General features: G+C 43.1%; 2 protein-coding genes across 4 annotated transcripts; both read right to left on the bottom strand.

The window, feature by feature from the left end:
• Positions 1–32,891: 32,891 nt before the first annotated feature.
• POU4F1 (POU class 4 homeobox 1) lies at positions 32,892–34,983 on the bottom strand. Of its 3 annotated transcripts, none has more exons than XM_074151938.1 (3): positions 34,861–34,983; positions 33,677–33,938; positions 32,892–33,586 (listed from the first exon to the last, which is right to left on the bottom strand). In XM_074151938.1, the coding sequence occupies exons 1-3, from the start codon at positions 34,981–34,983 to the stop codon at positions 32,892–32,894; spliced, it is 1,080 nt and encodes a 359-aa protein (XP_074008039.1). The 3 variants fall into 3 exon arrangements, with proteins under 3 accessions (XP_074008039.1, XP_074008048.1, XP_074008030.1); XM_074151947.1 differs by having other exon boundaries at positions 32,892–33,582; positions 33,679–33,938; XM_074151929.1 differs by having other exon boundaries at positions 32,892–33,938.
• Positions 34,984–44,441: 9,458 nt separating this feature from the next.
• Positions 44,442–68,041, bottom strand: OBI1 (ORC ubiquitin ligase 1). Its single transcript, XM_074156785.1, has 6 exons — positions 67,913–68,041; positions 62,638–62,773; positions 61,566–61,657; positions 59,661–59,909; positions 56,246–56,334; positions 44,442–46,793 (listed from the first exon to the last, which is right to left on the bottom strand). The coding sequence occupies exons 1-6, from the start codon at positions 67,982–67,984 to the stop codon at positions 45,290–45,292; spliced, it is 2,142 nt and encodes a 713-aa protein (XP_074012886.1). The 5' UTR covers positions 67,985–68,041; the 3' UTR covers positions 44,442–45,289.
• Between the last annotated feature and the right edge of the window lie 3,708 nt (positions 68,042–71,749).

Here is a 71,749-nt window from a genome sequence, read left to right as displayed (position 1 = left end):
TTTTGGCTTTATCAAAGTAATTATTTGTAATAGGATTATTTGAAGTTACTGAAAAAAAAATGTTTCAGGTTTTCTATGACAGGAAATAATTTGAGATTTCAGCATTTCACACATTTTAAAGAGAAGCACATTCTGAAATGCGAAAATTCCTGTGAAATGCAAACTTCATTTTCCAACCAGTTCTACTAATTGACTTTTTTTAGTACTAAAGAATGCAGTTGTGTTTTTCCAGTGAACTTCTGATGTCTGATTCCAAACACTCATTAACTGTGATTTTCTTATAAGCATTTGTTCCTATTTTCTTACCCTCTTCTTTCCATACTGTTTCTCCACCACTCTGACATATGTAGTTATTTGACAAACTATATGTTAAGGCAGATATTTTAACCCAAGAAAAAGGGTATCTTGGCAGGTCAAGTCAGCTCCACCAAGTGCTCCTAGATATTTAAAAGTGAAGAACCCTAAGCGAAGGTAGCAGAAAAGGACAGTGCTGCTTGCAGTCGTGGCTATTGCTAGTTATTTTGGAAGACTGAGGACAGCCGCTGGCAGATCCCAACACAGAAATCCCTAAATAGTCACAAACTGGTCTGAATTGTCAATAATGATGTAAATACTTGCAAATGGAGTATTGTGTCCTGATGTAGGGGTCTGAAAAGGTAAGTATTTATCAGCCAGCTGAGAAGCCTCTTTGGTCTTGATTATGTTCTAACGTGCAGTCTTCCAGAAAATTTATTCTGGATGAGGCAGTAGCTCATGTAGTGTCCTCAGGAGATAAGTCATCACAGAGATAAAGATATCCACTTCTACCCCTCCTGTAGCTGGCTCTGCAGTCTTGCCGTTCTCACAGCATATGACAGCATCTTGAAACCTTGCCTGGCAAGGGAACTAAGTGAATAAATTTTCCTTTTTCATCACCTATTTTTATATCCTTTCCCCCAGTCTTACATCAGATGAACTGATGCACTTTGGTATAATGAAAATATAATAGGAGTGTGTGATTAGATAAATGAGATTTTTCATTTCAGTTGATGAGACATTGTGTCTTACTGCTCTTTATTGTATATATCTATTTTATACTCAGAGTAGCAAAACAGAGTTCCTCCCAAATGAAATGAGAAAATATTTTCTCAGATTCCTCTCTAAATAATGGTTTTAAACATTTTTGCAGACTGTCAGAAATAATTATTTGGTTGGATTACATGTGACAAAACCGGTTATCTTATGACATTTGTGATACATAATATTAATGCTGTGCAGACTGAAAAAGAAATCAATCTTCCCTTCCAAATGTTAAAAAATAAACCGTTTCTCACCTCTAAGAAGTAATTAGGATTCTTATTAATTGTAGGGTTTTTTTGTTTTACTATAGCTCTGCATTGGAAAGGAGCAAAATCAATTTTGTGATGTAATTGCATTTAGAGGGAGAAAGAGAACAAAAGAGTCAGATTACTAATATACAGGAAATATATGTATATGTATTCCTTCTTACCATAAATACTGACATTTTATTTATTTGAATTAATCAATGCATAAGAAGCCTACCAAGAATCATTAAAGTACAATAAAAACAAACCAACAACAGAAGGAAAATTTTTTTAAAATCAAATATCAAATTAAATACTTAGCTAAACAACACAGAAATAACCATCCTACTCAGAAAGAAATCAATTTCCAGTTAGTCAGAGGAGAATGAAAAAAATAAGAGGGTGACAAACAAAATCAAGAGGACAACGCAATGAGCAAGCAAAGAGGCATCCCTTCAAATAAACTGTACTCCCCAAGCCATGGGGACAGACGTAACCAAAGATACACCATCACTTCAATATTTGTGAAGGTACTTCATATGTTAAACCAGGGGAAGTAACCTGAGTTGGCTGCATTAATTTTCCTTCTAATTTGAGTGTTTTCTTGAAAGATTTGTTTTCTATTGCTCAGTATAAGCAAAGTATGTACTAAATTAAATGTAATCTCAAAACATCCATTAAAATAATCCACAAAAATCCAAAGGAACATAAGAAAAATAAGTTTCTCCTAAAACTACTCCTTCCAGGAAATATTTATTTACTCTTCAAATACAACTGTGCTAATTTTAAAGACTTCCTATCGTTTAGTCTTCTTTTTTTGTCCACACAAAACAAACAAATAAATGTATGTTATGTAGTGTTGTATAACTAATACACCATTCATCCCTGTAGCAGCAGAATAGGTCAAACAGAGTGCCTGTGACCATCCATGCCACTTGACGACTAACTCACGCCCCTGCTTCATTTTGGACCACTCCAACCATCTCCTTTAAAAAGTAATTTGTTCTAGAAGGTCTCAGCAGGGGATGTGTAAAGTTAATGAAGCTGGGTACGTGAGCTTCATACAAGAAGTTCCAGCTGATGAGAGTGTTGAAGTGCCATTGTGCATTTTAGACGTGCATTTAAGTGATTTTCTAGAATGGATACTTTCCTGAATCTGTACCTGAAGGAATCCAATATGTGTAAACTTCCTCTCAGCCAGCCTGAGATGTTTTATATGTCGACGTTTAGATATAAATTGTGTAGATATTTAGGCAATGGAGAACACTAGACACTTGTAGACCTCAATTCATCTGACATATTTAGACATCCAGTTTCAGAAGAGGAGAATTGCTCCCCAGAAACATATTTTTGTTGTTGTTTGTTGCCTGTAAAAGGAATCTAGGCAATTAGCTCTGATGGAAGCATGCAATACTAATCCAACCCTAACTAGCTAAAGATGTATTTCCATTTCCCTTGACCATCATAATTCCCAAAATACTTTAACAGGAATAAGCTGCCTTAGATCTGACCTATATAACATGAATATGTTTTGTCCATTATGTTTCTACAATCTTGGTATAAACCGGTGCATGTTTTCTTTTGGGTTTAAACCCATTAGAGGAAATGAAAGCAAGGCAGCACTTTCTATTCAAAAACCTGCAGTTGAAACATAGCTTTACACACTGATTTGTTAAAATGTGTCACATTGATCCACCTATTAGGTGTCAGGATGACAGTCTTCCTGACATTGAATCCAGTGGATGTGGACTCGATACCAGCTGTGCCTGGAGGACGGTGGCAATGAGAGTTAAGGGAAGCTGTTGTTGGCAGTGAGGTGACCTGCACCAGAGCTAAACTTGCACATGGCTTTTACTGTGGTTGATAACAAAGGAGAAGCAGAGAAAGGGCTCTGGAGGCTCCTAGCAAAAAAAAAAAAAAAAAAAAAAGTAGCACGCAGATGTGCTGAATCTTGAAGTCCAGAGCAAATGCACTTGGGTCAGAAGTATGAAGAAAAAAAAAAAAAAAAGAAAAAAAAAAAAAGAGAGAAAAGACCTGAAGATCTACATCAGCAGGTTTATATTTTCTTGAGACTGTGGAAAACAACAGTAGTCCATAATTTTTCCCTCTAGTTCCATTTCTTCTTACAGTATAGCATGGTTGACGCAGCTAATCATATAAGTGTGCACACAGATAACAAGTATATATTGAAACCACATCTCTTTTTATTCTACCCTGAATTTGTTTTTCTTTCTTTTACTTACAAATAGAATAAATACCAGATATTATGCCAGATTGGACAGTACTGTGACAGCACACAACCTAATACTTCCCAAATTCTACTGCCTGGCTGCTTTTATACCATCTGTAGTTTCATTTTCTCTGTGATGATGAACTACAGGACTTGCTTTTGATTCTCAAAGCTAAGAGCTTCATTAATGTAGGCTGTGATTCTTCTCACATATTAGAAATTAAGTAATTTGCTGTTAATTTCATTGCTGATATTCATTAATTCTAAGTAGTACTTAGCAGGGTCAATTCTGAAAAGATTCTGAGTTGGTGGAGGGGATGGTGATGACTTCCCAGCAAATGTTCCTCTTTTCTCCAAACCAGTGACTTCAGAAGTGGTGAGTGGCTGGCAGAAGCATGACAAACCCTTTCTGTCCTGGAAACTTCTTTTTATTAAAAATGCCCTGTCAAACTACAGTTGTCTATACCTCCTCCCTTATATAAACCATTATTTTTCTTTTTTGGCACAAAATCTGTCCAGAATTTTTCAGTCTTTCAGGAGTGTCCCCAGAGTATCAGGAACTCTGACTAGGCTATAGTGACTAATGGCTGAAAGTGCTATTAAGCAAATTACCAGAAGAAAAATAAATTCCATGCAGTCTCCAAAATGGACTGTTCATAACTTCACTTACTATTTTTTAGATTTAACAAGCGGTAAATAGTGGGTTTTTTTAAATACGCTTAGATAGTATAACAGGCAACTTGCATATGTTGAATACGCACATAAATACATGGTATTTAAATGTTCCAGCATGATCCTGATTGAATTTGAACTTCAGTATATATATTCCATCTACCAAAAACTCTCCTGGAATCTCAGCTCCATGTTCTGATTAACCTATTAATGTTTCTGCTCACTGCTTGAAAATTGCTACATCCTGGTTTCTGCTACTTTCTGCCACGGGGTTGAGGACAGGGAGGTTTTTACTAAGAGTCTGTCTCTTCTGTAATTTAGCAATCATTCTTCCTTTTTGTGTCATTATAATATTTTGATGTCAGTGTTCTTTATGATGCCTTGACTACATCAGTTTTGAACAGTTTGCAGACAGGCAGTCATGGAAACAAAAGACTCAGAAAGTAACTTTTCTTAAGGTTCTGCTGCTAAGTGTTCTAGGTGTAAGTCACATTCTTTTTTTCTTTTCTTTTTTTTTTTTTTTAAACTGGGATGACTTTTTAGAATGCAGCTTTGTGTCCATCAGCACTTCAGAATGCTAATAAGAGAAGTTCCCAGAAGAACCTGATTTCCTAGACCTGTTCAGACTGTCCCTTATTCGTTTGGTCTCTGCTGAGTATGATACCAGTGTGACCCCCAACTATTACCTGCTAGTCTAGTGGTTAAAGCAGTTAACCAGGTTATACAATAATTCCAGTCTTTAACCAGGTTCTAGGTGCACCTCAGCCTGCAATATCACCTTGAGAAGATCCTCCAGTCTGTAGGTGTATATTCAGTGTGCATGTTCACACCTTTCCTTCTGAAGTTGGTCTGAAGGGCACAATTAGACATGCATACCTATAAATTCATACCCTCAGACTCAGGGGGATGTGGAATACCTGTTCTAAACACCCAGTTTTGTTGCTAATTGGAGTTCTGATACATAAGTACTTAAAAGAAAGCAGTTCATATATAATTTTTCCCCTTGTTGCCTCTTTCCTACTGGTTGCCATCAGTGTGCAGTCTCTCACGAATCCCTAAATCAGTGTCTAATTATCTTTCTTTGGCCAGAGTGGGACACCTTACCGAGCCTGCTGACACTCAAGCGTCTTTATTGACTTCCTGTCCTAGTGGCATTGCAGAGGATCAACAGCTCTTCTTTTAGTACTTCCACCTCTTATGGTGTCACAACTTTCAAATCTGGAAAGAATATCTCAGGTAGGCTGACTACCGGACACTGAAACAGAAATATAGGAACAGAAGTGGTATCTCTGGTGTTTTAAAGCTCTTGATGGATTTTTCTTCTATTCAGTTGCTTTGGCCACACACATACAGGAACAGTCTGGCATTCATAAATTACTTTAGAGTCACTACTTTGCATTGCCAGGTGGGAGACCTGTCTTTGATTAGAGGAGGAAGGCTTAGGGAGGAAAGCGGAATGAGGACAATAGCAAAATAGTTATGAGCAACATTCTTTGATGAGCTTCCCCATGTGTTCCAAGAATCTTCTGAATTTTAATTAAAATGTGACCTAGCAGCAACCCTGAGTACTCTCCAGTTCAGGGGTTAATTGGAACATGAATCTCAGATGCCAGGGCAGGAGCAGAACACCAGCCAAAAAAGTGCCAGCTGCCCCCTCAAAGTGAGCTGTCTGCTTCAGTGCATCTGACCCACGCCAAGGAACCCGCTTGCTTGCTGGTTTCTCATTTCTTCGCTTCTCTCTTTTTTTAACATGGCTAAATTTGGAATTATTTAAAATGTCTTCTATAGTTTGATTTTTCAGAAAGGCAGGTAGTGCAGAAAGCTGCTGGCATGTTGAAGCTAAAAAGGTCATTAGCAGCAGAGAAGTACAGAGGCTTTAGGGAGAATTTCTATATCTCTTGCCCTATCCGATCGACATCTCATCCTTAATCTTGCTCTCTTTCAGCCTGGAAGAGCACACACTACCTTACTGTAGCCTAATAATTTTCCTTTCTAGTCCCCTCTCTTTCTCCTTTGTGCTTTCAGTAGATTCAAGGATCAAGGCCTAGATATTTCTTTTAGGTTGTTGAACTTTAGTAAGTAAGAACAAAAATGAACAAAGCCAACATGTTTTTCATAAGTGATAGCCAACAGAAAACTTCCTCTGGCTGAAAAGTTCAAAGACCGTGTTTTCAGAGACAGAGAATTCTAGCTTTCCTACCATGGCTTTCTGGATAAATGTTTTGTACTATTGGGACAGAAAAAGTAGCTGTGAGAGTTTGCAGCCAAATCCCCCATTTAAGGATGATTTTGATGATCGTTTTGTGCAAGTGAGTCTGGAATGGCTGTGGTTGGATAGAGGGAAAACAGTAAAGGAAGGAAGAAAAGAGAGAAGATGCGAAAGAGGGAAATGAATCAAAGAGAAAAGGAAACAGTAAAGGACTAACAGTAGAAAGGAATGAGAGAAAGAGAGAAAGGAGAAAATACAAACTATGAAAAAGGAGGTATTTCACATCTGCTTTGATTTATCTTCATGAAAAAATAAATCTAGTCCCTTCTTTTTCCTGACCCAATTCTTACAGCTTCTTTCTGAAGCAAGAAAAAACAATGTCATCTTCCCATGTAAAAATTTACCTCTAGTTCATATTGTGACATTGAGAATATTTTCCGGTTAGTCTTTTTAAACTCTTTTTCGATGTGTTTTATAAGCAAGTCAGAATTTATTTTGCTTTTCTTTCTCTCACTGCCTAATGCCAGAGCGTTTCAACATTCAAAGGGTCTTTTCTTGAGCAGATACAGGTAATTCAGGCCCTGAGTCAGCAAGTTCATAGACATAACGTAATACATATACTCAGATTCACCCCATGCATCAAAACCCTGAAACTCCCTAGGTCATCCACTGCTGAATCAGAGCCACACATCTCCATGAGGCACACCAGAAGTTCAAATTATTCGCATCAATGTACATAATTTTGTATTTGTCAGCATAGAAACATACACGTTGAAAAAAAAAAAAAAAGGAAGAAAAAAAGAAATAAAAATAATAAACCCACCAGCTTTGTATCAAGAATGCAAATGATCCTAGAGAGATTTATTTAACAGAATACGTAGTCTAATATTTCTCCTTTTGAAACCACATGGGAAAAGGTTATAAAAGACATCCCTGTTGGTATAGTTCTGGCCCTTCTTAAATCCATGGTAAAATCTACCCTGACTTCAGTAAGATTTATGGAAGCAACGCAAAATATCTTTGAGAATTTTACCTTAAAGGATAGATCTGCAAGGGATTTTAGTTAAATGTTACAGCACCTCTCTGAAGGGTATACTTTTGTAGTAGAATCTGCAGTCCTGAGTTAGGTGTCTGATTCCTTACAAATCGTACAGAAAAGAAGGAATCCACAAAGACATGCTGAGCAAGGAAGCGCTTCAGGAAACGTTGAGATTAAGGATACGCCTTAAACCTTCTCCTTACTCTGAAACTTATTTTTGGATTAGAGGAGATACCTTCTTCCACTTGGGATTCATGGTTCTTAAGCCCTAAGTTACATCGTTTTACCCCCTAATGAAAGAGGTTTCCTTTTCTAGCTTTTGGATAATAAAGGACCTGAGAAATGCACATCTGGTTTTCTTTGCCACATGGAACTACAATCTCCCACCTCCCAGAGGAGTGCTCCTTCTCCCCAGCCATACCTTTCCTGGATAATTAAGTAATCACTGCAACAGACAGAAAGTGAGAAGTACTTGATAGTCAACCTCCCTCCCCCCGAGAAAGAAGAAGCTGGGTTCCAGTTCGTGAACCAGTGTATGTATTTAATACTAAGTAATCATTACAGCAGTGACTGGAATCCAGATCTCCCTTTTTCCCAGGTGACTGCCTTAAGTACCAGACTCTTTCTGTCTTCTGAGAAGCTTGTTCTTTCACTAGCTTAATGAATATTTAATCACTCTCTGTGAAGTGGAACATCACATCTCGCAAGGAGAGGCGGTGAGCAGCCAACCCCAGAAAATCTACTAGCCTGATGCTTAGAACATTTTGGTGAGAGATACAGTTTCAAATCCCTAACAAAATAGAATGAATCAAATCAGAATTTTCTACCTTAAATGAAAACAAGTTCAGACTTACTTAAAGCTTATGCTCTATTCTACTTTTATGCAACAAACCTTGAAGGACTTGGTATCCCCCATTCAGCTACAGGGCTGCAGAACTCTGCAAAGTATATCAAGAGTTAAACGTATTCCTATCATATTGCATATACAATAAAATTTGTTGGATAAAATAACTTAGAATCTAAAGATTGCCTAGGCATGTATTACACATCTAGAGGATCAGGATTTAGGCAATTATCAGGTTGTCCAGAAGCAGATTTTAGACTCTTGAATAATTTTAATAATGAAACAGTGGCTGCTTGGGCACAGACTCAAGAAACTATATCATCTCCTAATTCCTTTTTAGGAGTTAGGAAAATTAAGAACATTAATTAGGCAGTCACAGGCTGCCTAAATTGGGTGCTTAGGCTTCCTAATTGATTAGTGGAGAAAGCTAAGCACCAAAGAGCAGTCCAGAGAGTTTACCTGCTGGGAGCAGACTCACTTAAAGATAGCTGTTATGAAATATTAGCCACAGAAAATAGCTATATCACTGCCTGCCTCTGAAGTTTAGGCATTGACATTAGGAGGTTAATCCAGTTGCCTATACATAGGCATCTAAAGCTGTATGAGGCAGTGCAGGGTAGCCCTCTGTCTGCCCTTTAGCTGACACACAGAGGAACATAGGTCTCACTTAGATCCTGTGTCATGTCCACCATTTCCATAGACAGACAAACCTAGGGTGTTTGAAATAGCACCAGGGGCTTATGCGTGGACAGCAGAATCAAACCTTGAGTAAAAGATTCAACACCAGACTGTAGCAATGTAAATTTTGGAGTCTGTCTGTATGTGTATACCAGTAAAGTAGTTGTCTAAGTGAATGAAGATTGTGGGTATGATCTCTACATGTGATGTGGGTGTCCCTTTGGCAAGAGCCCCCATTTTGAATAAACTAGAGTATCTGAGGTAGCACTGGGAGCCAACAAGTGGAGACTTGAACCTAACCTTCAGCCAATATAGACAGCAGGGTCCAGAGAACTATTCAGGTGACCAAATACATAAAGAATCCAATGTACTTAGCTGAGGATAACTTCTTGAAAGAGCAGGTTTCATGTGACAGTGATGGCTGCAATCAGTTACAATGGAATAATATCTCACAACAAAGATTTGTGGGACCAGAGGGAAGGCCGACTTAAGAAACTGTGCATGACTCAAGCCTGGTGGCTAGGCTTCTCTCCTGGAAGGAAGGAATCTAAGAAAGTGAACTGGCCAATATTTGTAGGAAAATGTGTTTCTATTTTATTTTATATAATTACTGAGGTCACTTCATTAACAATATCAAAAGAAGAGACCAGAATCTGCAGAATTCCCAAAAAAGCAACCCACCTGTGCTAGCATTTCTTTGCACTCTCTGTGACCAATGACTAATGAGTGTTACACAGTTGTCTACCTCTAACAGGAGAGAGAACAAGGCCTTTAATCCCTGATGACCTGACAGTGTAATAAACAGGATATTCCTTGGGATGTAGTGGTTGAGGTTCAAGTCATCTCAAGCTGAAGCAGGTCCTGAACCCAAATGTTGAACAAGTATCCTGATGATAAGGCTTTCTTAGAGAAAACAGGAGGATCAACTCCATTTGTGTTTTAATAGGCATACTTGACACCTGTAAGCCAATAGGGCCTCTTGTTTAGATGGTACGGCATCAATACACTGTCAGCTTTGGAGCTGGAAGAACTATCAATTTATGATCCTAAATCCTAATTTAGTTACCTAACTTCCCAATGAAAATCAGAGGATGAATAAGAGTTAGAAATGTAAATATTTTGAGGGCCTCCCACAATGAACTGGCAGCTGAGCAGATAGAGCATTAGTTTTCATTCTTGGGTCTCAAAGGCAGAATTCAGCTCACCTAACTATAGTTCTACAGCTTAAATGCCCATGACTAGGCCAGTCACTCTAGATTTCCTTTATCATTGACAAAGGCAACTTCAAGTATGCAAGTTATCTATCCATAAAATCATTGTCTAAAGTAGGTCAGTGAGGGACTCCTTTTCCTAAATATAGTGTCGAGTGCCATTCCAGATACCACAAGATATCACGTCTGGCCTCAGCTGTAATTCAGTAAGTCAAGTACATAGGTCCTGTTTTGTACCTGCCAGTCCAACACACAATACAGATATCTTGGTTACCCTACCACCTCTCCAATGGCACTTGGCACCTCTGTAAAAAAAGGAACCAAGCTCTTTGAGTCTCCTGATCTGATTAACAGAATCACCTGTCACTATTCCGTCTGAGACTTCCACATCACCACTCGTGAAAGGCATGTGAAGGTCTGGAGTAGCGACATTTTTAGCAGTATCACTTAGTGTGACTGAGGAAGGAACATTCTTACAAAAAATAAAGCCATGTGTATTTCACCACAAGTTATTTTACAGTTAAACATTTAAAATCTAGTTCTTTAGTCAATTTGAAATATAGCTATCCCAGAAAGCTCCTTTAAAAGGGAAAAAAAATCATCTGTATACTCATTAAGTATTAATACCGAAATGTAAACCATAAAAACACATAGTTTTACCTTAAGCCAACAATGTTGTATTTTTTTCATCTTTGTGTTAAATATACAACATTATTATGGATAAACAACTACTATAAATATTTTACTGCAAAATGGTTATAAAGTAATATTTTTTAAGGTATATTATTTTCTCATACCTTTAAAAATAGGTAGAAATAAAAATGTATATTATACATAAAGGTGATATATAAAGGAACTTTAACAACAAATAGTTCAAAGTTAGGGTTTATATGTTGTATCTTTCTTGTTTAATATGAATGTTCATTATATGGGCAAAGAAAGATAAGATATCTGTTATTACACCTTTCCTTGTTTTTAAGAGCATGGTGTTTATAAATACTGTGATGAGTAGGAACATGTTCTTGTTTCGAAACTTCAACTTTTTGAAGTGTTTGTTTCTGAAGATATTTTCATTGGTTTTGTTGTTAAAACTCTTAGTGCCCTTTTTATCCATACACATTAAGCATGTTCTTACAAATAACATGATTCAACCAATAGTCTTTATAATTCTTGTTTACAACAGCAGTTTGTCAGGGTTTAATAAATGCTCACCTATAACTTCCACCCTCTCCAATCTGTCTGTTGCTCAAGAGTCTGAAAGCGTAGGCTTCCCAGCTTCTAACAGGGCTACTGAACTGGAAATCTTCTGCAACAGAAGCAAATTTTGCCTTCAAATTTTCTCCACTGAAGCTGTTTCAATATTGTTCCTCTCCCAAACGAACCTGTTCAAGACCCTCTACCGCTTCTGGCTCCTGGAGCTGTATGAATGCACATGTGTGCATACTGGTGTATGCACAGAGCATGATATGTATTGTACAATATAGTCCTGCCTGCAGCTCTTGTGCTCAGATGACTATTGAAATCACATAAACATTTTGCAGGAGAGAAAGAATTCATTCTCCCTAGCTGTAACCCTCTAAAAATGAAAAGAACGAGGTACCTCCAAGGGGTGATTCATTCATCCTATTTGAGGTACTTGTTCAGAGGTGGACTGAATTCCCATGAGATATTTATATCATTACACTGACTCCAAAGAGACCTTGAATAACCAGTTCAGGTTCAATGCCTACATTTTTGAATGTCTAAAGCCAGCTGAAGGGAATCCCGCCCTAATTAATTGTTCTGGTCTGAAGGCAGATATCACTATAACCGTATCTACACAAAAGGAATTGATGATATTCATGTAGCTAGTGTAGTATAACTTTGGAGAGTAGTACTGCCCTTATACCCACTATCTGTTGTTGCTTCCTCACTGCATCTCTGCGAGAGCTACCTATTGTGGCTGTCTCAGCTACTTTTACTTTCCTAAATGCATCTGTGCCAGGAAATCACCTCTAACTCACAGGCCCGATGGTACAGTGCCATCCTGACCAGGACCAATGTCCTCACGTTGGCAGCATGTGCGCTACATAGCACTCGGCCCTTGATCTTGGCCTTCTGCTGGGTTCATGTAGCCTTAAGTCAAGTTCTGGAGTGAGAAGGGGGAGAGGAAGGGAAGGCAAACTGTGCTTAAAATATCTGAAATAACATGATGGATGCCTGCTGGAGTAATTTTTCAGAGCAGATGTAAGTAACAAAAATTAGAAAACAGCTAAAGATGTAGTCTTACAAAATACATTTTGCTGTTGACTGCAGGGGGAACAGGACACTGTCCTTTTTTTTATCCAGCTTTTCTCTCCTCTCCTCTCCTCTTTCTCCTCCCCTACAAGGCAAAGAAATCAAGATGGAACTCTGATAAGGCAATGAAAACTTCTAGCACATCAAGTGCAGCCTACCAATCTGTTGTTGCTCCTTTCACATGAATGACTATAAAGTCATTCTCATGTTCACACATCTGCAGCCCAAACAAATTCCTGAATGAATTCCCTATATTCCCAAACTCTTTTGAGACATACCTAAAAGCCATGTAGACCTGGGCCACAAAAGAAGAGGTGGGGATTATATAGCTCTCCAAGGCAAGTTAACTAGCTGTCTTTCTGTCTGTGCTAAAGCCAGTGGAAAGGACAGGCACTTCCAGAGAGCTATTCAGCTCCATTATCACAGTCAGCTGTCTTCAGATGAAATAAATCTCCATTCAGAAATGCCTACCTCTGTATTCATGAACAATAGCATAAGACTGTTAGTTTAGACTAGGTAACTTGTCTCTTTTACGGTTAAGGGTAGGTGAGATAAACGTACAGCTCGTCGACCATTTTCTTTGGTTACAAGGTTCATTCTGTGCTGACTGATAACTATAGAGCTGCCACCCAGCATGACAGATACGCATATGAAATTGGTCAACATATTAATTCCATCTCATTCACATTTGGACCATTAATTATAGCATGTACCTTGGGGTCTCCCACCTGCAGATGCCTTAGTAGTGTTGGTAATCACATTTATTCTGATAATAAAAAAACCTTACTGACTCATACACAAAGCACTGTGCAGAGTAGTGCCCAACCTAAGGGACACAACACAGGATAAAGAACAGTAAAAGATATAGACAAAAGGATATATGGGATGACAGCAAATGTGGTGTTTGCTCTATAAAGAAGTGAGGGGTGGGATAGGAAGAGTGGGCTGAGATAAATGGAGTAAGCAGCACAGAAAGACAAGGTTAGGTGAAGAGATTGAAGGTCAGACAGGGTGAGGGGGATGTTTTCTTTATATCTTACCTAGACAGTATCACAGAAACCTTTTCCTTGGGATCAGTGGGCATTCCAAGTCCATATGATGCTTTTAAACTGAATACAGAGGAAAACTTCTGCTTGGTGGTGTTGATTATTGCCCATTTCACTTCAGATTATGGAATGAACTAAAATTGAGGTCCTCAAGATGAAAAGTTAGTTTTTTATCCCCTGCACTAAAGAAGTCATTTCTTTTTTTCTATTAAGCAACTGTGAAAGGAAAGATTGTGCAATGACTAGAAGTACACTGTAAATACCAGGGTTACCAAAAGTCACAGAGAAACCTTTCAAATATCTGAAGTGGTGATAGAAAGAGCAATACAGTGAATTTGTATCGATACAACATTCATTAACCCTACACCTTCACTTTCATTTGCATTAAAGAAGCAGCTGACTATATTTTTATTATGTTCATTGTTTAAACCCTACAGAAACTGTTTGGCAGGTTGGCAAGTTTGCTATGAGTATGCATGTGTATATGTGTGTTCATCCGTGTGTTTAAGCGTGTACACTGGGAAACATATTTAATACTTTAAGTTCCTTATGTTACAAAATAGTGCACATATATTATTCAAATATTTTAAATATGTACTATTAAAGACCACTCAGGGTTGCTCAATTATGTGAATCCGAATTCTACTGCTTTAGCAGCTGCTGAGGGCTATTACTTTGGGCAGTCCTACTGAAATCTGTAAGACTCTCGGCACATGAGTTAAAGACAGAATCTGACCCAAACTGTTATTTCCACAGGTCTCTGTGAACCACTATTTGTGTTCTCAGTCTTATGCAGGGACTGCTACCACTCCTGTCTTTCATATATTGTGGCTTGTCCTATCCTTTATAGATCAGCCCTCGTAAAGCTAGAGATCATTGGAATGCCTGACTCCATTATCCACATAAACCAGCAACTATTCATGTTATTTTCCAGTGACAATGATTTGAAATCCTATACTGGGCAGACAATTTCAACTGGAAAACTGGGAAGGCCTATTTAATACTGAAATAAGCAATCAGGAAGCAAGTAGCCATGAATTATTAGGATCGTTAAGAAAAAATAAACAGAAAACAAGTAACAGAAAAAACAAGGATAAAATTAAACAGTAATGATGATTTATAGTAAGATACTCTGAGACATGACAGAAGTCTCAGTACACCAAAAGGAAAATCTTGTTTGCTCAAATTATTTGTTTCTTCTGTCTAATGAATGTAATTCTAATATACAAGTGATAACACTGGCATTTCTTTGAAATGTTGATTCAGTTTAATTATGAAAATCACCAAGGTATTTTCTGGCTGCTGCATCACTCCCTGTACTAAGATTAATCACATCAACATCATTCATTTAATCTTCAAAGAGGAAGCAGTTGTCCACAAAAGCCTTCAAATAGCTTCATTAGTGCAATTTTTCAGACTCAAACACTTAGCTGGCAGCATATGATTGAGAGTAAGGAAGGTCATTATATTCATCTGTTTCCTAATCCAATTTATTTTTCTAGTGTTTCTACATTTTTTGTGGATATGTATAAACTCCACACTGTTACCCTTTGTTTTGGACAACCAAACCATATGTGGTTCAAATACAGACAGAATCGTTGGTGGCTATCACGCTTTACTCAGTTTGCGATGGGTTGAATTTGAACCAGAATATGTTCCTCTCCTGAGCCTGGCACTGATTTAACATACAGATTGGTTTTGTCACCAATCACGAGCACAAAAGACCTGAAGATGTGTTTATTTAAACATGCAAACAAGGTTAAAAAGGTGAGATATAGAGCAATGTGCCTAATGTTTTCAATGCCAGACTGTGACCTATTAACAATGTTTTAGAGAATAAGTCCAACCTCTCCCTATTATTAATATTTAATTACATGCTAAGAGCATCATCCTCTTCAGTCACCCATGGTTGCTGAAAAGACCTTCCCTTGCTTCATATTACTTAAAAACTTGTCTAGCACAACCCTGCGCATTTTCAAAAAATCCTGATACCCAATGTCCAATTAGCTGATATTGTGGCACAGCCTTTGAGCTGTTTGATTTAAAAAAAAAAAAATATAGCATTGCAACCCAACATACTCACACCGAGCAGGCAGCTCACCACCAAGATCATGATGACAACATGGTCAGACGCAATTAGCCTACCTGCACAGCACTAAAATGAGCCACTGATCAAAATGTGCTTATTTCTGTTAATGAGAACCAAAACTGCCAGTTTAGTTCTGAAGCTTTAAAAACCAAAGACTTTATTAAAGTTTCTGCTAACACATTTGCCTGCAGCTGTCAGTGGCTTGTGCAAAACCCGGTCAATCAGAAAAGGAGACGACTTGAGAAGTGAGGCAGCAAATGTTTTGGTTTTTTTTAGATAAACTATTTAAAGGAATTAAATTTTTCTTTCAATTTAATTTTAGGTGAGGAGAAAAATCAAATTTATATTCAACAAAAAAAAAAAAGGGCAGAAATTTTCCAAAAAGGATGTTGGTGAATTGCCATGATTGCAAACATGCCACTCATTTGGAGGCTCCCCATAAAGATGGAAAGGTGTTAGAACCACAAAGGCGTTTGGTTCATAAACTACTGGATTTAGTTTAGAGACAGGAGCACAGGATAGTTCCATAGATACAAAGCTATATACTTCAGTTGTTACTGTACCTCATGTAACTATTTTCATTCTTTTCCCTGGCATATAAACAGCGCTCATCCTCCATCCTTGGTTCACAGTGCTATCTAAAATCAATTGCTGTATGAAAGAACAGCATAAAACATAGACTCCATGTGGTTCTCAATCCAACCACTCAAACAGTGTGTAGGTGAGGCTTTTATAACCGAGGGTCCCTCGCACAAGCAAGGATTTTCTTTGTGCTTGTACTTAAAAAAAAAAAAGGAAAATCAATACTCTCCAAAGCAGTTGTATTAGCTAATACCTGACTTGCACCTTTTTGTAGATAAGACTTCCCCAACTCCAGTGCAGGATGAAAAACATAGGCTGGTGCATTATTTATCCATGGCAGAGAAAATTAAGGCATATCGCAAGACGACTTTACAGACAGGCTTCAGTCCTTGAGCCAACCTATGAAATCCAGTGGACTATTTTTCTCCTTGTGAGCTCTTTGGCTGCAGAAGAGTCACGCTGGGGGAGTCCTCGCTCCTGACAAGAGACTGAACAATAGTCGTGGAAATCATTTCGTTTGGGGCAGAGGTCAGGACGTGATAATGGACCAACATAGCGGGAAAGTCACAGCAGCTGGAATAGCTGCCATAGCTGAAGTGACATCAGAGCCACAAGAGTTTGTCTCCGCTGGTATTTTTAAGGTTTTTGTCACCTGGATCTTTGAAGCCGTGTTGATATCCCATCCTTAGTTCAAGGTGTTAGACTCCATATATATTTATTGCTATTCCAATGTATCAGAACTTTTCTTGCAGGAGCTGAGGGCCCCTGTGGAGGATTTTTTTAAAGAAAAGCAGTTAAGTTTGAGGTTGGAGTGACTGCACTTTTTAAAACCTCTGCATGAATTGCTTTCAGATCTCGTGACTGGATCTTGGCAGTATGAGGCCACATCATTTCAAGCTGTGAACAACAGAGGGAATGACCAGGCTCATACTGCAATTTGTCCCACTTCACTGGAATACTTAGAAATTGTTATGCAAAGTAAGCTTATTTCTGCTTCTGCCTTCTCTCTGCAGGACATAGAGGGGAAAAATAACTATTCTGCTGTGTGCTTTTAAACAGGAGTATTTTTAAAAAGAACAACTGTGTATCCCTGGAATCATTATATCCAGTGAGTCACCTACCCTCATAGACATATGTACATAAAATACATATGTTTCTAAAAACTCAGACTTGAAGGGCTATACTCCTTAGGTGACATTTAGGCTCTGTCCTTCACTCCTCCTTTTTATTCAGATAGTGTTATCCTCAGGAGTCCCAAAGCTTCCTGGTCTCAATCAGGCCTTAACAGAAGAAAAATTCTTCAAACAGGTCTTGCTGTGACGAATGTGGGTGTTACATGCTACTGTTCTTTACTGCACTCCTCAAATCTCAGTTTCCCTAGTTGCACACTACTTCTCTGAAACCTCTGAGTTAGGTAATGAGTCTAACCAAGATTTATGCTGCAAGTACTGCTTCGGTTATTAGGCAAAGACATGAAAATAAAGCTAATCACAGGGAAAACATTTTCAGACAATCTGTCTCATACCATCCATTTATAAGGCATTCATTTATGTCGACTGCTTTTAATTTTAACAAAAAATGAACTTTTGTTATTAAAGTAGGAACAGATCCCTGAGTAAGTGACAATGTGCAGTGTAAATGATGAATCAAGTAAGGATGAATTTACACCAGAAAAGTAAGAGAGAAATAATCTGTAATCCATAAGGGTGGCAATGAATACAAATATATTTAGATCGCTGCTAAAAACAAACTGGGATTCACCCCTCCAAGGGTCATGGTCTGCCTATTTTTTTATTAACAATACACAAGTTTTCAATCAAAATTGGTACCAAGTGAAAAACCTTCCTCACAGAGCATGAAGAAGTAGAGATTCACCTTTCTGACCACCTTCTTTCCTGTCTTCTATATATCCTCATAAAATATTTACTCTGCTTCTGAATGACCACTCTGATTATCCTTAGACTCCTTTTCAGATTCCCTGATGATGTCATGGAAATGTTAAACCCATTATGCTAAGCTAGGACCTCCATCTACTGTGACCTCTTGGCACTAGCTTTCTAAGGACAGCATGATACTTTTACATAAAAGTTAGTCTTCCTTCGGGCCATCAATAGATGGACTGATAACACATCAGCACTTCAATCAACGCCAATAAAATTTAAGCAAGGCCATGTAAAAAGTCCAAATCCATTCTGTGTTTACAACAAAGTGATTAAAATGGCTATTAATAGGTACAATTATTTTCTATTGGAAAATAAGCATTTGTATTATTTCACGGGTCCACCCCATAGGTAACACATGACATTCCTTTTCATTAAGCTATTAGGGAAGTGATTAGTGGCTAGCACCCTGCTCTAATTATCTTTAATGTAGTGTTTCAAATTGATCATGCATAATGCAATTAGAAATCATAATTAAATTAATTTATATTGATTTAAGCCTTTATAAGTTGTTAATAACTATAGCCCATTACATTAATTCCTACAAGCCAACATTAATATTTTCAATATGCTGAAATATTTCAGGTTTTCCCCCCCTTTCCTTGCGCCGGGCACTTCATTAAGGAGTTCACGGGGGATGGCTACCAGGGGACGCTGCCTGGCAAGCGCCCCCGGAGCCGGCGGGCTCCAGCTCGGCAGACGCGGCCCCTTCGTGGTCCCGGTGCGAGTGGGTGCCGGGGGAACGAATCGATAGCTGATTTCCATGCGGGAATAATGACCGCTGCCCGGGTTGACAGCGGCCGTTTAAGATTTCCATGGAGACTGAAAGAACCCCCAGCAGCGGCCCAAGGGGAAAACTCAAGGGATGGGAGTCAAAAAAAAGCTTCCGGGGGGAGGCGGGCCCGGCTCTCCCCACGCCGGCAGCCCCGCGGCCGGCATCCCTCGTGGGGGAGCACCTCGGCTCCCTGGGGTTCGTGTTGGCGACTGAAGGCGGCCTCTCGCCCGACAGAAGGTTTCCAAATCTCTCCTCTCCTCTCCTGCCAGTGACCTTATTCCCTTATTCCTTTCCATCTCCCCGCCCCCATCCAGCACCATCCCACCCACCCCACCCACCCCTCAACCCAAAAAAGCTCTCATGAAAGTTATTTCCCCTCACTCCAATTAAACTTGTGCAGCCTGGCCCCCTTGTCGAAAGAATTATGCATAAAAATAGAGGCAGTAAATCCCCCAGCGCGGAATGTCACGGACCAGACAGCGCTCTCAAACGGGTGGTGCTTCCATCCCACCCTTGTCTGACACCTTTCCATCAGAAACGAATGGTCCAGGGTCAGAATAAGTTTTCCAGTGAGAAAGGTGCCCGGCTGCAATAAAATCTTACAGCGGGGGGTTAACAAATCATTTAAGAGAACAATTTATGCTTAAATAATATTTCTTTTAAAATAAAATCGGGCTTTGCAAATCAGGATTTGATTTGAGAGGCATGAATTCTATTATATGTACAATTTAATCACGGGGTATTTAAAATAGACATTTCCATCTAAAATCCAATCAGAAATCAACACAGTACCTCGAGGCATTAAGATGATCATCTCCATTTTGCATTTGTAAACTGGTAGAAATAAATGTGGCTTGTGGATACCAAGAGGTCAAGTACGGCTGCTCAAATATTTTTCTTACAAAATGACGGATTTATTAGACAAATAAGTAGCCCGGCTGATGCAAAACCCCCAGTGATTGAATTTTGACGTTGAGTCAACAACAACTCGAACTACATCAGTGCTCCAAGATTTAGTTATGATGGTAGAGATTACTGAACAAATAGGAGGCAGAAATGAATACAGATTTCCTAGGATCTGCCCCTGGCACCCTCTTCTTGACATTCCCCTCCATATGCTATCCCTATTCACGGTGTATTCTAATTAAAGGACTGGGCTATGTCTTCTAATTTTACAAGAACTTTTAAATAATTAGTCTGGTGTGTGTTAAAAGGGAAAGCTTCAGACATAAGGGGATTTCAGTCCCTTTAGGATCTCTCCCCGGCTTTGCAGTTACCACAGTCCCTTCCGTGAGGAAGGGTGGAAAACGCCTCTGATTTGATTGCAGAAAGATAGGAACCCTCATCAAACCGCCGTATGCAAACACAGGCGTCCTCCGTTCATTTCCAGCCCATTCAAAGAGGGTGGTTTGCTTTTTGTTTTTTTGTTTGTTTGTTTGAGATTTTGATGAGAGATTTCCTCCCCTCCCCCTCCCACCCCCGCTCCCAGTGGAAGGGATGTTGAGTGTCCAGCATTCCTGGGAAAAATCTGCCCACGGATCCCAATCGCCTGTGAGACAAGGTTGGGCTGTAGCCTGCACAGCCTCGACAGGGGAATTTTTTCACGCTGAACCTGCCCCCTCCCTCCGTCTCCCCTCCCTCTCTCCTTTCCTCCCCCCACCCTACAGGTGTATATATCTAAGAGAGTTCCCCGGTCTGAGCGTTGTTAGCCGGCAGGGAGCTAGACATGTGCTGGAAAGCCTACGTGAGCTGTGGGAAAGCGATGTTATTCTTGCTTCATTTCTTCAGCGCTTTGGAGCGTTGCTTTTACTTGCTAATCACGAAGGGGCGCTTAAATAATTGAGAGTACGTTTAAGCATGAAGCAGTCAGTTTCTAATCTTTTCAGGGGAAAAGGGACTAATCTGCACCTGCTGTGAGAGCCCTTTTTTTATTTATTCTGTATATTACTTCCACTCCAAGCTGGACCTGATGGCTCCAATTACAGTTGAGCCTTACGGAATCCATACCCTCTCTTTCGCAGCCCCTTTCCCTGCTCCCCTCTTCTCCGCAGGTATAAACTTTTCCTTGACAGAGATGAGGAAGAGGGGAGATCTTACCAGACACCATTTAGCTGAGATCATAATTTTATATTTTTTAAAAGGAGCTCTTCAGAATTCCCAAGCTCTCCAAATTTGCCTTCTTTCTATTGCCTCCACTGTATCGCATGCATATTTGTAGAAAAGAGAAGCACACACTGGCTGCCACAAGGATCTGGATTATTTTTTAATAGAAGATAGCTCGAGAGCAGGGGTTTAACGTAGATTTTCTCCTATTTAGCATTTGGGAAGAAATTGTTTAATAAGCCTTTCTCCTACTACCTATTTTCACTGACGAGTTTTTACATTGGGTAGAGGCTTCTCAGAGTATTGCCAAAGTTAATTCCAGGTTTGTATTTCTGTAACCTACTTAGGATGCAAAAAGGAAAAAAAAAAATCCTGTCAAATTAAAGTGAGTCCTCCTGTCTTGCCTGCTCCCAGCAAATAACTTGCAGCACCTAATAAATCCAGATGGAGTTCCTCATATAGCCCGGTGCAGAAATAATTATTGTCCTGGCTTGTTTCATGTCAGAGGCCTCTTCGGCTCATCTGTCATGAAACCAATTTCACTTTATTTACATCCATTTGCTAGTTTAATTACTGTGCTGATGAATAGCCTGAAGGAATTAAGTTACGAGTCTTTGGAAACCTAAAACGACAGATATATGGGTTACCTTTTAAATAGAGGAAGAAAATGATGGGTGGTGTGTGCACCAAAATTTAAAGGTAATAAAAGCCTTTCCCTAGATAGGTGGAAATGCAGAATCAACCGACGCTCAGCCCGAGCATTTGCCTCCGTAAAGTACTGCTTAGAAAGGCTTTCATTTTTTGCAGGTTAAATGTAATCTGTATTAAAGTAAAGGTTCCGCAAGACGGGTGCCAGCTTTAGGTCTAAGCACAGATGCACTCATTATTTTTCCAGCCACCAAAAGGGGAGAAAAGGTCAGAAAATAAGTCTGTCTTAAAGACTGACTTCAACATAACCTATGCAATTTACCATACAACACAATCAGTAGGGTTGCTATCCCGTGTCTCCAATCACAGAAATTGTCCTAAACTCTTCTTCCTCTTAATTTGCCCCTCTGTGATGCCCTGTACCAACAGAGGGAATTTCAGCCAGCCAGAGCATCTTGTGCTTTTTTATGTAAACCTACGGAAAGCAGAGTTTATCCTTATGTTCCGTGTCCCTGGTCTAGCCCACGTCCTTTCCCTTTCTGCGGGTGGTTTTTTCAACCGTTTCCAGTATATATGTGCCTGCCGCTTGGCCTGGAGCTCAGAGGTAGGGGATCTGCCTCATCCACCCTCCCGCTGCCCACGAGGGGACCCTGCTGCAGGGCCCTGGCACACCGAAGTGGTCCTGTCCCGTCCCGTCCCCTCGCCCCCCCCCGCCTCTCCTCCACCACTCAATAACTTTCCTGAGCCGCTGTAGCGCTTCATAATAATCTAGAATTTCAAAACTTTATTCTGCATGTGCCTGAGGAGAAAGGTCAGTCTCTTTAGCGTTCCCCCTCATTCATCATGAAAGAAAAGAAAGAAGGAAAAAAGACCCAAAACCAACAACAATCCAGCAGTCTCGGAATTAGGCTGGGAGTGTTGATTGCCCGGGCTGTGCCCCGACGTGTCATCTGCGGACTGGCCAACAGGGTCCAGAAGGAGCCCGTGTGAGCATGTTCATTCTAACCCTGAAGAGAAAGTCCCCCCAAAACATCCCGTCTTCCAAGCGAAGAGCAGAAAACAGACCCGAGAGCCCGCGTATCTTCTCGGGCGTTAAGCCTTGGCGTTAGGTACGTCAGGGCATCTTTATTTGCCTGAACGGCGGGAGTCCGGGTGGGCCCGCCGGTCCCGTTTCGTGGGCTGCCTGAAAAATTCACGTGCACACGGGCTTTTTACACCGCTCTCCTACAAAGGTTGCTTCTTCCCGCGCTCCCGCTAATTTGGGGGATTCGACACTTTTGTGGATCTCCGGGGTTTAGTCACCGCGGGACAAGCCCAGACCTTGCGTGAAGAAATGACGTGCTGCAATAGGTAATAGGGCACAGGTGGAAGTGGTAAGGACGGCTGGGTGTAGGGAAGGTGATCCTTGGCTGGCTAGAAAAAGCCTTCCCCTCAGAGGCACCCTGCGCAAGGAGGAGGCTGAAGGGGCGGACAGAGGTCCCCTTTGTCACAGAAGTTGAGCAGCACTTTAAAACCAAAATCCTTTTGCCGGGGGAAACGTGACACATCCTCCCACCCCCCACCCCCCCACACACTCCCCCCACTCCCCACCCCCCCAAATCTCTCTATCGGCTGACCCGAGCTGGTTACACGAGGGTATAAAAGAGCGGATCAAAAGAGAATTACAGCTGTGTGTTGGAGGTACTCGGGGTCTGAGCCAAATGAAAGGAGAGCGTATACAGCAAAATAGGGTGGGGTATTTAAAGCTCCCTTCCCCCCCACCCCCCGCCTCTCTCCTCTTCCCTCTCTCCCCCTTTGATTAATAGATCCATGTGGCTAACGGCCTGACATATGGTGTGCGAAGCAGCTTGAGATGGTACCTCAGGCATACCCTACGGCCATTAACATATTACAGGCTCCTGCGCAGACAGAGAGACAGAGAGAGAGACAGACAGACAGACAGCCTTCACCCCGCCGCCCCCCGCCCCCGCCCCGGCCCCGGCCCCGGCCCCGCCGGAGCTCTCCGTGGTGCTGAAGCTCCGCCGCCGCGCAAACGCACCCGCCCGCGCCGCGGAGCCTCCGCCGTGATAAAGAGTTCAAAAAAAGCAGGCGCGCACACACAGACACACACACACACAGACACATGTGTAAAAGGTCCTGCGCAGCTTTCAAGCGACAGCAGCACCAGTCCTCGTCCCTAAAAGAGGGATTTCTCTCCCTCTTTTTTTTTTTTTTCTTTTTCTTTTTCTTTTTTTTTCCCCATCTAAGAAAAAAAGGGTGTTGCTACAGATAAAACCTTTCCTACAGAGCAGGCAAAAATTGTCTTGTGTGGAAACCCGTCACATTTAAAATGCAGCGCCAGCTCGCAGAGCGGAAAAGACAGCTTTCTGCAAACAGCCCAAAAGTTAGGAAACTCGCATCTATAGCACATGGCAGTGGGGGAAAGGGGTTACTCCCCGCCGTGTTGTTTGGAAGCAGGAATTACAGTACACAATACAGTGGATGAGAGTGCAGCAAACCTGAGGTTTATTTAATCCATTTCAAGGGTTCTGGCAGAAATATAAATCACTCCCTGCACTTTGCCTTTTAGTCTCCTGCAGATAACTGCCCTAGCTCTTTTGAACTTTGTTCTGGCTGTTTTGTTGGGAAATAAATGCTAACGCTAGATTAAACGTTTCAGGTAGCTTCTTCTTCTGATTTCAGGAAAATAGTGTTAATAAAGAGCTTTGATGTTGTTTTACTTTCAGACTGTATGCCTTAAGGCAGAAAAACGCAGAAAGGTAGCTGGGAAAGTAAATTGCCAGAAGCGAAGAGCACCCTCCCTTTCAAAATCCTGTAAGTACTCCTCTCTCCTACATCAAACCGACCCGAGGCAGAGCAGCACCAGTCGGTATAAGATTTCCTGGCTTCTGCAAACATCTCGCATTTCGATCCTCACACGACGGTGTGTGCGCCTGTGTTTACGTGTGTGCACTCTGGTATTATCAGTTGTTAATGAAACTGAAGATTATACGGGGAAATACCAAAGGCTCGTTGCAATAGATGTTTGAGTTTAGGGTTTTGGGGGTTTTTTGGTTTGTTTTTTTTTTTTTCTCTTTTCTTTTCTTTTTCCCTCATGAGAATATAAAATCCTGTGGGGAAAAGAATCCTAGAGGATTTGCGGTGAGGAGTAAAGCCGATGCAACGTGAGCAGAGGGCTGAATACCTCCAGCACGCTGAAGCAGCCCATAATAAAAGTTTCGAGTACTGTACATTTGGGGTCTTTCTAGCTATTCTGCCGGTAGCCTCCTTCCGTCCTTTCGGGAGCCCAGCACATCAGCATCGCAGATTCCCCGCACACAATCAATACATTTTACATAACTCGAGTCTCCCTCGCACGTTCGCTCCTCTCTCGCTCGTTCTCTCTCTCTCTCTCTATATTTTTTTTTTTTTTTTTTTTTGTTTGCCTCTCGTAGGTGGACGGGGTTTCTACACGGGGCTTGTCTTTTAAGAAATTGGCGCCGACGGTACAGAAGTCTCAAAAAGCAAGCCGTGCGCGGTAGCTGGTGCTAGTCGCTGCTTCCCCAGGTCAGGAATTTCGCTGGAGCCCACCGCAGCAACCTTTCGAGCATGCAGTTCGGTTTCAGACAGACACAGCTTGCCTCTCTCCAGTCTCTCCTTTCACCCCCACCACCCCCCATCCTCCCCCCTTCCTATTCCTCTTACAGCAGTGCTTTAATAAAGTCACATAAGTGATTGAAATTAACATAAATCATTATTAGTTATTAGGATTTGCTCTAAATTACTCTGTGAATATAACACCAAACCCCATCTGCCACTCCTGCTCTAGCAGCAATAGATTGCAGATAAAATAAATGTCCTTACCCCATTAGAATGTTCCTGTCTCTGTAGCCAAAAGCCAAACAAAAGCAATAAATACAGAGCTTTTTTCTCTCCACTATTCAGCTGTGACTGTTTTCATCAGCTCTTCCTCTAGAAAAGCTCGATAGCTGCCTGAAAATATTGCATTTTATATCACCAAAGGGCGATTAATATTGCATTAACTGTATTTAACATTTTTTAAGCGCGAGTAATCTGAAATGAGTAAGTTTCTGTTACTAAATACAGGGGATGTCAGAGCTGGTGAAAACAGCTTAAAATATCTGTATAAACAGATTATTTGTTTCATACTTTGTATTTTTATAATGTTATGGTATAGTGTGCTCTGTTTGAAGTAGAAGAAGCCATGCTAATGGTCTGTTTAAAGTATTCTGACACTGTCTGGAGACATCCAAGTCTCTGCCTTCATTAAATGTTTATTGTCAACACTTCAGTGAAAAAAAGTCTTGTGTAAGTGAATTTCCACTGCTGGATGCTGTCAACACTTTGTTTTGTTCTGATCCGCGTGTACAAAAGTTTGTATACATTACGGTGAAGCGAAGAGAAGCAGAGGTTTAGTGAGCTATAATTAGTTACCAAACAAACTTTTGTTAGTAATTCGGTTCACATAATGACCATAATCAAGGGCTAAGTTATGTGTATCGGAGCCTTGTCTTCTTTCCACGCAGCCTGCAAAAGGATGTATTCACGTTGACACGCAATCCCCCTGTCAAGGAACATATTTTTTTAAAAAATAAATAAATAAATAACCAAATAAATAAATAAACAAAACCCCAAACCCACAGCTTTTACATATATCTTAGCACTGCCTTACGCTTTTAAACTGCTTTTTTTTTTACCCGGGAGAGGGATGCGCGTCCGTCTCTCTCCCTCCCTCCCTCCCTCCCTCCCTCCCTCCCTCCCCGCACCCCTGTGCCCGCAGCGCGGCGTTTGCCCGGGCTCCCGCTGCGAACCCCGGGCGCGGGGCGGTTTGTCTCCGCTCCGGGGAACCGCTCTGGGCTACACACACACACACACACACACACACACACACCCAGTGCGACCGGGAGGGTCGCTTTGCGTCCCCACTGCCTATTGAGACTATTATTGAGGCTTTTATGACTCGCTTGCGAGACTCAACGCGAAGTTACAATTTATCTTCAACGTACGGCGCAGTGGTTTTATTTTATTTCTTTTAGGTATTTAATTTTGATAAAAAGCCTTTTAAACACTTCAATCCTTAGAGTGATTAACAGTTTACATCAGGCTTTTTTTAAGCAATTCCACCCCTCTCTTCCCGATATGTTTGGGTTTTTGTTTCTTTTTTTTTTTTTTTTTAAACAAAAAAGAGGTCTTTTAACAACTTTTCCCCCAGAGTTAGAGGTGCTTTGGTATACTTAGACGAGCAGGCTGAAGGAGTTAAAACGCAGTTCAAAGGGGGACTCCTGCTTTCCCGGAGGGGCTCCGCGGAAGTCCAGAGACCAATTTGGGAAGCAGATTTTGCATGCGCAGCTGCCCCTTGACGATCAGCCACGGCGAGGGTTTGGCTGGTGACACGGCCATAAATCCTCACCGGAACAGCACACCGGGCTCCCCGGCCCCCGCTGCCCGCGGAAACACCGCGCTGAATGCGCCCGAAAGTTCCATCTTAAACCGGCAGGAGGAAAGCCACACCGCGGGGGGAGGAGAGTGAGGGGCGGCGAGCATCCCCCCGGTCCCTCCGCCCCCGCGGAGGAAGCGCGCTGGGGGTCCCGCACCGACCGCCGCTGCTGGCGGCGGTGGGAAGGGAAAGGCGGAAAATGCGCGCCTCTGCCCGCGGGGCGCTGCCTGCCTCCAGCTGCTGCCTGTCCCTGCCTGTCCCCAGCCCCTGCCTGTCCCCAGCCCCTGCCTGCCAGCCCGGCGGCGGGGCTGGGGCCCGCTGGTGCAGGGGCCACTTTCCGCTACTGCTGCTCTCTTGGCTTTTTCAGCGGTTTATAACGTGACATCCTATTTTAAATTCACTTGTGGGGCCTGGATTTCATTCATCCACCCGTGCAACCACCCACCCACCCACCCACCGCCTCCCTCGCTGCCCCGCCGTGATGCGAATAGACTTGTTTGCAGTTTTACCACCACCGTGCCATCTCTGGGACCTATATATTCAGCTGACCTATATATTCATCCGCTGCTTTTCTCCCAAACTGAGCCTCCTTCAGGTGCGAAGGGGTTGCAAAGGAGGGGAGTGGAAAGAAAAAAAAAAAAAAAGAAAGAAAGAAAGAAAGAAAAAAAAAAAAGTGCTTTCCAAAAGCGGAAGGGGAAGGGGGAAAAGGGAAGGAGGGGAAGGGGAAGGGGGAAGAGAGAAGGAGGGGAAGCGGGAAGAGAGAAGGAGGGGAAGGGGCTGTCGTGCAGCACACCTCCCGTCAAGCTGTCTTGACAACAATTACTAAAGTTTTTAATTAGCCTCTTGTTATAATTCATTTTATTAATTTTCTAAATCTCAGCCCATGAATTATTAACGGCGGCTCGGTAATTGTGTTTGCAGCGGCGCACGTGATGGCGGTGGCGGCTCCTCTCCCCGCGTGGGTCCCCTTCGCGCCCGGGCTGGGGACGGGGCCCAGGCAGCAGCGGGGCTCCCGTGTTTTATCAACTCCTAAATAACATAATTACCGATAATCAGACGCTCGTCTGGCAGGTGGAAAACAGGTTCCCAAGCGGATTAGAATTCTGCCGCTGATCTTTTAAAAATCAATTAGGCTTTCCCCCGCTTTAGAATCAGCAGGTAAATATAATAAAGCTTTAAAAAAAAAATAAAAAAAAAAAAATAAAAAAAATAGCCACGGCTGAAAAGCTAGACATAAATAACTGGAGGGAATTAAAACCGTTTGGGAAATGCCAGAATAACACGGGGCAGCAGCGGCGGTATCAAGCTTTATGCGCTCGAGTCCGTCAGAGTTAAAATAATTATCTTTCGACAAATCTATTTCTCTTCGGAGGAAAGGGGGGACGCGGGGAGGCGGGGAGGGAGGCACAGAAACCATCAAATCTGTGCTGTAGGACACTTCATCCCCCTTCTGGGGAGCCTTTTTACTTGTTGAACCAGGACCGAATTAGTCTTAATATCACAGGAGAGCAAAAATCAATGCGATCGTGGCAGTGGGTGTCTGTTATTCACTTATGATGGCCTAATCTAAGTTGAAAGGAATCGGAGAGCAGAAATTCCGGGAGTCAGCCCGAGTCTTGAGGACTTAGGACTGGAAAAATCGCGTCAGGAAAGCGGCGAGATACTTCAGGTGTGGAGAAAAAGGCCATTCGAGGGACGGCTGCACGGAAGTGTCCTCGGCAAGGGTCACAGATGCCGGACTGGCTGAAGTTCAGGAGCCATCAGGGGTGGCAGCGGCTTCTGCCTGTATCACAAGGAGGGGGTGTGAGGGGGATTGTGTCTGTGGGATTTTGGTCACCAATTGCATTTCTATCTGCAGGCCATTGCGTATTGTTGGGAAATAAATGCCAATGTATTTTCTGCCTCTTCGTCTTTTCTCTCTTACTTTTTGTCTCGGATGCAAAAGTTTTAACAGTCCTTAGGTTAGACCTTATAAACACAAATATAAATTCTTTCTTTCTTTCTTTCTTTCTTTCTTTCTTTCTTTCTTTCTTTCGTTTTTCTTTCTTTCTCTTTCTTTTTTATTTCTTTCTCTTTCTTTCTCTTTCTTTCTTTCTTTCTTTCTTTCTTTCTTTCTTTCTTTCTTTCTTTCTTTCTTTCGACATTTATTAAAAAGGCCTCGTGAGTATCTCATGGTTTTATGAACTATTCAAATTCATCCGACGGAAAGCAGAACATTCCGGTTTTGCACAGTTTCCTACCATGAAAAATAGGAAACTCTGCAAAGCTTTTCTTTTTCACGATCTGTTTTATTAACATATTATTTTTTTTTCTTTGTACTCGATAAGGATTGTACTTATTACAAAACAAACTCCTTAACTTTTCAATACATACATCGGTCATTACTGTATAATACAAATGTGGTATCGCTTGTAACATTTCAATCATTTGGGGCAGATGAAAAAAAAAAAAAACCAACATTTGTAATTATTTTTATTTGTTCATTCCTGACTCTCCAAAAATGATATCCGGTAATACTTTTCTATAAAATAATATTTTTACAAATGCATTTATTAAAAATTCTGATGACATTTCAAGTTTATAACAACAGAAACAAGTCGATTTCCGGTGGACGAGTTCTATGTTTGTTTGTTTTTTTAAAAATACCTTTAGTGCTTAATTTTAACATCAACAGTTGTTTAAAATCACAGCTTTTTGAACGTATTATTCTTTTCTGAACATCACGTGTCTTGATTCACAGATTTACCGGCGAAATTAAAAAGATTGACGAAAATATGTCTACAAGAAGAAATAATCCCAGCTATTAAGTAACTTTTTACATTTGGCATCTGATCTAGTCACAGGTCATCAGAAAATAGAAAGAGGTTCTTTGATCACTTGAAGCAGTAGGTGGCATCCTATACGTTCCTAATGAACAATTGCATTTACAACGTAAGGAGAGATCAGTTTAGGATTTTCATATTTATTAACCCAAAATAAAAATAAAGTATCTTGTTACATAATTAAGTGCAATTAGGCCAGTCAGAACAACATATAAACCTGAAACCACCCAAGCTTTTCTTCTTTATACATATTTTTGTAGGTGCATAATCCTTTCCAGCAAACTGAAAAGAAATACTTCAGAAGTCCTTCTTAAAATTTTACTTTGATTTATATTCTGCAGTTATAGAATAAACTTCAAGAAACACACGCAGCTAATATATAGTTAATTTTATTCAGAGCACCGATTTTCACATAAGAGCTATCTCAAAGTAATGATTTCTGGATTTAGCAGAAAAATACATCTCTCACTATTTTCTTTTTGGTAGAATTAATCTTATCGTCTAACGGCCATACCTTGAATTTACCGGCCGTGTCTCGGAAATAATTTTTTTTTTCTTTTTTTCAATGCACCCAATAATAATAACTATTCTGTTTTCACGTTTGTTTTATTTGTAAGTATGCTGGGACGCATCTCCCTGTTGTATTTTGGCGTACAGAAATATTTCTGATAGAAATAAAAGTAATAGAGTAAAGACACAACCAAGGAGAAAGCTCAGCAAACATACATGGACAGGTAGATTATTCAGTGAGACATTTTAGGATCCACACGTGGTTGCAGTTTGTAACCTTTTTTTTTTTTTGTGCATTAAAGAAAATATTTACAATCGTCTTTCTTTTTTTTTTTTCCTCTTTTTTTTTTTTCTTTCTTCTTTTAAGTCTAAATACAAGAACGTGACAAGAATGTTTGTGTTTTCGGTGAAAACAGGCAGTTAAACTGTGAAATTACACCATCCACAAAAGATTCTACCAGAAGCTAGTCTATTTAGTGCTCAGTTTCAAAATGCATAGAATGTTTGCGCTGCAAACCATGATACACAAAATAATAATAATAATATTAATGATAATAAAATAAATAGATAAATAAATAAATAAATAAATAAAATCGAGACTTTATCACGGATCTTTCTATGTCTTCTTTTCCCTTTTTTTTTTTTTTTTTTTTTTTTCCGGTCATGTATAATTTCAATCTTTTGTTTTGTTTTGATTTAAACGGGAGGGTATTTTCTTTTCCGAAATTCCTTGTTACTTGAATGCCTTAACAGTCGTTCGGTTTCAGCCAGAGCCAGCAGTGGCTTTTGCAGGTAGTTGGCGTTTTTACCTAATGAGCTCTGATCTTTTTTTTTTTTTTCCTTTTAATTTCCAATCCGCGAGACATATATAATGCACCTTGATTAGTAGCAGTAGTAGTACCAGCATCGTTATTACGGAATAACATAATCGCTTCCATCCGGGAGACTGCGATAGTGCAAATTGAAACATCCCCCCAATCCACACACCCCAAAACCCCATCCTCTACTCGACGTTTATTATTTACGATAAACGACTTTTAAACCCAACTGGGGTGATTTTTTTCACGTGTTTGTTCCCGACATGCAGACCCCTCAGAAACATATGTCATTTCAAACCCTGCACTGGCGATTCCTTTTGCCTGACGGGTGCAACCACCCCCCAGCCCTCGGAGAAAACCCGAGGCAGGACCTTTTTCCCACCGCAGCCGGCTGCTAACCTAAATCCAGCAAAATTTGGTAGGGATGCCGGGGGGCATGGAGTGGGGAGCGGGGGGTGGGGTGGGGTGGAGGGGGAGGGGAAGGGAGGGGAGGAGGGAGGACATAGTTAAAACACGAGCCTTAATGGATCCGAACATATTCCTTCGGAGAGCATCCCTGCTCAGGCAGGTTTGGCATCTATCTCCTGACACATCTCTTGCAGGGACGGGGACCTGTCTTTAGACATAGACGGAAACGCAACCCGCGCAGGAGAGGGAACAGAAACAAAGGGGCTGTGGAGTAACTTTGCTTGTTTGCTTGTTTACCTGGAGCTAGCTAGGGTTATTGAGGCGGCAGCGGAGAGGGAAAGGGACGGCTCCCGAGCCTCGGGGAGGCCCGGTGGCCCCGGCCCCGCTCCCGCCGCTCCCCCGGCACAGACAAGACCCATCGCCAAAGCCTCGCGGAAAAAACAAACAACAATAACAAAAAAACAAAACAAAACAAAAAAAACCCAACCGCATTCGAGGGAAAAAAACATCAACAAAAAACCCCAAACAAAACAACAACAACAACAAAAAACAACCCCACAACCCAAAACCAAGCCAACCAAAGAAAGAGACCCCTCCACACACACACCCCCCAAACCACCGCCGTCCTCGTTCATTACCAAGCCAGGGAAAAGAAAGAAAGAAAGAAAGAAAGAAAACCAGAAAGTAATGAAAAGAGACCCAAACCAAACAGTAGCATCGTCACCGACAGTTTCGCCTTCCGGGTTTTGTTGGTCGGTTTTGTTTTCCTTCGGAAAGTTGTGACTTAGGTTTCTCGGTTTGTGGTTTGTTGCTGTCACGGTATTTATTGGTGTGTGTCTGTGTGTGTTTACGCTTTAAGTTGCTCTTTCTCCCGCTTCCTGTCGGGGGGTGGAGGGGGGGAGGAGGGGGAGCGGAGGGGGGGAGGATGGGGCCGCAGAAGTGACCCCCAACGGGTTTCTAGAGCGTTTTTACCTCCTCTCTCCTCCTTCTTCTCCTCGGTGTCCCGGTGTCTTTTTCTTTTAATAATTGATAGCGCAACACCCCCCCACCACCCCCTCCCCAGCACGTCCCCCCTCCCCTCTCATCGAGTAGTTCGCCTTTAATTTCTAACATCGTCCCTTGGTCCCCAGGAGCTTCCCACGGCGTCTCGGGCGACGGCGGCGGTGCATGGGCGTCCCCCGCGGCCCCGGCCCGGCCCGGCCCCCCCTCCCGGTGCCCCCGGTGCCAGGGCCGCCCCTCCCGCCCGCCCTTAGTAGGTGGCGGAAAATTTCATCCGTTTCTGCTTCTGTCTCTGGTTGCAAAACCAAACCCGCACCACGTTCTTTTTGAGGTCCAATTTCTCGGCGATGGCGGCGATCTTCTCGGAGGAGGGCCGGGGCTGGACGGCGAAGTAAGCCTCCAGGGAGCGCTTCTCCGGGGCGGCGATGGAAGTCCGCTTGCGCTTCTTCTCGCCCCCATTGAAGAGCTCGGGCTTGTTCATTTTTTCCCGCTGGGCCCCCTCGGCCTCCTCCAGCCAGGCCTGCAGGATGGGTTTGAGGGCGATCATGTTGTTGTGGGAGAGGGTGAGGGACTCGAAGCGACAGATGGTGCTCTGGCTGAGGGAACCCACCCCCGGGATCTTCAGGTTGGCCAACGCCGAGCCCACGTCGGCCTGGGTCACCCCCAGCTTGATGCGGCGCTGCTTGAAGCGCTCGGCGAAGGCCTCCAGCTCCCGCGGGTCCGTGTCCGAGTCGCAGATGGAGGCCAAGCCGGCCGCCCCCACCACCGCCGCCGCCGAGGCCACCTGCCCCGCGGCCCCGTGATGCGCGGCCACCAGCCCCGGGTGCGGCAGCCCCGACGGCATGTTCATGGCGGCCGGGTGCGAGAGGTGGCCCAGGCCGTGCATGTGCGAGTGCGGGTGGGCCGAGGTGGAGATGAGGCCGCCGCCGCCCCCGCCGCCGCCGCCGCCGCCCCCGCCGCCGCCGGCCCCGCCGCCGCCGCCGCCCGCCCCGTCGTGGCCGCCGCCGCCGCCTCCTCCGCCGCCTCCGCCGGGCATGAGCGCCAGGGAGGGGGAGGTGATGTGGTCGAGGAGGTCGCCGGGCTCCAGCGGCTGGTGGTGGTGGTGGTGGTGGTGATGGTGGTGCGCCAGGGGCACGGTGGAGGTGGAGGTGCAGGGCACGCTGTTCATGGTGTGGTAGGTGGCGTCCGGCTTGAACGGGTGGCTCTTGCCCTGCGAGACGGCGATGTCGACGGCGGCCAGAGCCTCGGCCCGCGCCAGCAGGGTCTCATCGAGGCTGGCGAAGATATTGCTCTGCAGCTGCAAGGGACACAAAACAGAGCGGGGTGCGGGGAGAGGAGGGCAGGGGGGCGCCGGGGAGGGGGGCAGAGAGGGGGCAAAGCGAGGAGAGGGGACGGGGACGGTGGAGGGGGAAAGTGTGGGGTTGCGAGAAGACGGGGTGCGAGGTGGGGACGGAGGGGGGAAAGTCGAGGGCAGGGAGAGAGAGGTGGGCAAAGTTGGAGTGACCGTGCGGGGGGGAGCCGGCAGCAGTATGTGCGTGTAAAGGGGTACGGGGTGGGGGAGAGCCAAGTGAGTGGGGGAAGCGGTGTGTAGCAGGAGACAGCACGGGGAAGTGAGGGGAAATAAGGGATGGGGTAGAATAATAGGGAGGAAAGCGAGGAGGGGGAGCAAAGGAGGAAAAGAAGAAACGAAGAGTAGAAAGGGCAAGTAGCCGGGGGAGCAATCCGAAAAAAAGAGGACGGGGGTGTGAAGGCAACAAATAAATAAAAAAAAAAAATAGGAAAGAAAGAAGAAGAGAAAGGAGGAGAAGGAGGAGAAGAAGAAATGGATCTGTAACTCTCAGCTGGGGAATTGTGTCAAACACAAGAGCACATAAAGCGCATTCCTTTTCAGAGGCCGAGTCATAAAAATTAATACAGAAAGTGGATGAAGTCGGAGACTCGTGTGAACACCGCTTTCAAAAAAGATCACAGGCGCTCAGATGATTGCAGAGGAAGACATGAAAAAAACATTAAGCGCCGCTTGTCAAAATGTGCCTCGCAGCGGTTTTTTTATTAATGCACATACACATACATGCAGTATACAGAAAAGAGAGAGAGAGAAAGAAAGAGTGTGTGCGTGTGTGTAAGAGAGAGAGAAAGAAAGAGAGAAAGAAAGGAAGAAAGAAAGGAAGGAAGAAAGGAAGAAAGAAAGAAGAGAGCTGCAGCTGTCAGTCCCTTACCGGTGGAGTTGGTAGACATGCTCTTCTTATTGCTTCCGAGCTGGAGTGTAGAGAGGGGTATTTGTGCTCAGGTAGGGTGGGATGCATGGCAAAATGCGGCTGTTTGCTGTTCATGGACATCATCTTGAAGGCTTGGCATGTAAATCCACAAACACTCCTAAAGTCGGGGGAAAAGTGCTCTCCGGGCGCTCTCCTCCCGCCGGGGGGAAGCCGCCGACGGCGGCGGGTGGCGGTGGCGGAGCCGGTGCCGGCGGTGTGCCGCAGCGGACCCTGCCCCCGCCGCCGCCGCTGCCGCGGTGGCCGGGGCTGGGTTGGGTGGGTGAGCGGGCGGCGAGGCTCCCTCCGGCCCCCGCCGTCTCACTCGGCTGCCTGCCGCTGCCCGGCGCCGGGCGCGCTGCGCTGCGCTCTGCCCGCACCTGAGCCCCGCATCCCGTGGCTACCGCCGGGCGGGCTCTCGCGAGAGCGCGGCGGCTCCGGCTTTGACAGGCATCAGCTGTCTCCCCCCCCTTCCTCCTCCTCCTCCTCCTCCTCCTCCTCCTCTTTTTCCTCCTCCTCCTTTTCCTCCCGCCGCCGCCCCCGGTCCCTGCCTCCCCGCGCCTTGTTGCATCTCCCGCAGCCCTCGCCCGTCTCGCCGGGGCGGCGGCGGCGGGGCCGCTCTTATAGCCCAGCGACGCCGGGTACCGGGGCGGCTGCGGCACCCGTGGGCTGCCACACGTGCGCGCTGCGCGGCCGCCGGCGCGGCCTCGGGGCGCCCCGACGGGGCGGGGATGGGCGGCGGGGCGCGGAAGCGGCGGGCGGGCGGGAGGGCGCCCCCGGGGCGGGGCCGGCCCGGCGCCCCTTCCCGGCCCTCGGAGTGGCGGGGGGGAACCGGGCCCGGCCCTCGGCAGCCAAACACAAAGGTGCGTTGCCCCTTGCCGAGGCGACTCCGCCCTGAGGACCCCGGTCTCAGAAAGGGGCGTCCTCCGGCCGCACCCCCATACTTTCGGGAATCACACATGGATTGATTCATGGATGGTTTGAGGAGAGCCACGGTGGCAGACCTTGGTTCGAAGCACTTGGAGGCTATTGATTTTTCATATCATTTCGCGTCGTCCCCGTCCCCCCTCAACCCGTGTAGTTTTGTTGCAAATATTACGGTGTCAGGCACCGCCGGTGGCAGCCGCTTCGCCCACCGGGAGCGCGTGCGCTCCGCACGGGAAACGCCGCTGAGAAGAAATCGTGCGTTTCCTCCTGGCTTCCCAACCAGCCCTCACTCCTTCTGCGTGGGAAAAGCCAAGTTTCACTGGCGTGGTCTGAAGCAGAAAACAATCACATAAAGAGTTTCCTTCCTTCCTTCCTTCCTTCCTTCCTTCCTTCCTTCCTTCCTTCCTTCCTTCCTTCCTTCCTTCCTTCCTTCCTTCCTTCCTTCCTTCCTTCTTTTTTCCTTCTTTTTTTCTCTCTTTCTCTCCTTCTCTCTCTCCCCCGTCTTTCTGTCTTTCTTTTCCTTTCTCTCTCTTTCTGTCCTTTCCCTCCTTCCTCCCTCTTTCTCTCTTTCTCTTGCTACTTTTTACGCAAGAAACGAGTCAATTCCACCTTATACAGCCTGGGAAAAAAAAAAAAAAGAAAAAAAAGAAAGGTGGTCTGGATAAATCTTTTTCTTTCTTTCTTTTTTTCTTTCTTTCTTTCTTTCTTTCTTTCTTTCTTTCTTTCTTCTTCTTTCTTTCTCTTTCTTTCTTTCTTTCTTTCTCTTTCTTTCTTTCTCTATCTATCTTTCTCTTTCTTTCTTTCTTTCTCTCTTTCTTTCTTTTTCTTTCTTCTTTTCTGTGCTTTATGCTTTGAACACTCTTGCATTTGAATGAAACAGGTCAGGAGTGACACTAGGGTTATTACGGTTGTTTTTATGAGTGGTTCGGGGTTCCTGTGCCGGTTTAGAGCGTTTTGGCTTTGTTTTTCTTTTTTCTTTTTTCTTTTAGCTGCTTATGAAGTTGAAGTCAAAACTGTCGAAGCACGGAACCTGCTACTATGCCTGTGGGATTAGGGTGAGTCCCTAGGGAACGGCCCCCCGGGGAATCCTGTCCCCTGGGGCACGCTGCAGCCCTCCCTCGGTCACCGACCAGATGCTGCCGGGTTCGTTTCAGCAGGGCTGCAGGCAGCGGGGTGTTTGGATCAGGGATGTGACAGCCTGGGAGTGCATCGGAATTGCTCTGTTTCTCCCGAGCGCCTCTTATTTATGCGCATAAACACAGCCGAGAGGGCACGCAGGCACACACAGACACACACACACACACACAGAGCACACACCACAACCCCAGGTAAAGTCCACATTTGTCTTCATAAGCCTTTCCCCAGCTCCCCATCCAGTCCGGGAGGAAGGAGGGAACGGCTGCCAATTACTTGTGCGAAAGGGAGCCAGGTCTCCATCCATTACCGCGTCCCCTGGGGTGGCGGAATGCAACTTCATCTCTGATGGGGGATGAACTTGAAGCTGAAAGACGCTGGTCTGAGGCGAGGTTAGGCTCTCCTTATTTATCGAAATCATTGCATCAGCATAGCCAAATCACACTTTATGTGGATTTCTATCTTTCTATCTTTTTTCTTTCTCCTTTTTTTTTTTTTTTAAAGCCGTACGACTTATTTTAGCTATTTCTAAGCCAGCATGCCTTCTGATCAGAAAGCCTCCTGGGGAAAGGGATGGAGAGGAACAGCAAGTGGGGGACACCACCGCTTTTTGCCAAGCTGCCGAGAATCGACCAGCTCTAGGAGGAAGGCCCGAGCAGCCTGCCTTTCCCTACCAGCGGCGAAAAGCCAGCCAAGCGGCAGGCCACCGCGGGGCTCCTCGGCTGGTCCCCATGACCTTGCCTTCCTCCCCACATGCCACCGGGCTTGCTTTGCCTTTACGGTCGGGGTCTCTAACCTCTTCGGCGCCGGTCTGGCAGGGGCTGGAGCAAGTCTCCACCAGTGCAGGCAGCCCAGGCCCCGGCTCTGTCCCCACCAGCGGGAGCGGGGACGGGCGGGTCGGGCAGAACCTGGTGGGGGAGACCTTCTCCTTGGCCGAAGGAACATCAGACTCCTCCAGTACTTTTAAAACGGCCCCTTCTGTCCACGTGCTTATTTTTTTTTTCGGCCAGAAAGGTAGAAAATTCAGTCAGTCTTCCACCTGTGCCCCGAGCTCCAGCCCTAGACTGGGGAGGCGAAGACTTCCAGATGTTCTCAGGGTCTTCTGTTCCTCCTCCCCGGTGTCTTCTGGAGGCAGGGATGGGGGTGGGCACGTTGCCTCTGTAGCCTGCGATGTGCATCCTGCTGGATTCTCCTCCGTTTGGCAAATAGGGGGTGAAGTAGTCCCGCCCGGCTGGAGAGACATCCCTTGCTAGATGCTCCTCGCTCCTTCATTAAAACAGCCCCGGGGCGCGATCACGGCGGCAGCCCGAGCGCCGGGGGTGACTGCGTGCGGGGCCGGGGGGTGGACCCCGTGTCGGACTGCCGTCTGCCACCCGCTCCTGGAGGCAGGAGCTGCGGTAGGGAGTCGCAGCCAACTTTTCCCTCCGTCTGATCTTCCAGAGGTGCGAAGAGGATAGAGGCCAACGGGGAGGAGGGGACTTTTTTTTTTCAGGCACCGTTTGGTCTGTCGCTTATCAGTCCTGAGCGGACAAACTTTCCTTCGTAGTCTTTTGGACATCTTTTTATGTATTTATTTATTTATTTATTTATTTATTTTGAAGAGGGGAAGCGCTAACCTTTAAAGCAACCCTTTAAATTACAGCCCCTCCTTGACGCTGCCCGGACCGTAACGCCCGCTGCGGTGCTGCAGCCGGTCTCCGCGCCGCAGCCCCCCCTTCTCCCCCTGCCTCACCGAGAGCGGGGGCTGCTGCCCAGGGGGGTCCCCAGGGCTCGCCAGGGACCAGCCCCCCTTGTCACCAGCCCCTGGTAGCTCCCCCCCTCCCCCTCCTCCCCGCCACACGCAGCTCCCCGGGAAGACGGCTTGAGCCAGGCTCAGCGTCGCACGGGCCTGGTAATAGATTTTATTTTAATGTTCGCTGTTATTTCTATTCCTCGTGGGTACGTCCAGCCTCATGAATACTGATGGCAATAAACTCACAGGCTTCGAGGGGCGAGTTCATTGGAGATGCGACCATGCTGTAGCCCTACTTCTATGGCCCAAGATGCTCAATAAAGCGAGGGAGGCATATATATATATAACGCATTACTTGTCTCCAGTAGTTTTCTCCAGCTTCAAATGCAAGAAATAGGCAGATTTTCTTAATTGACTGAACTGCCTATCTCGAGAAAGTAATAAAGTAACCCCTTATTCCCACAGTGAAACGATTTATAAATTAATTACCGTAACCCATTGTATTTGATTTCTCTTTTTAGGATTCCCCAAAGATGAATATACTAAAGCTTGGGATATTATATATTAACGTCTGATCAGCAATTGCTAGACATCCTGACTTAAAAAAAGAAAATATTAATGTGAAGCTTATAGACCCGCTCACTCCAAACCTTCTAGATAATTTTATTTCACCAAACGTTAGCTTTACATTTTTTAGTCGCGGTATTTGTCCTACCCTGAGTGTCAGCGAGAGCACTGAGAGAAAACCTACAGTACATGTGTCATTTGGTGAAGTTCACGGAAAGTCAATATCCCATTTAGTGTAAAAGCTATTTTCCCTTTAGATGACAAAAATCAACCTTCAGAAGAGACGAAAACACCCAACCAACCCTTTGGGTGAATGCACAAAAAGTATTTCCATGTCCTAATGAGGACTTTCTTTACATCAGCAAAGACCTGCTAATTACTGATGTACAAGCCGCAATAATTGCTTTTGCAGCCAAAGTGTAGAATGTTGTCGTATTAAAAATTGAAACGCTTGATGGTGATTTAAGTCCCAAGGTAGTTCACAACGTCCCCTTTCGGGAAAGTCAGGAGACCGGAGGAGCCAGCCAGAGGTCCGGTGGAAAACGCTGCGGGTCCTGTTGCTGGTAAAGTTTCTCGCTCTTTCTTTTTAAGTGAATTAAAAAAAGCCCACCGAAAAGCCCCTCCCAGCAAAACACCTCCCACACCGTGCTCGCTTTCCACACCGGCTCCGTGGGCAAACCGGTCGCTGGCTTTCACCCGCGCCCCGCCATCGCTCCCGCTCCCGGGACGCCACTTTTCCGTGGGGTAGCCGGAAAAACCCCGCCTTCCTCCCCCGCCAAAGACCCGGAGAGGGGCTCGGAGAGGGCAGGGGGGTCGGTCCTCAGCCGGGTCCCACCGCGCACCGGGATGCCCTCGGCTGCCAAAACCGGGAGCGGAGCGCTCGGCTCCCCCCTCTCCCGTTCCCCCCGGCAAGAATCAAAGCACCTTCCGAGGGGCTGGGAAGTAGTTGCCTTGTCATGTAACACATTGCCCTGATTTATTATAAAATTTTAACGAAATCATGCATATTTTAACAGCCTTTAATCACTGCATGAAAATTTAATTCATGAACTGTAGCGCGTTTAAATAAATGAAGTGTTAATTCATTAGGATTAATTAATTTGTTAAAGGATTGTGTGCAAGGTTAAGGTGGAAGAAAAACTCTTTGTTAGTTTCGCGTCTTAATCACCAGGTTTTGTTAACAGTTGGGGGGGGGGGGGAAACCTCGCGAGGAGGTTTTGCGTGGAGCGGGGGAGCCCGGGGAAGGGCAGCGCTGGCGGAGGGGGGTGGAACCCCGGCGTCCCCCGGCCTTATTTTCGTAGCTGGGTTCGGGTGGTGCTCGGGTTAATTAACTTAATTCTAGACGAGCAGGTGGAGGCGGGTGCCGGCGAGCCCCGGGAGGTGATGGTGGCCGGCGCGTCCCCCAGCCACCCCCCGGGTAGGGGACGAGGGCCCCGCGCCGCCGTCCTGCCGGCGGCTGGGAGCCAGCGCGAACGTTTCTGTCCCCAAAATTTGGAGACAGCTCTAAGCCGGCCGGGGAAAAAAAAAAAAAAAGAAAGTCCCCGACACCGTTATCGGTGAGGTCCGGGTCGCCGCGGAGCCGCCTGGCCCTGCAGCCGGTCCCCGCTGCCCCGGCACCCAGACGTGCTTCAAGGGGACAGTGACCCGGGAAAGGGACAAGGACCTCTCTCGTCCGTGCCCGGTCCCCAGGCTTCCCCTGCCACATTTCGCTGGCTTGAAACCGTCTCCCGGTGATCTGGCTGATGAGCATCAGATGCAAGTAGTAGCTGCCCGATGGCTTTTGACATTGTCCGCCTGGCTTCCCTGGAAAAGAGCAGACAACACCCACACAGCCTGTAAGAGAAAGGAGAAAAGCTGAAATAAACCAGGAATACTGAACTTCATTTGTTTTTCAGCCCAGTCTCATTCTGCCCTGCTCTCTCCCACTACATTCACAACTGCCAAAGCACACGCAGACTTTCCCCTACGCCAGCTGTGCTTTCCCCTCCGTCCTGCAGCTAATGAAGATGGTTTTTCCAGTTGGAGCTAAGGGAGACTGAGGCAATAGCCCAATGTCGGGCCGGGAAGGCAGGACCCCTTTAGGCCAGGCCTGACAAGCTGGTGGCTGGTCACAGCGGTAGAGGACGGCTTCAAGGGACCAAGGCACAGGAAGGGCTAGACCTGGATTAGTAGCCAGAAGGGATTGTTTATCACCTCTGATTGTGGGCAATCCTTGGAATAACCATGAACCCCCCCACATCAAATTACCCCGGAGCTGCTTTTCCTCTCAACCAAACCCGGGAGGGAAGAAGGGAGAAGCCTTAGGGTATTTACACGGGACTGTCCGATGCCACAAGCAGCAAGGAAAGAGTGTCGTCGTCACGGTTTATGAAACACTTACCGTAACTGCGGTACAGAAGAGGTGTGCGAAGACTGTTTTTCAAGCCTATGGCTGATGGGAGTCAGAGGCAGGACATCGACGCTGTGCAGGAGTTAGGATCAGACTTAGATGGTTTCAACTGTTTTTACACGGCATTATTTGGTGAGGGAAACAATTGTCAAATGAAGAAGGGGGAATGAAGGGAGACGCAAGTTAGCAGACCTTGTATTGCATATACAAGCTCTGCGTTGTCCCCCTTGCCCGCTCTTTAAAGATTTTTCAGAAAGGGTCAATAAAGCCCCTTAAAAAACTAACACAGCCCAAGTCAGTATTTGGTGCTGGTAGGTAGAGCCCTTCCAGCAGCCTTTCATCCCAGGAAGCAACAGCCAGCAGAACTGGGCTCTCATGAGGTCTTCAGGGAACCGTGGAGAAGCAGGTCACTCACCAGACCGCATGTAGGCAAAACTGCCTACAACGAAATGAAAACCTGACCCTGGTGTTCTTGCTCTTAGGTATAACCCAACAGATTTCACCGGCAACGAACTGAGGCCCCTAGCAGTCTCGCTCTCCTGTGTTACTAATGCTCCTGCAGAGCATTCTCCTGCGTTAAAACCTGCAAGATGCCTTGTATTTAGTATAGTATGTATTATTAGATGAAATAAAAATTTTATGAGCTATTAAATATCATTAGACATCATAGATCTCATCCCTACATCACCTTGGAACATCTATCGCTTCGATCAAAATTGTAATAGTTGAGTTTTAGATGTTGTGTATTCCAGCTCTACATTACTACGTAACTAGGTAACTATCATAAAAAATTAACATCAATGAACTCTCGTTTAGGCCCTTTTATTCAGAGAGCACGGTAAGTGCAGCGGGAGATTAAGCAAGCACGGCATTGACAGAACGCAGCCTGGAGAACTGAAGCCCCATGTATGGCCAACAAATGTATCACTGAAGAAACCCGAGTCACTACATGTAGCTTAAATTTGTAAGTCGATTTTGCACCAATCACCCCGTCAAACTTCAGTCTGCATTAACCAAATAAAATGCGGAATTTAGGGTGGGGTAGTTGTTTAAAAGACACTCAATTAAAAAAAAAAAATTAAAAGGAACAAAAAACCCACCCAAAACAACCAAACCAAAACCAAAACAAACCCCAGCCAAACAAAACAACATTAAGATACAAGAATTCAGATCTGTTTCAGCTTTACAAGTTGTGAGACATAAAATGCTCCTGCTCGTACCACTGGATGCATTCACAATCTGCTCGCTGTGTCTGCAGCTGAGATCTGAGGGTACGAGAGAGCTTGGAAATCAAGTAGTTATAGATAATTACACTAACTTTCTTGCCACAAGGCAGGAAGTTACCTGCCTGGAGGTGGGAGGCTGTAGGTGACAATGTATGTCCCACGACCATTCCAAGTATAAAGCCAGTACATGGCCTGAAATGTCTCATTCTCTGTCCCTGCTTGAGGACAAGAGATGAAGTTCATGACCTCGACCTCCAGCAATTTTTTAACCTTAGGCTCTTCTCTTCCATCCATTCAAATTACATGATGTGTAACGTCAAAGTATCCATATTGAAGAGCAAGGCCATGAACGGTGTTCCTGTCCAAAGGACTAGAAAGTAGCAGGAAAGAAAAAACAAACCATTTCCCTTTATTCTAGTTTGTTTTCGGGTATACCAGTTGTATTCATGTTTCCACCACTGAAAATTACTTGTGTATCAGTAGTATACCGGAGTATATAATGAAGCTCAAAAACGCACCTCCCCCCAACCCACAATGAAACAAACCAATGACCTTAACGCTTATTTACTTCATATTTGTCACTGCTTTGCAATACAAGGATGTGCTAAGAAAGTATTAGAGACACATTTGAGAAGCGCTTGCCTCTTCTCGCAAGGGGTTAAATCGAGGCAGCATTTTTTGACTTTTATTAGTAAAATTAGTCAAATCAAGCAGCAGCTCACATCCAGATGGTTTTGCCAGCTCCCTAATTCCTGAAAAATACCTTCAAATTGAATGACTAGATTTGTCTGTGAAGATAAAAATTGGGGTGGTGTACTGAAAGGAGGGTACGAGAGGCCAGTGGTCATTGTGCCTGTCACCAGGGAAGGGTCTTTGCGCCTATGGCTTGAACGATGATTTTTTGGTAAAGCTGTTTCTCAAAAGAAAAAAAAAAAAAAAAAAAAGCCAGTCCCAGTTTAGAGTGAACACACCAATTGCACGACTGCGTGCACGCATTACAACATGGAATGTAGTTCCCGTTCAAACCGCTTCCAGGACCCCACTTCAGAGATGAGCCAGTTTATTGAAATTTTCCAAATGGTTATCCCTCTTTCAAAGGGATGAAAGGCAGCGTATAGATTTTTCATATCATAGGTATCGATGAAGCGAGGATGTCTGCTTGTAAGAAATGCCATCAGAGGCCCATATAGAAAGAAAAACCTGCATCTTACAATCAAATATGCCCTCAAAAAAACCCCTTAAACACAATAATGCAAAGAAACCAATTTTGCTCTGCTGCTTAATTAGGTCTCCTGCCTGTAGTAGGCCATCACATTATGTTGACCTATGCAATACTTCATGGAAGAGTCACCTCCAGAGAGGCCGAAAGCCATTTCCATCAACTGTATCGATGCTGACACTAGAATGGTAATACGTCTAACAAGGAGGAGGAAGGGAGATTTGATTTTTTTTGGTGAATAAGCTCACATTTATGTTTTACGAAACTTAGATATTTTCCAAATTATGAAAACCAAAAAAGTTTCCCCATTCTCTTTTTGCTAATTCAATATTTGAGGCAACATCAAGGATTACAGTGCTTATAACATGTTTTATTCAATTCACATAGAAAAGCATGCAGTATTAATGTAAAATGGTACAGTATTAATGTAAAATGTTCAGTGCACATTAGGTAAACAAATCATTAGCATACAAACCCATTTTTATGGTCTATACAGGCATACTGAACACATTTAGCATAACAATGCTTTTTGGGAACTAAATTAAAAATGGTGTTCAACTTCAAAAAAATCCAAGCCATGTTTGCAGTGTTAAAGAAGAGACGTTTTTCTAACTGAAGTGCTGTAACCCTGAAAAGAAAGAGGCTGCTGCCTTACACCCACTTAAAACAAGAGTTTCAGTCCAGTCCAGTGCTATGAAACAGTCCAAGCAGCAACATTTCCTCTGGGAGGCAAGTTTTACAGCAACTGACATTGTTTTACAGCGATTTCATGAATCCATAGGATACATAGCCAGTAGCTGCCTTACATGGGCAAAATGTAATCTTTAGGAATGGGAAATGTAACCTTTAAAAGAAATTCTTACATAAATGACCGATTTGATATGACCACTTAAAACAAAACTGTCCTGTTGAAAGGAGCCATTAGCTGTGCTCACAACTGGAAGATCATGTAACCTGAAAACATAAAAGAACATCCAAAAACCCAACCCCCCCAAATAAACAAAATGCCCAGCCGAAGAAAAGAATCTGGAATGGTTCTTCCCTAGGAAAGAGCTTGTAATGGACAAGGGAACGTTCAGTTTTCACATAGTCGAAAAGGCAGGATCAGATTGCATGGAAGTCATTAAAAATTAAGTTCACCTGTAAATATTAAACATTTGCAGGTTGATGACTGAGTCACGTTCGATTTCTGAGCAGAGTCAGTTTTTGGTGGTTTTCGACGGACTAGCACTAGAAAGGCTGCTTTGAATTTTCCTCTTGGTCGACTGACTGACATTTTTATTTTTCCTCTCAGTTATAAAGGAGGACACCCAAGGAGGATTAAGCGGATTGTGCAGGTCAGATGACATCTTTAGAAAGCAGGAACCAAACTTTTGCTCCTCGAACAACCTTTGTGAGTTACTGAATAGCGAACTCTGGGAAAAGTCTCTTTGGAATAAACAGTTCGGAGGTTTGATATCACTGGCTACCACGTTTTGGCCCGTAAATGGTGGAAAGTGGTCATTCATATCTAGCTCAGATGGGGAGAGGATGGAAAACATAGCAGGTTTCCAGCCAGTTCTGTCAACTGCTAGGTTGCTTGTCTCTGGACACTTCATGCTCTGTTCCCCGTTCATCTCTTCCAGTTTCTTCTCAGTTTCATTCAGAAGCTTAGAGCACTCTGTTGACTTCGAAGAATTATCAAGATCGGAAGACTTGAAATTATAGCATGGACTCTTGCTGTTGTCTGATTCAGACATCATTGAGTCCAACTCGGAAATTTTATCGAGGTAGGCAGCATCCATAGATGCCTCACTGGAGGTTCTCGTGCGATTCATTTCAGAAGAGCAGAGAGTATGTAATCTTTTAGGTAAGCAAGAATTTGTTTTATCGCTGGACTTTGCTGATGTCTCATCTGACTGACTAGGTACTGAATTTTGCTCCGATTCATCAAAATCTAAGTTCTCAGCAAAATTTGTTGGGCAGGTCCCCCAAAACCCTGATTTTCCTGTAGTAAAACAGTTCAGCTTCTTTTCACTATTACAGCTGCTTGTGCTGTGCTCTGGAGAATCTTTGCTGCAATCATCTGAAGTGTCACAAAACTCTTCAAATTTCAGTTTTCTCAGGAATGTTGACGATTTCCTTGCATTTTCTTTTCCATCAGGAGTGTTCAACTGAAGGCGGCTGAGAGACAGAAAAGGAGTACATGGTGGTGGAAGATCATAAAGTTCTTCATCCTTATATGGGGTACATTCATCAATTTTATTCCACTGCTCTTCTAAGCAAGCATCCATATTTGTAGTATTTTCATCCAGGAGAACCCCCTGACACCCTGGAAATAGTTCTTTCTTTGGGGCACACTGGGTTTTTGAGCCATTTGAACCGTCTTGACGAGAAGAGCTTAAACAAGTTCCACCACTTGTCAGCTGTTCAAGACTGTCAGGACTTTGACCGGTAGTCAAAGCCTTTTTCTCCTCAACTTGGGTTTTCAAACATGTTGTGTCTTCACTGTTTTCAGCTCCTTTAGCATCTGTGGAAAGCGCTCTCTCACTAACAACACTCACTGCCTGGGTTCCTTCGCCTGCATTTTTCAGCTGTAAAAGCTGACACTCCATTTCTTCTATATATTTATCACTTCTTTCCAGTGCCTTTTTAAGACGGTTCATTTCACGTTCACTTTGTTCTACTTTGGACTGAAGCGCAGCTACTGTAAACCTACCAAACCTGCAAAAAGTAAAAAAAGAAAGAAAATATTAAGCTAGAAAATGACATTCTTGTGGTGCTTTGCGAGCTCATCTCAAGAAAGAGCAAAGCTATTAAACATTGTGTTAATTTGAAAACAAAAGTCAGAACTTTTCCCTGGTACTTATGAAAAAAAGTAATAAATCATCGTATATAATTTACAGGTGGAGGTGAACACCTGAAAAGCCAAAATTAAACTATTAGTGGTAGTAAGGCAATAACAAGCAGATTACCCTTCCAGGGGCTGGTTCTATCAATTCAACTCAAATATGCATGAAGAATTATCCCCTAAAACAATGGCAAAGATTTATGATAACATTTGAACAGTGGTCCACATCTTGAAATATTTACATTCAATCATTTTCCTACAGTACAGCAGTGTTTTACAATACATTTCTTACACAATGTCACCTTGTCAAATATAAAATGCCAATATGAAATTCAGAAATGGCAATAGTCCTTTGAGGTGGTTTAAATACTTATATAGATGATTTCAATTATGCTCCTGTTAGATATACAGCTTTCCTCGGCCACCGCGTGGACAATACTTCCACTTACTTCAGAGCTACTTGTTTTTTTGAGCTTTACAACCAGCACAATCTAATTTATTCCTTAGCTCCAACACAAAAACCCTGCTACTTGTGGTTTGTGAAAGTTGCGTGTTCGCGGGGCTTCCAGCTTGAGCACATTTTCAGCTGCCAGGATACGGACTTGCCTTCCCCCCATCCTCCAGCAGCTTTCAAGACTGACCTTCCCCAGAGGGCAGGTGAAGGTTTGAGCTATATGCCCTGACTAATTCTGACCTGTCACTGACAGGTGGGCACCAGGGAATTCCCTTCTCCAATCCGAGGCTTTCCACTTACAGAAAGAAAAAACAATTAAAATTCTGGTATTATTAGGAAGGAGGGAAGGACCTGCAGCCACCCTACAACTCTGTCACATAAGGTTTTATTTTACAAAGAAATGACAATTCTGTATGTGGGGCTTACACTAATCTCCACTTTCCATCTTGCAGCTCCATGTTACAGCGCAAGTTTATACTCACTCTTCCAGCACAAACACTGCTTGGAATTTCCACCCCATTTCTTTGTCTGTCCCTCCTTCAGCATCTTTCAGAGGCATAGGGGATTCCCATTCCATTTTCCCCATTCCATCCCCTCACCCCTTTGCGAAATGCTCCCACTGTAACCCCTAAACCAGTGAGGTCTGGAGGTGGTATACCTGTAGCCTGAGACTATGCTGGCAAAATATCCATGAATCTATGCGAGCATTTCCAGCAAAAAAATGAACTGTATTTTGTTTCTTCAATTTCTGAGCCCAAAATAATAGGAAACTGCTCTATGCTGACAACTGCAATACAGTTAAGCGGGCAGCTGGGGAAAGGAATATGGGGAAAGGAATAAGGGGTATCACAAGCGTCAAACAAGTTGGGGACAAGCGACCAGATCTACTGACATATTTCATCGTTCAACTGCTTCTACATATTTAAAGGACTTTGAAAATTTTGGTGTAGATGGTTCAGTGGTGGGGAAGATTCACAGAACAGTCTAAGACAGTCCTTTCACAGAGCTGCTACTAGACCACCCTAAGCTCCACACAGTTTTGGTATGTGCCACAGTTTTGGTATGTGCTTTGTAGACATGAAATGGCAAGGTAGTCGTTTTATATTTAGAATAGGAGTGTTCACTTAGTAAGATTTTCTTTTTTTCCCCTAAAAGAAGCTGTCTGGATTGGAACTCTATTGAGGCAAGGACACCCCCCCCCCCCCATTACCTCCATCCAATTACCTTTGTCTTCATAAAAATGAAGACAGAACATTTTTCATTTGCTTAATCTAACTAGTAACAGGTTTTCTCAATTGATTACAGCTTCTCCATTTCTGGTTGCATGCAAGAGGGAAATGGGAGAAAGGGTGCACAAGAGTTCCTCCTTCTCCCCTATGAAACTAGATAACAGCACAATTACAGACAGGTCAGGAATGTTTCAATTATGTTTTCACATGAAAGGGGTTACAATGAAATAAGTATCCTCATAAACAACACACTTTCGCTTATTCCCTCCTTCAGTAAAAGGAACTCAAATTTTGGGTTAAAATTCTGAAGGAGCCACTGTAGCACCGCAGGGCCCAAGTAAGACCCTTCCTGCTTCCTAGGGTGATTCAAAAATATTTATTTTGCTTTTCTCTAATAGACCTGTTCACTCAGCCTTACAGGAGCAAACCTTACACTGCTTAATAAAGGATATAAAAATGATGCAAAAATACAATTTAGCTTAATAGCTAAGCAAGAGATGGGGAAAAATGCTTAAGCAAGATTTTCTGGGGTCTGCTGTAACAGACACTTTGACATAAAAATTAAACATGTTTACATTTATATGCATACCTGGCAATTCCTTTTTAATGGAAGAATGGTGTAATATGTTTATTTAATGCAAATGACAGCCTGAGATTTGCTTATGAGGAAGAAGCACTGTATTCTCAAGTGCAACTTCTATAACAAGTGTCCTCAGGTTAAAAAAAAATACAGTATGTTGTTCAAAGCCAAATAGCATCACTAATATGTTAATTGTTGTAGAGGGATGTGCTTGGGAATTTTGGTTTTCAGAAATGGAGCATCTGACATACTGCCTACAAACAGCTACTTCTGCGTTAAGCATCAGCGCAGTAGTTGCTTTCTGTTCCTGCTCTGAGACTTGCATGCATTTATTTCCCCAATTTTCAAGAACATGGATTTTTAAGACAGCCATATTACAACGCACATATATAAACCAGTTACTCCAGACCAGAGCATGACATAGGTGTTTTAGTGACTGATCTGGCAGGTCAGCAGACAGCTTAAAAGACACATGTATTTTGGTTAAAGAAGCCAGAAACCTCCCCATCTCCCCAAACCACTCTCCTAAGAGATCTCCTCTTCTTTTCCCTTCAGATCTACAGCGAGCTGTGCCATAGCTGAAATGTTATGGTCTGATGATAATAACAGAATGCAGTTACATTAAAATAAATTAAAGTTTGGCTCAACACTCCAAATAAATTATTTTTCCTGAAGTATTTGAACCATTTCACACTTGGTAACAATTTCATACACTCTTCAGTAGAAGTTAAGGTATTCAGTATACATGTGGTAAAGAGCACTTTTCATATCCTCACACATAGACAAAGTCTTTTCAGTGTTAGGGTCTTGTTCGTTAGTTGTATCACTTAAACAATGAGTTTGTATCTCACTGCATTTGTTTCAAATACATCCTTTCTATAGAAAACTGAAAGCCCAGAGAAACTAGTGGTGACTCAAAATGAACAGAAAGACATTTCAGGTGGGGTTTGGATTCTTCAACAGACAGGTAGTGACATTTTAGATGGCCTAAGGTCTTTTACAAGGCTGCTGGCCTCCAGCTACCACTTTGGAAGGACACAGGTCTCCTATAGGTCCTATATCACAGCTGCCAGTCCCAGGCAGATGTACTGGATATGTTACAGTGTCTGAGGTCACACTGGATTTCAGGACCTTTCCTCAGCCTCCTTCTTCTTGTCCCAGCATTTTCTAACTTGATACCAATCAGAAAGCCGCAGTCAGCTCTCATCTACAGTGAACAAGAAGAACTAACATCATAGCTATAATGTTTGAGTAACGCTCTTTCACATTATTCCACAACTGCTCCCTCAGTTACGCTCAGGCTCTCCCAAAGATGTCCATTTAGAAACTGTTTAGGAAGCTTAATAGTCTCTCACCAACAAGAGAAAAAATTCTCCAGTTGTTTCTTCTCTTATCTATCAATTCTGTAAATTCAGCTTTAGGGGTTTATTTTCACACATCAGTAACCACTGAGTGTAGCACATCTGTCTAGCTGAGCCCTTAACTCACATCAACTCAGTTTAAAACCACACAACCTCATACAAACATTTCTCTTTGTGGATACTAAGAAGCTGCAGAAAATAGTTTTCCTGTATAACCATATACAGAAGACTGGGGCTGCAAGGATACCACAGAAGATGACTCTCCAGTTCTAATAACCTGATAGCCCAGACTGGGTGCTGCCCTGCAGCTCAGATACATGAACATGATCCATCCTCCAACAGAAACAAAAGGACAAGAAGTGGGAAATGACAATGTACAGTCAGGGCTTGTCACAGTTTGGGATCGGGGCAATGCCAGAGCGTACAACCAAACCCAGTCCCATCATTTAGATACATATTTTCCCTTGGGTTCTGCAGTTAGATGGGAAGAAAAAGGCAGGAAATCCAAGAACAAACCAGCTGAAAGCCCTACTAGTTTCTACAGCCCTTTTGTGATATCATGTACAAGATGCAACTGGATGAGAATGAGTTCTGCAATCATCCTCTACATCAACTATGAAAGGTGATCTGCAGCAACATCTTGACAATATCCCAGGTTGTATACAATTGCCTTAAAAGTGTGTGATATTTGCATAGGCATGTTTAAGAAGAAAAAACAGTTACTGTACTTTTCCTAGTAAGCAAAAAAAAAAAAAAAAAAAAAAAAAAGAGATACACCTCACACAGGCTTCTCTATTAAGATCTGAAGCCAGAAAAAAAATGAAACAACAGTGGACTTTGGTTCCACTGAAGTAGTAGTCTGGGTAGCAGTGACTGGCTGACAGAAGAAAGTGTACAAAGGTTCCTTCTTGAAGAAAATAGTAGAAACGCTACGGCTAATTTTCTAAGATTGCAAAAAACCAAGTTATTTTCAATATAAGGAAACACTGGGCAGTAAACTGCCTTCATCACACAGTTCACAGAGTACAAATCAATCTGAAGACGCATGGCCTTCCTCATGAAATCTCTCCTGAGTGTCATGGAAGTCCACTTCCTTCATATCACAAAGTAAGGCTAAGCTTTCCTGGATGTTTGCTGGATGACTGTAGAGCAGCAATATTTAAACAGAAGTCAGGTACGTTCTCTGAAATGAGCTTCTTCTTTCACTTAAGGAATTGGGTGAATTCAGACAAATATGCAAAGCCCCTCCAAGCATTTTACCATCTTTCAGTGGAAGCAGCCCTGGTCTTCCCCATAAGAAAGCCAGATTATACCTAAGGTCGGGGAACAGCAACAAGTCAGAAAGGATTACTTCAGAATTACTACAAAGAAACCACCGGAAAACCCACAAAACCAAGGAGCAAGATCTGAATGTCCTTACCCACCTGCTTAAGGTTTAACTCTTCATGCCTAGAGTGGCTGCTTCCTTGGGATTTAATGCTAGGACTCAAGAACTCAAAGCTGTTGTGAAGGCTACTAAATAGCATTTTCTCCTATTTACTTTTAAGGGCACACTGCAGCTGGTCTTTGCAAATGACCACCCCTCTGGGACAGCAAGCTTGTGGGGAAGTGAGAAAGTAGCCCAGTTTTCTACCAAGGAAGACAGCAGCATTTTTACCCTCTGCAACCTAGACACAGGTTACTAGAAGCCCATTTGTAGGCTCAGTGAAACGCAGAATGAATTACGTAGTCTGGCATGAGTGGAACCTAAATAGTCAACAGCCTTAGATTTCAGTGTGCGGGTACCTGAAGTCACAAATCTAGACAAGATTTGTGTCTAGTAAAACTGGAGAAAGTGAAAAAAGAAACCCCAAAACAACCACAATAAAACAACTCACAAACCAGAGAAAGGAGATAATGCAACAACATTCTGCATGTTACAAATAGTTTTTCAGACTGGGATTTTAACTGGCAGAAGAAATTAAATATTTAGGGAAAAGACTCCTAGGAAGCCTAGAAGTCTGGTTCAAGCTAATTTGAATCTAACCATTCATAAAATACACTATACCCTGGAGTAGATGGACTTGCTAGTTATTTTCCTTCAGGTAAAAAGCAAACAGCCCTCTGCCAAAAATGCTTTTAGATCCATTGTGCCTTGCCAATAGACCTAACAGTTTTCTATTTTAAGTAGAGCTGGAAGTAATAGGGCTTTATCATCCTGCAAAACTTAAGTTTTAGAAGTTTTCCTGTTCTGTATCAGGAAAGTTGAAGTCACTGAAAATTCCTCAGGAGAAAGAGCAAACAAAGAGCAAGCAACAACCATTAAACAATCAGTCTGATCTGCCTGACAAATGGGAGACTAACACAGGTCTTTGGTAAGAATCAGAGCAAGAAACTTACCTTTATTTCCTTTTCAGACCTATGTCCCAACTATATGATAGTATGGTATTCTGGTGAAGATCTATTCTCAAAAATGTTTCAGGAAAAAAAATAATTAATCAGCATCATCAATTAAAAAATTGTATAAAAATCCCTGACATGGCTACAATGTCAATTTTGTTGATATACATGACAATTTTCAGCAGGTTTTAATGGATATGAAGAAAGAAAAAACAATTCAAGACTATGATAAAAGGAAAGTTTTTTATTGACCACTGAAGAATGCTAATTATATTTTTCCTGTGATGTCAGAGGTAGAGTGTGTGCTACAAAGGGATCCTTCATCTGCCATCAGTGTTTCCTTTGCTATGAAGCAAAGCCTATTAAAATAATTTAGGTTGTGATATTTACCTCCAGTGTCATTATGCACAAAACGAACTACATTTGTGATAAGGGGGCTGAATACTGACAAATTATTTCAAAAATAATTTGATACAAGTTTTCATTAGTTACCCAGCCAGTTGCTTAAGCATGAATCCATACCTGACTATCTGAAGCTAGGAAATACATGACAAATGAAACAACGGTGGTGACACTAAATTACAAAGATCCAATCCAATAGCTATTTTAAATTGCACTGGAAAGCCATTCAGACACTTCTTCCAAAAATTGCCTTCTGAACAATTCTGAATAAAGTACACTGAAACAACTGTAGTGGCAAATCACGTACCCACCCAGAAAAGTTTAATTATAATGACATTATTGGGCTCTGATGCTTATGCCTTCATTCCCAATTTCATAAGCAAGGTAAGAAAACAGCTATTGCAAGCCCTGTTCAATGTATGAAGCCTCGTTGAAAGACCTTTTAGATATTATCAAAGTTTGCCATCAGAACTGGAAGAACATTTGAAAAATGTCTTGATGTTAGGTCTGGTCTAGATATTGACCAGACCAATTACTACAAGGGTGAAAATTAATTTATGAAATCCGCTAACAACGCTAAGATGGGAGAGACTTTCTACCACCTTAAGGACATGACTGAAATTCAAAAGAATTGCCTTAAGCTTGACACGTGCATCAAAACATCAACTTGAAGAAAGCCAATACGTGGGTAAAGTCTCACACTTTGGGAGGGGACATTAGCAGCACAAATGCAAAATGAGGTAGGAAGATAACTTTCTAATTAGCTATTTATCAGAACTGGTACTGGCCACTCATGCTAGAAGTGCCAGAGCAACAAAAAAAGGTATTGCAAGATGTCAACATAAGACGCAGTAAGACACAAGACAGTTTTTCTGCTCTACTTAGTGCTATTGAGACTCCATTTGGAATCTAGTACCCAGTTCTAAGCATTATTGCTTCTGGAAACCATAGACAGTGGAGAGCTGTGAGAATACAGCAAAACCAAGTAAAAGAAAAAGTAAACTTCTGATTTAAGTCACACTTATCTAGAAGAAGTGGATAAATTCAGTCTGTAAGACATGACTAGGACTGAATGGCTATAGGCAGGGTGTATCAAAATTGCTAAATTTAAGGTGTGGAAGGGTTTCCTCCAGGACAAATTTTTCCTTGCATATACTTCAATTCTTGTAGTACACCACTAGGCTCAAAGAAAGCCAAAGTTGAAGACAGCAGAAGCAGCCTACAGACATGCATCTGTCTACACTCCTGAAGTGTTTGAACTGTTGCTGGCCCAGCTTAAGCCTGATTCGACTCATGTGCTCTCCTGCTTTAGCAGGGGAGTTGGATTAGATGATCTCTAGAGGTCCCTTCCAACTCTCAGAATTCCATGATTCTGTGCTCAATTCCCATGCACAGTTCTAGAGTTAGCATGGGCCAAAGGTTATTCCCAACAAGAAGGTAGGATGTGACTAGTTGTTCTGGAGACTATAAAAAAACAACCTAAAAAGGTTTAATAGTAGAGCCACAGACAGGCCAATCTAGTTGGTATCTGGGTTGCAAAACAGACCTTCACACTGTCCAATTTCTAATAACGTTTGGCTATACCTGTGCTTCTAAAGAAGAAAGTGACTGGCTATTGTTTTAGGCCACACTGGCAAAAGACAGAAAAAATAATATGCTTGCAACAAAGACTAGTTCTTCATACGCACTCTCCTCTGATATCTAATTTTTCTGACCAACAGGATGGTAAAGCATGCACAAGCAAGAAGAAATAGGAATTGTCTTCACTGACATCAGTAAAGTAAAATCAACTTAGGTGATCTGGGTCTCTTCTAGCTCTTCTTTTCTAGGATTTATTTAGTTACATATATTTACTTTTCAAGCTTGCCATCCTTATCAACTCACTCTCAAATCTTATGGGAAAAGATATTCCATGCCACTAAAGCCCTCTCCATTGCCAAGACCTTAAACAGGGCTCTCTCCCCCTTATTAGGGGACTTCAGGGCAGAATGTACTTTTATGCATTTAACAGCATAGCACAAGGATCGTGCATCATCTTTCCTGTGGTTTTGAATGACAAGCAGTCTGGCAAGCAAGCTCTCTATAAGGATGAATTTCATCTTCCAGAAAGTGAGTTGTGAACTGGAACAAAATCCAGAGAGCTCTCTTCTCGCATTACACAGGTATCTCTCAACCCCCTTGATCAAAAGCACCGTATAATGCTGCTCTTAGCTTTCTCAGTTCCAAACCAATGGGAGAAAAAAGGTGAAAAAAAAAAAAACAATGAAAGAAAGGAATGCAACTTTGAAAATATAACATGTTGCTCCATATAGTGCTTCCAAGGAGAGGAGTACCTAGCATGCAGCTGTAGGCTGCTATATTTCTGCTTTTTAATGTCATTGATGTTTTAACTATTTAATGACACAGGTGTCAGTTCTGGGAATTATGTTCTCATGCTACAGAAGCACGGTTCTACATATCTTGCCCAGATGCAAAGCTATCAGGGACTTTCCTTGAACAGGGAGCCTAAGTCCACAGGACAAACCCTGAAAGCAGCAAAAGGAAGAACAAAACAAAACAAAACAAAAACAAACAACCACAACCTCTGAACTCAGTAACAGACCTTCTACTTTGACCATATACCAGATTCAGAAATTTCCCAATAACAAAAATAAGTTAACTGTAGAATTCAAGTAATAAACCCAGTTGTTCAATATTGTCCAGATAATGCCCGTGTCGTCATGTCATGTTCCTTCACTGCAGACTTTCTGCTATTCTGTAAATTGCATTTGTCACCCAAGTCTATAGGGACAAAAATTCTGAAGTCTACCTGGAGACACATACGAAACACCATGTACACCACCACAGTTTTAGGTTAGAGTCCTACAACAGTTAAACAGTCTATAAATAAAATATGGTAGCTTTTAAAATATTCACATACTTTTGGGGTGATCTACTATCAACTTCAGCTTTTAGTCGCAAATTCTCTCTTAAAAGGCTACTGTTTTCCATGCTCAGTTTCTTATTTGCCTAAGGAAAAGAAAAGGGAAAAAAAAATAAGTACACAGTAAACCAGAAATGACTTCTAATATTTATAGGACAAGCTGTTTCTCTTTTTTAAAGAGACAGAACTAGAAATGTGAAGGCAGGAAGCAGCCTTCAGACAGGGACACCACTTAAAAATCACCATGGGAAATGGCTTGCAAAACTGAATAGCGAACAGACATTTTTTATTTATATTCCCAAAATACATCGCAAGTGTCCTATCTAGGGAAATAAACACAGCTATGTTAGTTAGTACAGAAAGTCATTAAGGAGATGTACTAATGGCGATTCCATGTTTTTTTTTTCCACATGACTAAATACGTTAAGTACATTAACATTACAATGTGCAGGTATCAGCAAAACTAATGTTGAACAGCTTCCCCCATTCCAAATTAGAGTAAGATTGCTTTGGGTTTTTTTAGCTTGTTGTTTTTAAAGCACAGTTATCCTATGGATGTAAATCCATTACGACAAGCTATTTGCAGTCTTTCTTCACTTTCTTCCAGGACATTGTGATTAAGACTCCTGATTCACAACCCTTCTTACTCCTTGAATTGAGGTCAATTCCTTCTTCTCAGTTCAACGGACATCCTTGTTAACAAGATACTTCATATAAAGAGAAGTTTTCCTGCTGCCGTGTTTCAGAACAATGAATGCCACCATCCTAACAAACAGAAAATACTCTGTGTACTTCATAGTCTGCTCCATCTCTGTATGCCGAAAACAGCCCCACAGTCCAGGACTCATAATTCATAGCCTCAGCTGGACGACGCTTCCACTGCATAATAAAAGTACGATCTGGAGTTAGAGCCGAAGTCAAAGCTATGAAACTGGGCTCATGAATGAAATGTACTTTTTCAGAAGCATCAAACAGCGCAAGAAGAGAGGCAGAAAACCCTAAATGCTTAGATGAATACCCCCAGCAACCTCTCCAGGTGAGGCTAAGACAGTGCGAGGTAGGGGAAATGGAGCAGAAAAAAAATAACCACTCCCCCCAAACGCCACAATATTCCTAGGGGCAGAAAGAGTAAATAGAGACTTCTGGTAAAGCAGGAATGGGAAGGGTAAGGCCAGGGCTTGAGTGGCTATCAACTATTTGGTATTCAAAAAAAAGCACAAAAAACCATTCTTAAAGCAATGAGTAAGAATCCAGGACACCTCACTTCCAAAGGAGCATCAAACCATTTGCCAACATGGCCAAGATCTTTCACTCTTTCCAGAGACATATTTCCCTCAGCCACACAATCAAATAGGAAATTGCATGACTTGTGTAGAGTTGGTAGGCAGGGCACCCACCTAGCACACAGCAAGGCAGGACTGAACCTCTTTGGTGTCCTTTGCCCACAGAGTGCTCTACTCTCCAAGCCAGTAATCTGCAAGGGATTCCCACTTGCAGCACAATGTCGAGATACATGAATTCATGTAACTGCGTTATTAATGAGCATACCTTGCCTAATGTTTCTACTACTGTGTTTGTATCACCACTTCCATACTCATTACGAATCCACTCAAAGTAATAATGCCTACTTTGTGAATCTTTGCTTTAGGACATTAAATGATAAAGGTGGTTGCTATTTCCTGACTCAGACTGGTTTTAAAAAGAAACTGATGGCAACAACAATTTCTGAGGACACTGTATCACTGAGAAGTGCTGGGTGGCTGAAGCTTTCGAGTCAGGTACTTTAGGGGATAAGAAAGTTTCTGGTTCCAGATTGAGTGTATGTGGGAATGAGGTCTTGCTGTTCAGACTGGGGTTGGTCAGTGCATGCTTAGAAGTGAAAGAAGAAGAAGAGCCAAGTGACTTTAGGTACTTCTGAAAGTGAGCAGCTGTTGAACAAGTACAGATGGGAAGAGAGTGTTGGACTTGATGACCTTCCATCCTAAATGATCACAGTTTAAGACTTGGTTGCTAAAATCCATCTAAACCTCTATTTGTATCTAACCCTTAATCAAATTCAGAGACTCCATAAACTTAAAACCTTTATTGCTAAGGTTGAAGTTATACTGAAAAAAACCCAAATACACCCCTCCCTCAGTCCCTGCTATATTCTTCTTTTTCTTACCTAGGGAAAAAGTTAAAAACTTTAGTCACAACATTTAAAAAAAAAAAAAAAAAAAAAAAAGGCAGTACAGTTTTAACTTTATGGAAAAAAAATATAAAAAAAATAGGCAGATGAGAACTCCTTGCTGCAAATCGCTTTTTGCCAGCCACAAGCGACTCTGAAGCCCCTGAGATCCTCTTAGGAGGGCAAAAGATGTGTCCCAGCCTGTAAAGTTGAAGTCTGAGTCTAGCTAAGCTATTGAGAAAGCTAGTTTTGGAAACTCAGTTTATTCCCTTTAGTGTTCACCATCCAATTAGGGCCAGAATTTGCTTTAAACTACAGAGGTAAATCTAGTAGTGTCCCATTAACAACAATAGAATGGCAGAACAGTATAATGTGGGCCTCTGAGTCTGTAGCACAGGAAAAGTGTAAACACTATTAATGCTTAGAGAGGGGAAAAAAAAAAAAAATTCCTAAAACACATAATGCTTTGGTTTTGCAGGAGGCAACCCAGGACTCTTAATAGAAGAAATAAAGGTAGCATTTTGAATAAATGCAAGCCCAGTTCTTTCCACCTTGCCTTTCAAATTAATCTTGAAATTTCACTCTTCTTCAGTGTTTGAGGTGATCCTTCTTGTGCCTGCAGGTAGATTTTGCAAGATATTTTTATTTAGATGTATTTTCGCATGACTATCTCCTGCATCCCTCCTTCTGCAGTATCAGGTTTTCTTTTATATTATATTCAAGATGTATAAAAAAGCCGCAGGTTTCCAGTAAAGGATCTTCTGGTCATAAAATGCTGAAGCTTGTCTATTTTTGGTCAAAGGGTCAAGTTACTCTGTCTCAGCAAATTGCACCAAAAATATCGGCTAGCAGGGAGGGCAATAGTGCAAAATCTGCCTCAGCCAACTGTACTGTGTTTGGCCACTGAATGTTGTAAAATAGATATATTATATAGATTATTGCAAGCCTGAAAAATCTGGTCATCAATACCGTTGACAAGTGCTACTATAATCCAATTACCCAGTCATAGAGTGACAGAGCAGTTGAAGAAGAGTCACATGCAAGACTCACTAGAACAAGCAATAACATCTGACACTTGCTAAGGCTATATGGAAATACTGTGATACACCAACAGTCACTGGAATTCAATTTTTTCCTCTTTCTTCTGGATCTATGAAGTACCTAAAGGTCATGTTAGCTCTCACTCCCGTTTAACTAACACGAAACAGTTACACTACAAGATAGCTGAAGAAATGTATTTATTACCTCCTTTAGCTTTTCCACATTATCCATCACTTTTTCATACATTTCATTGGCAGCTTTCAGCTTTTTGCTCCATTCCTCTGGGGTTTCTGGGCCACTGGCACCCGCTTCATTTGCTGACTGGCTAGTTTCCTCATTTTGGCAAGACAAAACTGATGCTGTGGGATCCAGAAGAGATTTCAGCTGTGTCTGTAAACTGAGATTTTTACCTTTCAGATCTTCCACTTCTTTTTGCAGGGACTCTATTTCATCCTAAAGGTGTCAGAAATACACATGAATTAAACTAATGTGTGAGATTAATTAAATAATACTGGCAAGTTCCCACAGCACTTTAGAAACATGGGTTCTGGCAAGCCCAGACGCATGCCTTTGCTTACACATATATCTAAGTATGCTTATGTATTGTGCTCTAGGCGGGATTTTAATCAACCTGCACACTCAAGCATAGTGAAGGTTTTAGTGAAGGGAATCCCTTGGCTACATAAAGGATCCTGAACAAACTGGCGGGCAGACCAAAAGCTTCAAAGCATTCAGCAACATGAATCTATTATTAGGGCACTCTGTGGGAGGATTTCCTGTATTCAAGAGTGTTCTTAAGGTCGTCCTCTGCTGACTCATTTGCTGTTATTTGAGAATGTTTCTCTCATATCATTCTGAAACATCACATTTAGATCCTGAAAGTCTGAAGATTCAAAACAGACAGAACACTGCCTGGAAGAGGCTGCTCCAGCTACACAGAAGGAGCAACATCTTAGGAAAGACTCTCAAAATGCAAAGAACAAAGCTCTTAGCTGTATCTGTCTGAAGCCACAGAGAAGCAAAAACCTTCAAAAGCCTGTTGCCAGAGAGAGAAAAGAAATAATTTATCCTGAAAACATATCTTTTACACTGTTCACCAATTTAAAACACTTGAGTTGCTCAAGGTCAGATTACTAAAGGAGGCCTCATATGGCACTTACATAAATCCAAGGCATATTTGCACAAATAATCAAGCTTGCTCCCCCCGTTCCCCCCCCAAACGAGAACAGTAATTTTAAATTTAGTTTTTGGGAGAGATTATGTCATCTTATTCCTATCTGTGTGATTTTGGAGGTGATTCAATAGAAAGGCAGGAAACCTCCTTCTCCTGACTCCTTTCAAAGAGGATGAAAGAGCCTGAGCTACAGGCAAGCTTGTCAAAAAAGACAGCTCTTTCTTCCCTAGTGTTAAGGGGATATATAGCGTCCGTTTCCTTGCTCTCATTCTCCTCCCTGTGAGACAGGTCTCCTTGCAAAATATGCCATGTCCTCATACTGCTACTACTAAAGAAACAACAGCTGAGAAAACAAACTAAGCATACTCCTTATTAACACCTTTCCACCTTATTCCTAAGAAAAAGCAATTTTTCCAGCAGGAGAGTGGAGACAAACTTCCAAGCATTCACTCACTTTCAGAAAACAATGAAGCAACAATGATAAAAATTAACCTACGTTAAGGTTCCAGTGGACAACATTCTTTAAGAAGTAACTTAATCTTCTTGAGCAACAGGTAATTACTTCAGAAAATGTTGGCATTTGTATCGAAGACAAAACAAAAAGCCCCCAACACCCAATATGCATAAAGAAAACCCTCCCATACCACCTGGGGGTGGAATTCCCACAAAACTATAGAATTGGCTGTACTTGGCTACCTGTAGCATAGAAAGAAGATCACTGTGACTTCAGTGGGACCCCTTCAAGCACCAGCAAATGCTCTCTCGTAACTTTAGCCAAAAGGTAGAATCTTAATGCAGCTGAGTTTCATGTAGATTCAGTATAAACCTTTACTCAAATTAAAAACAATGGGACTCAAAGCAAAAGGACCAATTGTATGCAGCAATTTAGCAGCTGCAGTTCATCTGGAAAGTCACAACACTCCCCATGTCCTTACCTCATATTCTTTGTGGAGCAATTCGAGTCTTGTTTTACGTAGGTGTTTTCTGACTGTCGGACTAAATATAGGATCACTTTCACTTGTTCCTCCTAAAGCAGCACAGGATGAAAAAAACATTAATATTGTTTCTTATTTCAGTCAATTCAATGCTAGTAACCCACCTTACAGTGCTTTTCGTATTATCAACTACAAATACAGCTAATACTGGACCAATCTACTACCATGGGAGTTTTAAAGTCCTTTCATTTTCAGAACAGGTGAAACAGGATTATCTATTAGTGATGTTTAGAAGTCAAAATCCTGCCTCACAGCAGGAAGACAACTTTTGAATTTTTGAATTTTGCATTTTCCTTGACAGAATTCTATCTTATTTAGAACCATACCATTAAGACAGAGCTAAGAGGGATGGGGGGAAATCAAGCCTACATAAAATTAGTACAAGATCACGTAAGTTTCTAAAGTGAGATTGTTCAGATGTATTTTCTTCTCAGAACCAAACAGCAGAGCTGACACTTTATATCAAATAAACATCATGGTATTTTCTAGCTCTGGGGAAGTTCAGGTCCTCATTCAGCTCTTGTAGCTTTGTTTTATTTCTGTGAATTTTCTTAAAAATAAAGCAAAGGGGAAGAAATGGTGAACAAAACCAAACAAACAAACAAGGAAAAAAGATTACATACTCATTAAAGATTCTGTATTTAAGTACATTATTTCTCAGCTAAATGCCATTCTCTTAGGTCAACAGGCTACAATACATAGGTAGAGTACATCAAGCGAGATGCATTTTTTAAAACTAAAGGCACCATCCAACCAAGATTTATAAAACTATCATTAGAGTCACAGGGTACTTGCTGCCTTTGAATAATCTAGCCATTAATATACACACCATCTTTGGAATTTTTACCATGTAGCTATTATGTATGCTTCCAGAAAGACTTAAAGTTAGATCTTCCTTAGATGCTGGTAAAAAAAAACACAGGAAAAAATATCCAGATGTCTTTGGACTCAAAGGAATCTCCTTGAGCAGTAAATACCAGAAAGTTATTTCAAAGCCTACAGTTGTCCTTACCTATAATTTCCTTGCAAGGATTTTCAGGTGTGATGGGAATCCTGCAAGCTGGACACTGATTATTGTTCTTCAACCACACTTCAATACAAATGGAACAGAAGACATGGTTGTTTACACAGATGACCGGGTGACGGACCTTTTAGCATTAAGGAAAAAAAAAAAGACAGACACTATGAATACTTTAAAATTCTTTCAGGTAACAGAATATGAAAATACACTATTCTGCCTCTCAGTGAAAGTCTGGTGTTGCAGGAAAGAGACACTTGTTTCACAGGGCTAGCTGGGATTGATGTCCTGACTCACAACACCAAATTTCCCTATTACTGAAGGCACCAAAGCTATAACCATTTTTGCAAAACTAAGGTCCTTGATTGCAGGAGCTCATTAACCAAGTGTACTAACTTGGCAGGCATTCTTCCTTCACCCCACAACCTCCAAGAACTGCAGCCAACCACTCCAGTGAAATGCATCCACCTCCCTAGGTAGAAGAGAACCAAAAGACATGCATTAACTGATTTCCAAAAGTAAGGGAATGAGCGATTGCTCCTGGCAACAACCAACACTTTGCCTTGGAAAAGGTGGCACTAAAACTGATAGCGTTACAGATTAACTCTAGCCTGCACATAATCAGCTTCATGGAAATAGCTTTAAAAGGACAAAGGCCAAAACCACAGAGTAGAAACATGAACCAGCAATCACTAATTCAAGCCTCCTGCTAGATATGCATTGCTACTAAATAAGTCATTACCCAAGAATAGGGCAGCTAACTGAAGGATTAAATATTCCAATCAGACACTTACCCTTTCAAGAAGCTTTCCCTCCCCTTCCAAAATAGCAAGGTAAACAAACTTTTAGAAAATATTAATGACAATGCATTATTCTCCCTTATCATTTAACTATAAACCCTGTTTGAAAGTAAGTGTGCACAGAGGGACTAAATATGATATGGAATAAAATTACTTTCCCCTTTAATCTGTGCTTTATTGCAGCTTCTGTTACAGTTTACTGTAATACACACTCTCAAATCTCTTAAGACTTAACATTAGTATCTGTGTTACGGGGTGGAGGAAAATCAAATAATGATTGCTAAGGCCCTCTTTGCCCAAGAAACGGGTTTTGAAACAAAAGTATCATCACCTGTTACTTCAGAGTCTACTGTGTTGCACTTAAAACCCAAGTTCAGGAGAACACTTTCAATTTTAAAAGAAGTCCTCACCGTCCCCCAAATCCTCCTCTTTCATTCTGTTAGTAGTCAAACTAAAAAGGAAAAAATGAATCTTTAGCAGGAGAGAGTAAGCAACTGGAAAGGAAAGCCAAAAATCACTTTCAAAAACACATTAGATGTGCCCTGCAGTAATCCTACCCATACAATTAGCGTTGCACAAGCTAAAGCCCAAGCATTTTACCATTGACATACACATGGATCTGGATTAAGGTCCAGATCTGCCAGCTTCTTCTCCAATTTACTATCTATGCCTCTGTCACATTACAGGATTCACAATCTTTTTAAAATCTATGATAGTTCTGGCAGCCAAAGGATTTATCTATACACAAACAGAAACTCAAGTTATTGAAGGTGTGAATAGAGACTAAGCGACTCCTCCATGTCTCTGCACACTTTCACCTCTAATGAAGGAAGCTTTTTTTTTTTCTTTTTTGTAGTGATTAATGCAAACATTAGCACACCCATGCTTTGGAAATGCTTAAATATTACAACTTTTTTTTTTTTTAATAACTGAGATTTTCTTGTCATTTAGCTCTTTTTCTAGTAGAGAAAAACTGTTTCTCCAGCTTTCCCACCAGCTGCAAGAAGAAAAAAAACCTCAACTTTTTCTCTGACCATACTTCTTTCTTACTCAGAAGCAGTCTGAGAATAGTTGTATAGATGAGCAATGATAGGATATGGAGCAGAATAACATAAAATAATCCAAACAGGAAAAGACATTTTGGGAGTGCAGGTCTCCCCCTAGAGAGCAAGAGACCCTCGGTTACTCCAAACCTGACATGGAAGCGCACTTCTTGCAAGTGAATGATTACTCCATATCTCTAGCAAAATAGTAAGTCACATTTATTACTCTCTAGGGTACAGTGCTTCTGATTTACACACCTTTACAAGTTTCATTTCAGGGCTGAGGTTTATACTTTCATTGGCTCAGGATCCACACAAAGCAACCCCTGCGACAGCAGCAGAAGATGCTATTTGAAATGTCACACAATGGCTGGGGGTGCCACTGCCCTTCACCGAGTCCCTGAGCCACTAACTGCAACGAGCCTGGAGGAGTGGGGGATCACAACATACTCATTACCGAAAAAAGCATTTCACTTGAATTACAGCACAGTTTCAGTTCCTTAACCGACCATAATGCCTAGAAAGACTACAGCTCATTTGGGAAACCTCGATCAGCCAGGTGATTTGAACAATTTCCTGATTTTTCCCCACACATAATGTGATTCCCACTCAGATCAAAATCAAATCCTGTACACATCTATTTAACTTTGAAGGCACCTTCAAGCCGCATTAACGGAGGAGCAGGCGCGTGGAAAAGCAGGCACACTGATACCGGTGAACAAATTCCCAGACATCCTAAGGGGTTTCAACACACACACAGAATCCTGTGCCTGAGCCCCAGCAAACTGTTAACACCAAAACCAACAGGAGAATCCTTCAGTCATTCTAGGACAAGTAAACCTAATGGCCCGATGCGGATGGCTTCTGATCTGCTCACTAATTATGAATAAAGATATGTTAGAAGATAGCCCAGGCTGTGTTAAAAGAACATTCAGGTAACAAACACGAAATTTATCCAAGCAATTAACTCTTATTATAAATGGTTATTTGCACATCTTGCCAATATACTTTACGACACTGCTCACATTAACAAAATGGGCTAATGTTCCCCCCCCCTTAAGATTTCTGCTTCATTAAAAACGAGTAGCTGACATTATTGAGTGAGTTTCTCTTCAATATCTCTTTTTATCCCCTTACCATTATGCACAGTGAAATAGTTTCTGTTTTGCAGTCAGTTCTTTGCAAATTTTGCAGAGATAGCAAGAAGTACATTCTGACTGTAGGGTAGGCCTTCTACTCAGTTTGAAGCCTATGCTACAAACCACAGAAGTATTAGAATATGTCAACCCTCTGAGACACTTTCTGCTCCCCCCTTGTCCTGGTTTCAGCTGGGATAATTTTCTTCCTAGTAGCTGCCATGTTTTACATTTAGTATGAAAATAATGTTGATAATGTATTGTTTTATTTATTGCTAGGTAATGCTAATATTAAGTCAAGGACTTTTTCAGCTTCCCTTGGAAGCTGAGAGGGAGCACAGACAGGAGAAGCTGGCCAAAGGAATATTCCATACCATAGACGTCACGCTCAGTAGATAAATGGGTGCTGGGCACAGAGCAGGAATCCGCAATTGCTGCTCGGGATGGGCTGGGCAATCCATCATCGGGTGGTGAGAAACTATACTGCATCACTCATTTTGTACATTCTTTTATAACTACTGTTGTTATTATTATCTTCTCTTCCATTACTGTTCTATTAAACTGTCTTTATCTCAACTCACGATATTTCTTTTTTTTCTGATTCTCCCTATCCCACTGGGGAGGGAAAGACTGAACATCCTGGTTGCCAGTTGGGGTTAAACTGTGACATGCCTACAAGACAGGACAAAACTGGTAAGATTTTTCCCTAAATTTAAACTAAACAACTTTTTTCTTCCTCTAACCTCACTCTTGAGAAGAACTGTTTCTGACGAAGTTTTCCAATGAAGTTCCAAGCTAGAGACAAACATGTGTATTAGAAGGACAGCCAGAGCTGTCAACTTTGGCAAAATTTAAACAGCTTCATGCATCTAAAAAGGAAAGCATTCAAATACCTTTATTACCGATATCACCAGTAGATTCACTTAAATAACAATAATAAATTACTCCAGTGCAAGATACCAAGTAAGAAGACCGTGGAAATCTCTTCCAGTACAAACTCAGGAATATTCCTGACCAACTCCAGAAAAGAAGTGGAAATATGAAACAGTGGCCTGAAATAACCCAGTGACTTTACAGCAAAATATGAGTAAATACCTAAGGAATCTATCAAGTGTTTAGATTAGAAAGTCACTAGGATCAGATTCAGATAATAAATATATTGTCAGTTTGATTTCACTCACCTCTATTTCAAGAGGATGCACTCTGCGCTACAGACACAGTAAATTTGTATTCCCCTCCATCTTCATTAAACGGATATAGAAAAGGAGAGGTAACAGGACCACAGCCAGGAAGTCTTGCTTGGCTTCCGCAGAAAAGCCAAGAAACCAATAAGCGTGGTTGCTAAAAGCATCACCCTCTGTCAGAGTTAAGAAAGCTGAGAAAAGGGAGATGTCCGACTACTTTCACTACCAGCCCTACACCTACTTTACACATCAAATGCGCCTATTCTTTTGCTACCACTCCAGCAGAAAAGGTCTCAGAGTAAAGGCCACGCGAGGTAGAAAGAAACCGGACAGCAAATGCCAGAGTACAAACACAGAAGGTTATTTCTTCTCTTGTAATTACTGTTGTGCTTTAAGAGGTTTGTTTTGTTTTGGAGAGCAAGGGAACAAGAAAAAAACAGAGAATAAGCAAAGAATCTGAGAAGCAATTAGTGACAGCTATGAAATTAGCTCTGGGCCCTCTGCTTCCCCAAGGAGAAGAGAAAGGGACCAAGAAAGGGTCAGAAAGTGGAAAAACTTTTTCTCCAGCCTGCTGCAGCATGGCTCAATGCTTTTTTTTTTTTCCTTTTTTTTTTTTTTAAATCCACTTGGTTACACATCTCCTCTTTGTTCCGTTTATCCTCCACCACACAGCACCGTGCTCCAACACAAACTCACCTGGTATTTTAGCACAGACTATCCTACAAATACAGGAAGGAAAAAAAAAAACCCCAAACAAACCTCAAAAGCTTCACCCTGGGAGCCAAATATCCTTGGGGGGCAGGGGCGACCTGGGGTCCCCTCTAACAGCCCCCAGGGGACTCCTGGAGGGGGGGGACGGTAGCCACCATCCCAACGGTGGCAACGAACCTTGCCTGATGCCAGGACCCTCCTCTTCCCCCTTGGGGACGGGATCTCCCACCCCAACTTTCTTCCCATGGACAAAGCCCGAGGGGTCGGGGCTGGGGGCCTCGCCGTGGCCCGCAGCGCCGACCCCGCCAGAGGCCGGACTCCCCCCTCCCCTCCCCGCTCCGTGCCCACCACCACAGAAAGGGGCTGAGGGAAAAGGGCAGGGGCGCCGCCGTTACCTTCCCCAGGCAGATGTGGCAGGTGATGGGCAGCGTGAGAGACAGCGTGACGCTCGGCCCCTGCTGCGCCATCGCGGCGGCCTCGCCAGCGCGGAAGTCCCGCAGGCGGTTAACGGCGGCAACAGCGGCGGCGGCGGTGGCGGCAGCGGCGGCTCCCCCACCAGCCCCGCTACGGCAAGCCGGCGAGGCCAAGCCGCCACCCGGCGGAGGGAAGGCGGTGCGCGCTTTTTGCAGCGCCCCCCTGGAGGGCGGGCGGGAGCCGCGGCCCCCTCACGGTTCTGCCGCCGCAAAAAGCCCGGCCTCGGGCCACCGCAGTTCCGCCGGGGCAAGGCAAGGCCGGGCCAGGCCAAGCCGGTCCGCTGCCCCCCTCCCCCCGGCCGCCTTCTGGGGACCGCGGAGTTTTTGGCCTACGCGCGGCCTTCTTGAGGGAGACCTCGTTGCAGAAACCCAGCCTGGGCCGCATCCAAAGCAGCGTGGTCGAGAGAGGTGATTCTGTCCCTCTGCTCTGGTGAGACCCCACCTGGAGTGCTGCGTCCAGCTCTGGAGCCGCCAACATAAGAAGGGCATGGACCTGTTGGAGCGAGTCCAGAGAAGGGCTGGAGCACCTCCCATATGAGGACAGGCTGAGGGAGTTGGGGCTGGTCAACCTGGAGAAGGAAAGGCTCTGCGGAGACCTTATAATGACCTTCCAGTACCTAAAAGGGGCCTACAGCAAGGGTGGGCATAAGCTTTTTAGCAGGGGCTGATGTGATAGGACAAGGGATAACGGTTTTAAACAAAGGAGGGTAGGTTTAGACTAGATAAAAGGAAGAAATTTTTTATGCTGAGGGTGAAACACTGGAACAGGTTGCCCAGAGAGGTGGTAGATGCCCCATCTCTGGAAACGTTCAAGGTCAGACTGGATGGGTCTCTGAGCAGGCTGATCTAGTTGAAGATGTTCCTAATGCAGGGGGGTTGGACAAGATGACTTTTAAAGGTTCCTTCCAACCCGAAATGTTCTATGTTTTTATGATTCTGTGAAACAGGATGTCACGGGGAGCACTTGGTAAAGGCCCTTTGCAGGAAGAGGCTGACACGGTTCAAGGACTCTTCTTTCCCCCCAAAAACCTTTTCGCTACCCAGGTTTCATTGTGCTAAATTAAATAAACCTTCTACTTTAATCTTATTAATTCTCCCAAGCCTTTCTCTGTGCCTTTCCCCATGTCCATTTTTTCTCCTACTCCAATGTATGATACAGCAACTGGGAACATGTTTCAGGAGAAACTTCCGGGACACGAGACCCTTTCCCCACTGGCTCGCGTCTGGCTGGAGCAGCCCATACCTGGCAGCGGTCTTGTACTTGCCATCGTCCCTCGGCTCCCATTCTGCCCTCCTGCTGCACAGACAGCTCAGCTGAAAGCCCTTGATTGTTGGCCCAAAGCGTTTCCTGTAGGCTCAGGTGGGATTTTTGCAGCCCATGTGGGCTGCGGCTTCAAGGGTGGCAAGGAAATGAAGACTGTGACAAGCCTCCAAGGCTTGTGAGTGCTGTTCATGATGGCACTTGCCTAACGATGCCTGATGGAAGATCCTGTCCTGATCCATGGAAACTGAGGTGCCAAATCCACAGATAAAAATTCGTGTCTGTCACCCGGCTTGTGTTGACGGCTCTCCAAATCGCAGAGCCTTGGTGTTGCGCTTTCCAGGCTGCTGGAGAGCAGCTGGTAAGCGGTGCTGGTGGGATGGGAGGCTTCTAGGAGTTTGCTTGCTTGACCTCAGTCCCAGGATTCCTGTAGTTTCTTGTAAACGTGCCACAGCATGCTGAAAATTATAGACCTGAGTGATTTAACATTGCACCACATGATAAATGCTTAGAATGCTGAGCAGCTAATTCAAACAAGCGTAAAGTTGTGGATGCAATGATTAACAAGGAAAGTATCTTAGGCTGACATAGTAGAGTTGCACAGATGCATTTCAATTTGATATAGGTAAGTCGCTGCAAATAAAGCGAGCAAACTAATCCACGGCGACATTCCAGTGTAGAAGAGACCTAGTGGCTTTGATGTTAACTTACTTGTATGTGGTAAAGGACAGGTCTGAATAAGGCATGCTGGATAAAGATCGAGTATTCACGTGTTAAAACACAACACTTTTTGGCAAACTGCAGAAAAAGTGATTTAATGTCAAGTAAAAAAAGAACCAATTAGCAACATAATGGACATACTGTTAATCATCATAAGCTGGAGTGAGTGGACATCCAGTGCAAGGAGATGCTTTCAGTCCTGGCATGATTGACCTGCCATTTAGGTAGGAGGGTGCTCAGAGAATTTTCGCAAGAGAAATGTGAATTTATTGGGTTTAGAGCTTTAAAGAGAACCATCAGAACCACAAGTTTGTCGAGTGTGTTCATCGTGCAGCCAGTGAACTGCACAGGAATGCAGCTAATCCCTGTGATTTACCTTTCTTAGCTTTATTTTTATTGAAAAAATGTGAAGAGACAATACAAAGAGCAGAAAGGGTAAATGCCTGAAAGAGAAATCAAAAGCAAGGAAATGCATCTTACAGTTGACATGTGAAACTCTTTTAAATGAATCTGGGATGAAGCAGGAACCCTTTCAAAGGCATGAATTCCACTGCTTCAAAAAGTCTATGTAACTGGAAAGTGACCTGTTAGAGAACAAGCTCTGTTGGGATGAATATATTTTCTCACAACCAAAAATAGCTTGTAAAGGAGCTTATTTTTCTGAATAAGCTGCTAAAAGGAAAATATTTTCTGTGTAAGGAGGTTAAACTTATTTGCTTAGCAGATTTCTGCTGAGGTTGGATGCCTAGTCAGTGAAGGAGTACTTCAAAAATTATTTGTGATCTAGTAGTGCCTGAGGTTTAGTTGAAATTTATGGGATGATGTTACCAACTCTTCAGGGGCATGGAAAATATTTAATTCTGTAGTGCCGAGAGAGATCAAGACTGCAGAGAGCAAGGAGAAGGGAGCTGGAGGGGTAACAATCTGCTGCAGCTAAGGGGAGCTGAGAAATATAATGTGGCTGCAGGAGGTAACATGTTTAAAAGGTCCAGGCTACCTGACACTGGTGTCTGTGTAGCATGGAGAGTGCTTTTGCAGTAGGGCTGGAGCCAGGATGAAACAGATAAAAAACTTTCTGGAATGCCTGGCATGCCCCTGCGGAGGCACTGGGGTGTAAGGATCAAACAGGCAGGCAGGAGATGGGTGTCTGGCCACTGCTGTAAGTAAATCTACAGAGAAAGGATGGTTAAAAGGACGGGTTAAAAAGTCGAGAACCTAACCACGAATGATCTCCCAGGATTAGGGCTTTATTTGGGAAAGGCTTCAGCCACTTCACTAACTGCTCTTGAAATCTCAGAAATCTTGAGATGATTAATAGTGAAAATATGAAATATTATCTACCACAAAACCGAAAAGTTCTTTGATGAGAGTTTGATAGGAACTGATTTAGGACAAGATAAACAGGTCAGAGCAGTAAATGGAGCCAATTAAGTCTTTTCAACTTGAGACTCATATTGTTTGACTCATAAAACCAAATAAAGTTACTGTATTTTTGGCTTAAAGTACGTAAGTCACCTGTATTTTAGATCTGTGCATGTTTCCCAGCAGCATGTTGTGCAGAGAGAGCGAAGAGCATGGGTCAGGGTGCAAATGGTGAAATTTGTGTCTTCTTGGCTGATTAGCACAGCTGAGGAGCAAGAAGTGTAACTAATGCAGTTGTATTGGTTCTAATAATTTAGGTACAGTTGCATGTGCAGCTTTGTGCCATGGAAACCTAACCTGAAGGTCAGTGTTTACACCTGCACAAATAGATATAAAACACTGATTTCTTTTTTTCT

Source organism: Numenius arquata, chromosome 1 (assembly GCF_964106895.1).
Source record: "Numenius arquata chromosome 1, bNumArq3.hap1.1, whole genome shotgun sequence".
In the NCBI taxonomy this organism is placed as follows: domain Eukaryota; kingdom Metazoa; phylum Chordata; class Aves; order Charadriiformes; family Scolopacidae; genus Numenius; species Numenius arquata.
The sequence above is the reverse complement of the archived record's forward strand: the minus strand, read 5'-3'. Positions and strand labels throughout refer to the sequence as shown.

Coding starts and splice junctions, on each gene's coding strand:
- POU4F1 (XM_074151929.1), bottom strand. CDS start 34,983: ATGATGTCCATGAACAGCAAACAGCCGCATTTTGCCATGCATCCCACC. Junction 33,939..34,860: donor CATGTCTACCAACTCCACCG/GTAAGGGACTGA, acceptor TGTCCCTTGCAG/CTGCAGAGCAATATCTTCGC.
- OBI1 (XM_074156785.1), bottom strand. CDS start 67,984: ATGGCGCAGCAGGGGCCGAGCGTCACGCTGTCTCTCACGCTGCCCATC. Junction 61,658..62,637: donor TCCTTGCAAGGAAATTATAG/GTAAGGACAACT, acceptor GTGCTGCTTTAG/GAGGAACAAGTGAAAGTGAT. Junction 56,335..59,660: donor ATGTGGAAAAGCTAAAGGAG/GTAATAAATACA, acceptor TCTTTTCCTTAG/GCAAATAAGAAACTGAGCAT.